Source organism: Dermacentor andersoni, chromosome 1 (genome assembly GCF_023375885.2).
Source record: "Dermacentor andersoni chromosome 1, qqDerAnde1_hic_scaffold, whole genome shotgun sequence".
NCBI lineage: Eukaryota > Metazoa > Arthropoda > Arachnida > Ixodida > Ixodidae > Dermacentor > Dermacentor andersoni.
The window spans coordinates 201,137,155-201,209,243 of record NC_092814.1 but is presented as its reverse complement, the minus strand read 5'-3'; the positions used below and the strand labels follow the sequence as shown (position 1 = coordinate 201,209,243).

At 46.8% G+C, this 72,089-nt stretch overlaps 1 protein-coding gene, 1 long non-coding RNA gene and 1 other non-coding gene across 3 annotated transcripts; all 3 read left to right on the top strand.

Annotated features, from left to right (window-relative positions):
• The first annotated feature begins 22,419 nt into the window (after positions 1 to 22,419).
• LOC126547233 (uncharacterized) lies at positions 22,420 to 23,595 on the top strand. The gene has a single exon (XM_050195174.2). The coding sequence runs from the start codon at positions 22,420 to 22,422 to the stop codon at positions 23,593 to 23,595; it is 1,176 nt and encodes a 391-aa protein (XP_050051131.2).
• Positions 23,596 to 29,350: 5,755 nt separating this feature from the next.
• Positions 29,351 to 29,422, top strand: TRNAP-AGG (transfer RNA proline (anticodon AGG)). The gene has a single exon. It is a non-coding gene; the product is annotated as a tRNA-Pro (tRNA).
• A 10,320-nt stretch (positions 29,423 to 39,742) lies between these two features.
• On the top strand, positions 39,743 to 43,105 carry LOC129380767 (uncharacterized). The gene is made up of 2 exons (XR_008608939.2): positions 39,743 to 39,904; positions 42,939 to 43,105. It is a non-coding gene; the product is annotated as an uncharacterized lncRNA (long non-coding RNA).
• Positions 43,106 to 72,089: the final 28,984 nt, after the last annotated feature.

Genomic DNA, 72,089 nt, shown 5'->3' with positions numbered 1-72,089 from the left:
TAGTTATTATGTGTAAATGCCGACGCCGACGTCTACAACTTTGTCCTATATGTATGGCGCCAAGACAAACACTATACATTTCATACTTTCATCCTGATCGATTGGGGGCTCATAGAGAGACTGGCTATGGTGTTGGGCTACTGAGCACGAGGTCGCGGGATCGAATGCGGCCACGGCGGCCGCATTTCGATGGGGGCGTAATGCGAAAACACCCGTGTATTTAGATTTAGGTGCACGTTAAAGAACTCCAGGTGGTCGAAATTTCCGGAGTCCCCCAGTACGGCGCGCCTCATAATCAGAAAGTGGTTTTGGCACGTAAGACCCCATAAATTAATTAATAGAGAGACTAGTACACAGCAAGCACTTGCACGCCGATCTTCGCGAGCGGCATCTGGCAAGCGCAAAGGTGGACGCGCAATAAGTCAGTTTAATGCGTCAGCATGTTACCTCGGGCGTTATACTTTCTTTATAAATATGATAGAAAGAAATGTCACACAAACACGGCGCCGGCTACTTTTTAGCTCTTGAACAGGTGGTACAATTACATGTATAGCTTTGTGTAAATTTTCCCGTAATGTTTATAGGAGCATTAGGAGAATGGTAGATAACGCACGAAGAAACCAGCGTTATACCGCATCAAAAAAAAAAAAAAAACACTACGATGTTACAAAGAGATCTCAAAGCAATAACGTGAGTCATAACAATATCACATAACACAGCGACATTGGAAAGAAACACTCTTCAGCCCTCCTCATCGTTTAGATCTCTAATAACATGTCAACCACACTACCCAGCAAAAAAAAAAAAAAAAAAACATCCGTAGTACCCGACATCCGTGGTTCACCATTCACTCGTAAATGAACGTACACAAATCACGAAACCTTCTAACCCCTGAGGCCAAATAGCAAATACAGACGTGGTCGTCGTATACAGACACTCTGTCGAACCCGCCTTTCTCATGGCGTGACGGCGCATGCGCCCTGCCCTAGCGGATTAGTCGCGAAACGTTTTGGAAGGATTCCGCGCGTCGCCGCACGCCGGAAAGTCCCCCGAAAAAAAAAAGAAAGCACTCGGACGCGCGCTGCTGCAGACACTCTTGCGATGTACCGCGTTGAAACTCCGCTGGTAGCTCAACGTCGTTGCGGTGCCAAAAACGTGCGCAGTGTAAGACTGCAACTCCACTTTAAAACAGAAAGCGGCCAGGGCTTCGTTCGAGTGGTTCGGACTGCATCTTGAACCACGTATAGTCGCCGCCTTTTATTGATGGCTAGGAAATTTAACGAACAACCCGTGCGGTACACTTGGGCGACACTTGAAAACATCACGTTGTTGACCAAGTCTTCTCGCAGCGTCGAGCCTCCCTTGCTGGTGGTGGCAGCGCGTGCCTGACTTCACGTACTCGTTTAAGGCGCAGTAACACTGGGTCGAGAGGAGACCGACAAGACGCTCAGTCAACAATTGACCGACTATTCAGTCACTGAAACCATTTTATCATACCAGGCCGACAACGAAGCAACGGACGAGAGCAAGTTGTCGCATTGCGACGGGCTTTCTTGTCGACGGCACCGACGAAATCCGCATGCCACCCGCCGTGGTTGCTTAGTGGCTATGGTGTTAGGCTGCTAAGCACGAGGTCGCGGGATCGAATCCCGGCCACGGCGGCTGCATTTCGATGGAAGCGAAATGCGAATACACCCGTGTACTTATATTTAGGTGCACGTTAAAGAACGTCAGGTGGTCCGAATTTCTGGAGTCCCCCGCTACGGCGTGCCTCATAATCAGAAAGTGGTTTTGGCACGTAAAACCCCATAATTCTCTTTAATATCAGGGTGCCGACCATCGTTCAACCGAACCCTACGCGATTGGCCATCGAACTGACAACGCGATTGCGACAGCGTCTTCGCTTGCATATATAATTAATCGCGCTCAAAATGAGTCGAAAATGGCTACCAAGTTGAAATGTACAAGCTTCAACCCTCTCAAGCTGTGTACATGAAGTTTGAGCCAATGTTGATCCTGTTCAGCGAAGGTTAAGCCTGGCGCCGTCGAGTTCGTGCACCCGCTACCGGCGGACCCGAACTGAAAAGTGAGCAGTAAGGACGAAGAAAACTGCTTTATAGTTCCGTTGTGGCCTTAGCGATTTGTAATCAACCACGCTTCACTTCGCACGGCGCGTACACGATAAGCGGCAAGTAGCGACACAGCACTGTGCCAACATCTGTATGTCATCGTGCCCAGCTGCCGGTAGCATTCGCTACGTAGATGGGTGGGTCTGTACGTGTGGTTATGCAGACATATTTCTGAATTCCAGAGATGCACTTTTAACCACTGCGTCAAACAGGAAACAAGAGACGGTGCATTCAGTATACAGCAGTCTAAACAGCCGTCTCGCTCAGTTATACCAACGGTGTCAGTGATGGTACCCGCGTTTTCGTGAAAGGATAAAACGACCTAAAAATGAGCACTTAATTTACGCGAGCACAGTTTTCTTTAATAATGTTTTATGGCAAACGTAAACTGCAAGTATGGTGGACATAAAGAAAAGAGAGAATCCGAAATAAATAAACAGCCTGCAATATCTTATCTGGATCACAGTTACCGTTGTTGAATTGGTTCGGCCGCGCATATTGACTCGTCTGAGGGTGGAACAACGTGGCACTTATGCGCAGATATGTATATTCTGCTACGTTTTGGCATTTTTTCATATCAGCGATGCACATTTTTCACAATATCTAATGCTAACGACGATCTGTGTCTGTAGATGTCGATGTAAACAAGTCCACCGCTTTGGTAAATGCGGCGCGGAACGCTGCGCTCGAATACTTCTTGAAAATTCGAAATGTCCAAATAATGTGTAAAAACATACAAAAAGGAGCTCCAAGTGCAGAAGTCAGCGACAACGAACTCCAAGGCATCCTTGTCGGCAAAGGGCAGCGTTCCTATAAAGGCCGCACTGTTTGCAGAACAGCGCACTCAGGCCTGCTCACCCGGTAGTCATTGAGTGCTGCATGGCTTCCAGGAACGACGTCCTGCCCCGGTTAAGCCATTAATAATGACTAACGTTCCACGAAACGCAAAACTGACGCGCACTCAACGTCAGCGCAGGTATACAAATTAACCGGCGAAAGCCCCGGCACCCTTCCAAAACGTTTCCAGCGTCATGTGGCAGAGGGCGGCACAAGAAAATGAAAAAGGCGGATTGCACTGCGAACCCGCCGTGGTTGCTTAATGGCTTTGGTGCCGTGCTGCTAAGCTCGAAGGCGCGGGATCAAATCCTGACCGCGGCGGCCGCATCTCGATGGAGCCGAAATACAAGAACGCCAGTGTACCATGCATTCAGTGCCCTTTAAAGAAATCCCAGGTGGTAAAAATTAATCCTGAGTCCACCACTACGGCATGCCTGATCGTGATTTTGGCACGTAAAATCCCAGAATTAAAAACAAAAGAATGCATTGCGACAAGGTACCCTTTCTCATGTCATTGTCTATACCTCCACTGGTCCTTCCGTCAGTCCACACCACTTCCTTTATACATGACTTCATTAATAAAAAGCTTCAAGCATGTAATTATCGTGGAATTGGAACAGGGGACTACGAATATGCGTGCATTAGAGTACATTATGAGTCAAGTTGTCCAACTTTTAATGTTTTCTTACACCAACCTACTCAATAATACTTTATTCTTTCATTACGTAACAAAAACTGTATTATTCCTGCTACATGCACAAAAACAAATGCTCACTGAAACCTTTCACATGGTGGGAAGCTCGATTTAGCTCACTGGTAGATAGGGGCCGACAGCCATTCAGCGTCAATACAGTTGTAAAAGCTGAGTGTAAAGTGTTCAGATTTCAAATTAATAATTATAACGACTGCGTGCATGCACAGAGCAGTTGCCTAAGGCTCGTTCCTTTCCCATAAAGTCGGAAGCACTGACGAATTCCTAAATCTTCATTCAAATTAGGCGCGTACTGCAGGCATGGCATGACAAGAACTTTATTTTGGTCCAGAGAAACTAGGGCCAGAGGGAAAAAGCCCCCAGGCTAAGTCGGTGGCTCCGCCCACGTAGGCACCGGTAGGCCAAAGGCTTTCCCGATGTCGTGGGCTCTCTGTACGGCCAGCAGTTGATCTTGGAGGACTTCGCTGGATATGCGCCGACTCCAGTCCTCCTCACTGTTGAGATCCGAAGCCCTTTGGTTGGGGCACAGCCAGAACATATGATAAAATGCACATGGAGTGTGTCCACAACTTTTACATTCCGCGGGAAAATCCTGGTGAATTTTGTTATGCACAAAAGGCGTGGGATAAGATTTAGTTTGAATCATTCTTAATGTGACTGCCTGAGATCGGTTGAGCTTCTGATAAGGGGGAGGAAAAATAACCTCCTGCCGTCCCTATAGTGTGAGGTGATCTCGTGAAAAGTACTAAGTGGGTCTTTGTAGGAGCCGCCGTCATTCTGGAGCAGTTCCTGATCTGATGCGCGGCATGTGAGATCTCGCACAGCAGAGTGAGCTTGCTCGTTAGGATTGCAGCCATTAGGCCTGACCGAGTGGCTCTGATGAGCCGGAAACCATACTAGGTGTGAGTTATCCAGTTGCTCGTAATTATGAGTATTAAGACCTTGAAGAAGACAAGTCCACTTGTCGAAACGTTGGCTCCTGCATTCACCTTGTTCACGTTTTGCTCATCGCCTTGAATTGCCATCTCCCGGATTCCCCGTCTTTTCTCAAGACTCTGTATAAGTAACTTGTGTGCTTCCACTGAGACTAAGCCGGCTGAGTAGTTCCTAATAGCTCTACGGGAATCGGAGAAAATCGTGGAGCTTCTCCTCATTGTAATTGCAAGTGCTATGCTTGCTTCTTCGGCGGCATGAATTGAGCTTGTTCTTAGTGACGCCGCGCTTATTAATTTACCGTTCTCATTGACCACGGCAATAGCGTAGCGGTTGCCCGATCCATAACTAGTTGCATCGACGAAAACAACGGAGCTTTGTTGTTGGTGCAGTTTACCGAGAATGCATTTCGCCCTGGCGTCCATTCTGCCCTTGTTGTGGACAGGATGAACATTTCTAGGTATGGGGTCCACAAGTAATTGTGTCTCCGCCTCCTTGCGTATCTTGAACTTAGAGAGGTCTCCTCCTCGAGGCAGTATTCCGACTTCATCTAGAATTTCGCACCCTGGCTTAGTGTTGGAGAGTCTTGCAATATGTGACATCGAATGCGCCTCAATGAGCCCATCTATAGTGTTATGAAGTCCTAACTTGTTGAGGAGCTCGGTACTCGTTCCGTGCGGGAGTCCCAGAACCCTTTTGAGTCCGGAGCGTATAAATATGTTTAGCTTAGCCTTCTCTCCTTTCTCCCAGTTCAGGTATGACGCAATGTACGTGACATGACCGATGAATGCCTGATGTGTTCTGATGAGATTGTCCTCCTTGAGGCCTGCATTTCGATTTGAGACCCTGCCCAGGAGCCTTAAAGTACTGTTGGCCTGCCCTGTGAGACGGTTTAGGGCCGTAGCATTATAGCTACTTGCGTCAGTCAGAAGACCCAGAATTTTAATTGTGTCTACTCTAGGTATGACCCGTCCTGTGCTGTCTGTGATTTTAATTCGCAGAGTTTCTAAAGGCGAAAGGTTTCTAACACCCTGTCTCCCCTGTCTAAAGAGTGTTAGGATTGGGGGCTCAATCCCATCGCTCGTAACCCGTTGTCAAGATTGGAGTCCGGCATGAATTAGAAGGTAGCTGGCCCATGCTGTAGTCCAACTTATCCACGCTGAGGACGTTGATGAAGGGAAGGACTGCTTCTCATCGAGAACGAGGAATATGGGTTTATTTACAGTATCTACATCAGTCTAGCATGACTGCGAGAGAAAGTACCTCAGTCTAACATGACTGCGTTAGAAAGTACATCAGTCTAACATGACTGCTTGAGAAAGTGCCCTGAGCAGCCGCACAGCACTGATTTATAAACACACGGTCCTCCCCCGATACCCAGGTGACGGAAACGGCCGACCAGTCATCGTAAACGAGTCGCCTCTCTGCGGGACGGTTCACACACACACACACACTCACGCACACACTCCCTCACAGGTTCACGGTCCGGAGCCGACGTCAGACGGACTTCGTAGAACTCGGGGCTTGTGTCAGGAAAGGTGCTTTTATTCCCCGAGCTGACCCCCAGCACCGCGGCCGGGTGCCCATTGTCTTGCGTCTTGGACGGCGCGTGGGAAGGAGCCTCGAACTACGTTCCCGCGAGCACTCCCCCGCTCGCGGCAGACAAGGGCGGCGGTGGCGGGCTCCGTAACAATAGTTGGTCCGCCGAACGCATTCAGTCACAATGGCGACGAGGCTAGAGCGTTACGGTGGCGTTCCAGGAAAGGTTGCCGATGTTGTCGCAACTGGCTGGCAAAACTTGCACCTAAGCTGGGCCGTTCTTAACAAGAGCAGCAATTCAGATTTACTAGGTGACAGCTTGAGTCCGGTGCCCTTAAGGAATGGTTCTGTGGTGTCTACGGCTGCCTGTAGTGTCTGCTCTAGTGCTGCGAGTGACCCCTTGGGGACCCACACTGTGATGTCGTCAGCGTATATGACGTGCCCCAAGCTCGGGATTTTGGACAATTCCTCCGAGAGCCTGTGCACGACAATATTAAAGGTGAGTGGGGACAATACCGAACCTTGTGTTGTGCCGCTGTTGCCTAAATTGTATGGACCGCCTGTGACTATCCCAAGTTCGACCCGAGCTGTCCGATTCGCTAGAAAGGACCTCACATAATAGTAAAAATTGCTTCCCAGGTTCAAGGTTGAGATTTCATGTGGTGTATGTTTATATGCCACTGTATCAAATGCTTTGATAAGATCCAGGCCCAGGAGGCCCTTTACGCGCCTGCCAGGGTCGTCAATAATAGCACGTTTGATCATGAGCATGGCGTCCTGTGTGGATAATGCCTTCCGAAAACCTATGTGATTGTGCCTGAAAAGCTCCTGCTTTCCTATGTGTTCTACTATCCTGTTATGAAGCATGTTCGGCTACCTAGCGAATACAGGATGTAAGTGATATGCGCCTGAGGTTCTCCTTTGTTAGTGGTTTGCCGGGTTTCGGTATAAATGTCCCCTTGGCCTCCCTCCATTCCGGTGGGAGCGTGCCGGATCTCAACTGACTGTTAATTTCGATCGTGATTATGTCTATGGCATCATCGTCCAAGTTTCGCAAAAGCTTATTTGTGATTCCATCCGGACCCGGGGCAGATCTGCCATTTAATTTAAAGTGTACGTGCCTTATCTCAGCTGCAGTGAAGTCACTGTCCAAGTCCCGTTGCGATATTCCGGGGTAAGGTTCGCTTATTTCTTCTTCGTTCTCATATTCATTTTTAAGTGGCAGGTACATGTGTGCAAGGTCGTTTGTGACCTCTCTGTCTGTTTATGGCGAGGTTTGTAGTACCTCTGGAGAGCTTCTCATTAAGGAGGTTCTTCAATTGATTACATTTGCCTCCTCTGCGCAATCTGCCGTCTGCTTCTGAGCAAGCTTCGTCCCATTGTTGACGTGAGAGTTGAGCCGCGTAGGTTTCAATATCACGATTAACTTGGGCGATTTTAGCTCTAAGTCTTCTATTAAGTCTGTGACTCTTCCATCTGGTTAGAAGGGAATTCTTCGCCTCCAGCATATGAGCTAGCTTGGAGTCCATTTTTGGAACTTCGATTTCTGTTGAGGCTGGTTTAGTAGCTTTCTTAATCGTCGCCTTTAGCTAATCTAAAAGCTCCTCATAAGATTCGTCATCCATGCTAGTTTCTTTACGCAACTTACGAAAGAGATCGCAGTCCACGTACTCATATTTCCTTAGTGGTGGTGATTGCGTCTGTAAAATGACCTTAATTATGTGATGATCACTTCCCAAATTCTCCTGCAGATTGTCCCACGAGCCTTCGATTCCCCGAAGGAATGTTAGATCCAGGTTTGTATCTGTGGTAGTGGAGGTACCAGTTCTCGTGGGGAAGTTAGCATCTGTATTAACAGCAAATTTTAACTCATAGGCCGAGGTTGCTAAATTAGTACCATTGATGCTCCGATGACCATAGCCCCATTCTTTGTTGGGAGCGTTGAAGTCCCCAGCCACTAGGAGTGGGGCGGTATCTGCCTTATTAGAAATGCGGCCCAAGAGGGTCTTAACATCCATTTTCCTATCTGTTGGAGAGATATAAACGTCAGCTATAAACACATTAGCTGCTTTTTTGTTCTTCAAAATGAGTTCGATAATTTGTGCTTCTAGACCAACCTTGTACTTGGGAAGCTCGTGAGTTTCATAGGAAGTACCCTTTCTAACCAAAGTCGCTATTCCCTGACCCCCTGGAATGATAAAGGTTTCGGAGCTGCAACCCGGCAGAGAGATATCCTCCTTAGTTAGTGTTTCTTGTAGGCTAATAACGTGCGGCTTATGTTTGGTCGATCTAATGAGCTGCTGCAGGGCAGCCTTGCGCCTTCGGAAACTCGCACAATTCCACTGCCACATTTTAATGTAATTGCTGTCGTTAGCAGCCATTATTATACCATTGGTTGACTACCAGAACCCTTAGAGTCTGCGCTCGGGCTACCGTTGTTGCCTCCGTCGACTGCCGATGCAGCCTTTACCTTAACTTTGGACCTTTCTAGTTAACCCACTCAAGTATCTAGTTTAGTGATGAGCTCCATGATTTTTGCCAGAGTCCTGTCTATTGTTGCTAACCTTGCGGCTATTCTGACTTTTCTGGGTGTGGGGGGTGCCTCACCCTCTCCCACCTCCTCTGCCTCAGTGGTGTCTAAATCTTCCTCCTCCGTTCCACTAACTAATGGGAACAGGGTAGGGGGCTTTACATGTGGGCTTGCGGGGCGTACTGCAGGAGCTCTAGTTTTACTGCTGCTTTAACTACGTGGCATCTTGAAATCAATAATTCCGCTAACATAGCGATCAAGCTTGAGGCCCACTACCAGAATCCGCTGAGAAACATTAGTCGCTAATAGGTGGTTGAGCAATGCGCCGTCGAGCGCTTGAGGCAGCTATCGAGATAGCAAATATCCAACACTGCCGCGTATATTCAGCGTGGCAGTACATGTTCGAAATCTCACAGGCTCGTTGCTTTTGCGGGGCTGTGTATAGAACAGCTACAAACGCTCATTAAATGAGATGCGCCAGCTTCGTTTCTGATCATTTCGAGAAACAAAATCCGACGTCACTAACGCCAAAAAGTGCTTCCTGTACACAGCGTGCGCAGCATGTTGCAGGAAAGATAAGAAAACGAAATGCCGGACCAGCAACCTAGCACGGCAACCTCCCGTTTGGTGCTTCCGTCTTTTCGCATAATGTGCGCTCTGTTCCCAGAGGACCAAGCATCCCTTGGACCACTGCCAACTCTTAACGACAAGCGTTGAAGTGCGTGCGGCTTGAGAAGTGACGCCCTTGGTCTTGGGAACGCACATACACGTATATAACGCGTGATGCGTCATCTGTATTAAACTTCTTGACCTAGAAATACGCGTTGGGCACGAGCGCGGTCGTTGCGTTTCCCTCGCAGCACCCATCAGCTGCTCGAGGTTATAGCCAGGAAGCCAAAAATTTCTCGACATAGGATATTTGTTGTCTAGGCATAGAGACCCGCTGTGTAAAATACACAGCGGAGGCAAAAATAATCGTCCAGTATTTCAAAATTTCAGTTGTCAATATATTGAGCGTTCAAGTAGCAAAACTTAAGTGCGATGCCACGAAATGTTACTTTTGTGTGCTCTTTCGCATATTAATTAACAAGGCCCATCAGGCTTCACTAATTAGCTAGTTACTCCCCGACTTTGCATAGCCTAACTGCTGTCTCTGAAGATACACAAGCCACGCAGTGTCGTGGCACTATATATGTCAGGTTTGGAAACAGCTACCCAACGAAAGAAAGAAAGAAAGAAAGAAAGAAAGAAAGAAAGAAAGAAAGAAAGAAAGAAAGAAAGGAAGGAAGAACCGAACATACAAACAAGCAAACAAACAAACATAGAGACACTTCAAAGGAAAGGCAGGGAGGTAAAGCAAGTTGCATCTGGTTTGCTACCCTAAACTGGGGAAGGGTAAAGCGGGTAGAAACGAAAAGAGGCAGAAGGAAAGGAATACACAACAACAGTGTTTCGCCGGGGGGGGGGGGATCGAAGAGCTCAGTCATCTTCAAAAAGTGAAGCAATACTCCTGTAGCCCCCTGCTCAGATGACGGTCGAGTCCATAGGTCGAGAGAATTTGAGTGGCGAACGCTGTCAAAGATTTCACCCGATAAATAAAAAGATAGCAATAGTTCATCAATTTAAACGAAAAATAAAATAGAATCGAAAGAAGGTTGGCAGCAAAATCAAGTGATTCCCGGCAATAAGTGGTTAATATTTCTCATTGTTGTCCCTTTAAAACTGCACTGCCTACCATCCATCATTTAACCTCCGAGGCAGGAGCCGAGTTGGCCATGGAACGTTCGGTTCAATAAGTTCAAATTTTGCTTCGAGACGTTGATTACATCGTAATAAATACTCTAACAAGACACGTAATTCTGTCAGAACGTTTAGCTTGCAAATCACCTTTTTTTTTTCTGTTGTTATGGATAGACTGACTCAGAATTTTCATTTTTTATAAGTGTACTTCTGTTGACGAATTTAATTTGCAAAACACATATGTGCCTTGATAAGAGACGTGGATAATAGAACAAGGTTGTTTTACATAGCATGGGAAATTAACGCTACACGCGCTCGACATGAATGCGACAACGCGAGTGGTAGCGTTGGTTAGCCCTCGCTCTGCCTTCTTTTCGCTGTTGGTGTGTCTTCTGCGAAAACGTGCTAATCCGAAGGTATACGTTCTGAACTACCAGCAGCCCCCTCCAAGTTTCAACCTTCCTTCTAACACCTTGGCTATGCTCCAGTGATGAATAGCACAATACAGGACATCACACCGCGAAGCCAGGCTTTCTGTATGTGAACGCGAAGCGATGATGAAACACTCAGAGCTGAGAACTCGACGATTATCTCATTGGCAGATTGTGTTGCCCTATCTGACCACCGTTGTTGCCGCTCGCACGGCACTACGCGGTTAGCATACAGTGTGTTCCACAGAAGCTTGGCTGCGAGCTAGACAGATCGCAAATACGCCGAAGCGCCCTTTGTACCCGCCGTGGTTGCTCAGTGGCTATGGTGTTGGGCTGCTGAGCACGAGGTCGCGGGATCGAATCCCGGCCACGGCGGCCGCATTTCGATGGGGGCGAAATGCGAAAACACCCGTGTACTTAGATTTAGGTGCACGTTAAAGAACCCCAGGTGGCCGAAATTTCCGGAGTCCTCCACTACGGCGTGCCTCATAATCAGAAGGTGGTTTTGGCACGTAAAACCCCATATTTAAAAAAAAAAAAGGAGCCCTTTGCCTCTGCTATGAATATCCGCAGTGCGCAACTTATCTCAAGGCATGCCACCTCCACCACGACGCGGTCTTCAGCCAACCCATAAACAGAATAGTGCATGTCAGCGTGCACGTTCACCTGCCGCGCTGGCTTAGTAGCCAAGGCATTGCGCTGCCAAGCACGAGGTCGCCGGTTCGATTCCCGATAGCGGCGGCCATATTTGGCGCGTAATGTAATAACGCTCGTGTACCCAAATTGCGGTGCACGAGAAAGAACCCCTGGCAGTCAAAATTATTTCCGGAGTCGCCCAATACGGCGTGCTCATAGTCAGATCGTGGTTTTCGCACGTAAAACCCCAAAACATAATTCAAATGTTCTAGCGCATCTTGTGCCCAAGAGAACAATAAAGAAAGATGTAGAAAGCGGGCACTCGCCGACGCAAACATTTAATGAATAATAATAAAAGTATATGACTGACGTTTCAGCACCCGTACGACTGCCTGGAAAAATGAAATGCACTGCGGCCGCGATTATACACATGCGCTTGATCCCGTAAAGCTTTTGCATAAACATCGGAGAGCGGGCTCCTTGTTCTATGTATATAGCATACGCATTAGGCCGTATGATTAAGGATTTTTTAAGGAACTGGGATGACAACTTCTTTATATAGTGACGCCTGACGTTTAGTAACCGTTATTGTTGTGATTTTTTTTTTTTATAGTTACGTGGTACTCGTCGAAGTCATTCGAGGAACAGTGTCATTTGGCCATATTATTGTAGTGCTCTTTTATTCTTCTCTTTAAGTTTCTGCTTTTACCAATGTAGCTTACCTGCCAATCGTGACAGGGAATTTTGCAGTCAACACTAGGACAGTTTCCTTTTGACTGTCGTTTTTATTTCCTCTATTTTGAGTGATTGAATACCATGCGAGTCCGAAAACTTTAACGTATGTATGTGCCCATCGAACTGGTAGCTATAGCCACTCTCTCACCGACGAGATAATTTGCGAAGCAACTGTTATGGGTTTACAGTTACTCTGCAATTGCTACTGTGATAAAATTACTGCACGCTCTTAGCACAAGAATAATGCATAAAATTGTCGATGGCTCCGTAGAACGACCATGAATGGAATGAAAGAAGGACAAATATTTAAAACCTAAGATAAAAACATTGTTAGCGAGAATACACCAATTTTTGAAGAAAAAAAAAGGATGACAAATGGAACAGCTGGCACAGTCATTCGGAAACAGCTCGCACTGTATCAGAAAATGGCGGCCAGAGATGCATTTACTCGAGTGCTGTATCTACACTATATGGGCGCATACCTCATAATTTCCGGCCTTTTTTACCACACGTCTCATGTCGCGAGGACAGTTCTGATGGAGGCCTCCTTGCGTGGCCGGCAGTTGCTTTCCTTCCAGGATAGCTCGAGAAGGCGGCTCTCGTGTTTCGGGCGTATCGTGTTTGTCAAGGTGGGCATACGGGGCCAGCGCTCAAGCAGACCGCGTCGAGCGCTCGCCCACGCTGCAACTTCTAATCACGGCGAGCCGCTAGGCTTTGGCCGCTTGCTTTGAGGGTAGGATGACACGCGGATGCGCTCTCGGATTTGTCTACGCGCGCTACCGGTGGATGTTTGTGTATGTTCAGTGAGCAGCTGAATACACAGAGTAGCAAAAGGTCAACACGTATATAGAGTTTCCACGTTAACTCCTTATATGCTGAGCGTAACTGCGCTGTAACTGTTCTAGGTGGTATAGTAGGCAGCGAAGGTATAGAGCCATACCACGGCTCTATGTCACGAAAATGTGGTGGTGCTGTCGTCGGAAGGGACGAGCAGCCGTGCCCACATGTGTATACCCGCTGGGTTTCGCGTGTACGTGTGCGGTTCTATTGTGTGCGGTCCTTATTTTATGGTTTTACAACGAAGGAAGCGAATCATTATGCCAAGCTGCGCTTCGCCTAAAAACACAGGAAACGGAAGTTTTCGTAGGTTTCTTGTTGATTAAAGCCGTCGCAAGGAATGGGCGCCACGCTAAAAGAGCGAAAGTTGGATTTCCATACCAGATCATCGATTATGCGCCGAACGTTTCGTTACATTTAAGCTTCGCTGCTATTTTGCATGGCGTGCATTAGCCTACAATGATACTATAAGGATCGTTAATAGCGTGTCGTTACAATTTCTTACCGCACCGTGGGAAAGTTAGATTAGAATGGGCCTTGGATGTAGGTCGAGAGAGCAGATTCACTTCAAAGTACGTAAGATTCAAATTTACTTTCAACTCAATAAATTGAGCCACCTGCAGAGTAGATAGCCTATAGCACATGTTCACATGCCCAGGAAGCACGGTCGCAGCTGCGTTAATTCCAGTGTGGATGTCATAAACGCGCCTAAACATGTTAATGAATTTCCGCGCGCGAAATCACATGTACAGAGTTGGTACAGAGTTGGAGCGATTGGACGGACGCGGCCAACAGCTCAGATTGTCCGCGCCTACAAGCTGGCGTCGCCGTAGGGCCGATACTTCGCCGGTCCCATCACCGATCCGAGGCGAGTGCTTCTATCGCCGCTCACGGTGACATAGAAATCAGCTGCAGTTTGTTTTTCACATGAAATAGTACTTAATAGAACATAATTAGGTCGAATGTGCGTGTGTTTCGTAAAGCAACGCCCAGTACTAAACCAATGACGTGATCGCGAGCAATGATCCCACGGCATTTCCTCTCGCAGACGGAAAACAAACACCGTTCCTGGCGTTGCAAGTATCGTTGACTATGCGAAGTGACACCAAGAAAACCAATTCATTTAAACGCATGGTAATCGTGTTGTCAAAAATAAGCGCACTATGACGAGCTGCGGGCAGATCGCGAGCGCCGTCGGCCGCCATTTCGGCAGTCGGCGAGTATTTCGATGGGCGCTAAATGCAAGAGCGTGCATTATGTACACGTCAAAGAACCCCAGGTAGCCAAAATTCACCCAGCGTGCCTCCCTACCGCGTGCTTCATAATGAAATTATGATTTCAGCACCCCCCCCCCCTACCCATCTCCCATCCCCTTCCAAAAAAGAAACAGATCAAAAAGCGCAATTCTAGCGTGCAAGTGAGGGCCGCAAATGTGGGCGGAGTCTACGCGAAGTAGCCATAGGGCTTAAAGTATATCGAGGGCGCCTACCGCTGTTTGCAAGCATAGTGTATGTCTAAGACACCACCCTGTATCTTTTATGTTCTTCTCCTTCTCTTCTTAGCCTGTCTTCGTCTTCATGCTATGTTATTTTAGTGGGCTAATAATAGCTCTTGTAGATGTGCGGTAGAAAAAAGAGGCAGAGGTAAAGGTATACGTAGGGGTAGAACAATTTCGTCGACCCAGAGTGGCCAATCCCCCTCCCACGCCGTGGGTACGAGCTATGTTTTGAGGCAACAACAACAATGTCGTAGAAAATGTTGCTAACAAAAGACGGAGAAAGAGAGAGAGAGAGAGAGAGAAAGGGAGAACAGAGGAAATCAAGATAGGCTAACAATTCCTTAATACTGCCTGTAGTGACTTGTAGCCACATGCCCGCCCCCGCATTATTTATTTCCAACAAGACTAGGCTTCGCTGGTTTGATCAAAGATGGGGTCGCCATACAAGACGAGAGCACCTTCCAAGCAATTATAGCGCATGAACGTTATTTTCAGGTGTGTGCGCATATATCTATATATTTATTACTCTATAAAGCCAACAGACAATGAAGCCAAGGAAAGCATCGGAGGGGGGGGGGGGGGGGAATTAACTGTGGTTGAAGTTTAAATATAGGAAACAATAAAGAAAAGGGAAATAAAAGTGCACGAAAGGCTAACTTGCGGCCGGTACGAGCCAAACCTACAACCTCCGCATTACGCAAGCGTTGCACTACCAACTGTGAGACTGCATATCGAATGCCAAATAATAATTTATCCAAAGTATGGCCTAAACTAGGAATGTACATTGTGCAGGTGAAATCAGCCGGAATGGTTACCCGTTCTGAATGACCTCATTTCGTTAAAGCGCCAAGAAAAGTGTGTTCCACGTTTGTAAACATTATTCAGCGTCATTTTTTTCTGTAAAGTGTTTTGTTCTTCTGTTGTTGTTTGTACACGATGTACTATCGTGAGCAATATAAGCGGGAACACGCGAAACCGTGGCAAATAGCCTCGAAACCGAGTTAAAGTGATACGCGGATGGGGCTGTCGAAAACAGAGGGGAAATGGGGATGCTCTTCCGCTAACAGTTAGGACTCCCACCGCGCCTGGGTTTGTCGAAAACGGCAGCTTACGGCACTTCACTGGCCGCCGACAGCCGATAAGACGGTTCCGTGCGGAGTAACTTACAGCGACTTATTTTCTTTCTTTTTTCAGTCATGCTTTTCTTCTTTTTTTTCTCTCTCTCTTTGAGAGCGCAGCTCTTAGGCGTCCGTTCCTGCGCTCAGCGTAAAATCCAAAATCAAGAAGGGGCTTACAGATGGAATAGTGCACTATGGTATAAAGGTAATATACAGGGATAGGGTGCCTCGGAAAGGCTGGCCAACGTTACGATAGGAGGACCTATCCTCGTCAAAGGCGGCCTCGTAATCCTCGGCATACTAGTTTTAAAGGGTTAGTAGACTGACGCCAAGTGCGCTTGTTGTCGGTGGCGGCTGGTGGCAAAGGGAAAGTCTTCAAAGAGAATGAGCGTTGTCCCCTGTAAGCGCGGTTCCTAAGACGAGGGGACAAGAGCGGGAGAGCGGGAAGGCGGGGAGAAATGAGTGCATGGATGGTGGCCAGCGACGCCGGATTATTTCACCAACGTGCATTGGGTGACGACCCCGGGCGAGTACTTCGGCGTCCCGCTCGATGGTTATCGTGATAGCGAGCAGTACTGGAAAGAGCAGGCCAAAGAGACACGGGAGACAGCGAAGAAGTGTGAAGGCACCAACCTACACTCTAAAGAAGGTCACACCCTTTGAGGTATATATATATATATATATATATATATATATATATATATCTGCCACACAACAATAATCGTCATCTGCCTTGCTTGCGTTTCTTTTCTTGAAAACGCCGCGCCCGCTACTTTCCTGTCGGCAATACTATGTCCTGCTGATAGCGCGCATGCCGTTCGTTACTGGGAAGTACCGGGCTCGCAGCGTTAAATAAAGGAAATGCGAACAAGACAAATGACGTTTATTGTTTTGCGGCAAGATACGACTCAAAGAGCGTAAACTTTTCTTAGAGTGTCTATTTTTGCACTCTAAGAAAAGTTTACACCCTTTGGAGTGTATATTTGCCACACAACGATAATCGTCATCGGTCTTGCCCGCATTTCCTTTCTTGAAAACGCTGCGCTCGTTACTTTCCTGTCGGGAATGCTATTTCATGCTGATAACGCACATGCCGTTCATTACTGGGAAGTACCGGGCTCGCCGCGTTAAAGAAAGGAAATGCGGACAAGACAGATGGCAATTATTTTTTTGTGGCAAATATACACCCCAAAGGGTGCAACTGTTTTTAGAGTGTGCCAGAGCCACCGTTTGCAACTTTTTCTTTATCAGAAAGCTTTGGTACCTAATGCAGGTATTGCATTGTTTACGGTCAAATGTTCGGATGCTACACAGGATTTTCGCTGTATTTGTCAGGGCGCCGGAATGGGAGCGCTGTAGCCGGACCAACTTGTTCCGGCGGTTAAAGGCTGGGATTGGGCCACCTCTTTTACGGCAGCTGGTAAACCGGTGTTTGTTCTTTAGGGACGCAACAGACTCCTTATTGTGCAGCCTATGCCAAATGAGGCTGAGTAGATGGCTCCCAGAGTATGTGGTTTCAACCGAAGAGCTTTTGGGAGAGATTCGAGGTTTTTACAAAGAAGCCGTATCGAGTGTCAGATTTCATTCAGTCGCGGTTTGCGAATGATTACCTGTCCGGTGTAAACAAAAAGAAACTGTATTGTGTTCTGTGCGACATTCTTTTCTCAGTTCCATTGTACTACAGGTCCTTGTACGGTGGAGCACCAGGCAATGATGATGTTTTTAAGAGAGTGAAAAAATTCAGGTCCCGCCAGGAGCAAAAACCTTCTTTTTTAAATTACACACAGGAACGTTACCACTTAAGAAGTTTTTTGAGGGAAAGGGAGTATTTTTAGCGTAGGGAACGCGCTGTTTAATTTGCAAGCAGCCAGAGACAATAGATTATGCTTTTTTAAGTGTCGGGAAGGCGTGTTTTTCTGGGATGGATTACAGAGGACACTAAAGAAAGAATTTCCACTAGACCCGTATGGCATTCGTTACTTAAGCATAGATAATGAGCATGGGGTACCTTTTGATTTATTTATGTTCTTGGGCCTCCACTGTATTTGGCACGCAAGAATGGCAGGATGCCATGTTGATAAAGATGCGCGACCTGCACGAATGTTTTCAGGAAATACGTGCACTGGTTTGTCGCTATCAATAAAGCGGCAGCGGAGCCAACGGAGTGGCTCCCGAGAGTAGAGCCGTTGGTAGCTTTGCACGAATTTTGATTAGACTAAGCCAGCACGATGCTGCTTGAATACATATTCACCAAACATATATTCTACTTTAGTTTTCGGTATGGTAATTATTGTCTGTTGTGGAACATTATGTACCGTAGTCAGGCAATAAAGAAAAAAAATGCTAGGTAGTCGTTGTCCTCTTCTTTTTCTCCAGTCCGTCAAGATATGACGAACGTGTAAACGCGCCGCTAACGCGAACTGTTGTCGGCTCGTTGGTACAGGGGGATGATTCTCGCTTAGGGTGCAAGAGCTCCAGGGTTCAAATCCCGGACGAGCCCGCTATTTTTTTTTTCGCTCTCGGGCCGAGTGTTACCAATGCTTGGATATTCGTAGTCACTGTCCTCTTCTTTTTCTCCAGTCCGTCAAGGTATGACGAAGGTGTAAACGCGCCGCTCAAGTGAACTGTTATCGGCTCGTTGGTCTAAAGAGTACCTAAAAAATGTAAAACGGCAGAGCCTGTACTGGAACACTACAGATATGCTACTTCCACCACCACTATATCGTTCTCGAGCTGGAAGCCAGCTGGAGTCTGGCGTTTTCAAGCGTCTACCAAAATATCCTGTAAAAACTGTGATTAAGGATTTCTTTGTTAGGTTACATGTTGAAGTTTTACCTGTAAAAACATGGCCACGTAACAGCGGTTTTTTCGTGCCGTGGTTAACGGACTGCCCACTCTGCCCCTATCCAGAATCCTTGCAGCACGTATTTTTGTTTTTACAAACGCAGTACACTTTTGGCACAACATACGAATTGTGTTTGACGTGCAGGAATACCCAAATTGGTATAACGTAACGTTTCTGACACTGGAAGATGACAAAAATAACAACAGTGTTGAAACCCTGTTATTACTAGGTTTGTATGCAACTTGGAGATCACGAACTGACTACGTCCTAGCTCTAGAAAACGCGAAACCTGCATGGACGCACTTTTGCGTTGCTTTTGCGTATACAAGTTTGCTGCTGGGCGGCGAAGATGAGTTTAGCAAGAGATGGCACGTGTGGCAGAAGCGCCTGCAGCAAAGACGAGTACTTATATAGATGTGTGATTCTCTATGTATGTGTGTGTGTCTCTGTATGTTAGAAAAGCTGTAAAAGAAGAACGCTTCAGTGCATGGTACCTGCTATGTGTAAAAAAAAAAAGAAGAAGAAGAAGCCGTGTGGAATGGCTGTGCTTGAAAATGCTCTCTGCTGGAAACAGCGTATCGGCCCCAGGCCGAGGATCGTCGACCCCGTTTTTGAACGAAGATGCAAGTTACAAAGTTGTCCTCCCGCGTCTACCAACCGGTAACGATGTATTGAATTCTATTTTCCTTCATGCGGACTTGAGTGGCAGACCATACTGTGCTCCTGACTTCCGAGACGCTCTGCTTGAGGTAGTGAATACTTCAGATATTGTAGGTGTCGGACAGTACCAAATGAGCCATGTGTGGATGGTTACTTGCGCTAGTAGGGCGGCAAAACAGACTCTCGTCGCCCGTGGTGAGCTCCGTGTCAAAGGGCTGAAGTGCATGGTGATAGATCCCGAGACTAAAAAACTTCAAACTTAAATTACTATGGCTTCCACCTCACCTTGAACCACGACGCGTTGAAGAGGCGTTCTAGGCCTATGGTCAGGTGAAGTCGTTGGAGAGAGAAGTATGGAGATGCACTGGTATGGAACAGTGGGTGACAACAAACCGGGAGGTTTCCTTGGTGCTCAAGGACACTATCACCGTAAGCTCAATATCACACATTATGTTCATTTATGGCCACCAGTGCCTCGTACTTAACCCCGGTAGGCCTCCGCTGTGCCTTCGTTGCAAGCGTGTGGGACACGTTCGGCGACAATGCAGAACACCGAGATGCTTACAGTGCCACCGATTTGGACACTCAGCGGACGCTTGCGTGTCCACCTACGCCAATAAGCTTCGTTCTGGGCAATATAGCGCAGACGAGCCACAATTGGACCATCTCATGGATTCTACAGAGGTAGTAGATGCCACCGGAGAGACTACAGGTGGCATTAGGGACGAAGACCAGGAGTCCTTGAAGCCAATGCCAAGCAGTCACAACAGCTCAAGTAATACTAGCGAAGCTACAGGCGAGGATGACTCAGCTTGCCCACCTGGCCTAGCAAGCCCTAAAGAAAAGCCCCCTGATGGCAAGGAAGAAGAGGAAGAGGCGATGGACATAAGTCAGGCAAGGAAACGTCCGGCACCATGCAACGACGAAGCAACAGAAAGTGCACTACAGGTGCCCGAGAAAGTGTCTCCTAGTGCACAGCGAACTCCCTCTCCTGGTGATAATGTGCCGCGCCGGTTTTATCAGCGTAGTCAGGAGAGTGCCACAAAGAAGTCCAAAGGGAGCAAGACCACAGATTAACCTGTGGCCAAGGGCGATGAAACACAAAAGCTTTAGGTGCGCAAAATGGCTACCACCTTCACCCTCCCCTTATTTGTAGCGACACTCAACGTACGTGGGCTGAGGAATATAAGGCGTCAGCAGTAGTTACTACACGTGCTTAGTCAGCATGAAGTTGATGTTGGTGCAGTGCAAGAGACAAAGATATCGTCTGCTGGTGATGTCAACCTTGCGCTGCAAACTTTTCAACCTGATTACGAGGTGTGTATTAGCCAATCATGTGGTGCTTCCGCTGCATGCTTTTTGTTAGTCAGAAAGCAGTTAAATCATTCTTCATTGTCGCTACGTGTTGATGGGGAAGGCCGCCTTATATGCTGTGACCTCTCTTTTCATTCCCGTAACTGGCGATTTATTTGCGTTTATGCTCCCTCAAAAGAAAGTGACAGGAAGGCTTTCTTCCTCTCACTTGCTCTGCCCCTAGACACTGACAGAGATTTGGTACTGTTGGGAGACTTCAACTGTGTTTGTCATTCCAGAGATCACTCATACCTAACTAATCGTTATGATGCAAGTGCTACTTTCCTGCATCAGTTAACGGAAGATCACGATCTAATAGACGTGGGCGCCTACACACCTTCTTGGGTGCGGTTCACACACTTTCAAGGCGTCTCCCATGCTCGGCTTGATCGTGTGTATGTTTCGACGAATCTCTGGTCTAACATTCACAACTACACCGTGACGCCTGTATTTTTCACAGACCACTGTTTAGTAGCTGTTTCATGGGGTCCCCGAAAATTTCGCAAGTTTGCTCCAAACTGGGAACTGTGGAAACTTAATACACAACTTTTGCGAGAGGAAAGTTTTGTAAACAAAGTGAAATAATTATGGCTAGAAATAACACAATGTCAACAGCTTCCTTTGTTTGCTCCATGGGAATTTTTCAAAAATAGAGTAAAAAATGAGGCGATTGCCATTTCATGTGAGCTGTCTCAAAGAAAAACAGCTGAAAAGCATTACCTTCATGATTTACTTCACAAGCTGCACGCTTTCGAAAGCCAGGAACCAGGATTGTATAGCAATGAAATAAATACAGTTCGCGCACAAATACAGAAATATGAGACGGAAGTGTACAAAGGAGCAATGGTGCGTTCACGCACAACTCGCTTCACAGAGGAACAGCCCACAAAAAGGGCTCTCGGTGATGAAAAGCGATACGCGCTTTCCAAGCAAATATTGGAAATTGAGTCTGGTGGGTCTATATACACAGAAACGTCCCAAATAATAAGCCTATTTGAAGCTCACTATAAAGATCTTTTCACTGCAGTTAAGCCTCAGAATGGATACGAAGAAAACGCTGATCAGTTTATTTCGCTTATGCCACACTTAGAAGAAGATGATCGACTCAGCGTTGATGGGCCAATAACTCGAGAAGAAATTAATTTTGCCGTCGAAACGCTTCAGAAGAGCAAGATGCCTGGTCCTGATGGTCTTAGTGCTGAATTTTATATAAAATTTCAGGAATTCCTGTGTCCTTTTCTGGAGCAGCTTTTCGAGGAAGCCTATCAATATGGTGAGCTTCCTCCATCTTTCTATCAGGGCCACACAACCTTAATACCAAAGAGCACTGATGATGAAACAATAAAGAGAGTAAACGGATATAGGCCGATATCGTTATGTAACGTGGATTACAAAATATTTGCAAAAGTACTGAAAAATAGATTGCAGACAGTCATTACTATATAGATTAGTAGGTGATCATCAAACATGCGGAGTTCGAGGCCGCTCTATACAGACAAATGTTCATATCGCACGGTCAGTCCTTGAGTGCATAGAGGGTAGTACGGATCAAGTAGCTCTCCTCCAGGTTGACCTCGCCAAAGCCTTTGATAAGGTTCAACACGAATTTTTGTTCCAACTACTGCGACGTATTCAGTTAGGGGATGTATTATACAATGGTATAACACTTTGTTATAAACATTGCACTACAAAGTTAATTGTGAACCGTACCCTCTCAGATATAATACAACTACAGTCATCCGTTCGTCAGGGTTGTCCGCTCTCGCCTTTACTCTTCGCCATATACTTAGAACCGCTTTGCTTAAGCGTGCTTTGCGACTTTGCGTTTCTGTGAGACTGCAGGAGCTACTGTAAATTTTGACAAAAGTAGAGGCTTTTGGCTAGGCATGTGGGCGCTCACTCCCTCTGTATTCGCGAATATTCATTGGAATCAGTCTCGGTTGCGATATCTTGGAGTACCTCTCGATAACTTCCGTAATAGTGGACCTCATTGGACGTACACGATAACCACTATCCGTCGAAAGGCGACAACCTGGCAGGGGCGTGATCTCTCCATTTTTGCGAGAGCTAAGGCATGCAATACATTTCTCGCTTCTAAGCTTCTTTACGTTCTGCAGGTCTTGCACTGCTCACGTGTACACGTCCAGGCATTTCATAGAATATTTGCATGTTTTATTTGGCATTCATCATGGGAAGCCATGAGAAGGGACAACCTTTTTCTCCCGCTTGAAAAGGGAGGACTGTGTCTTGTGCATTTGTTTGTGCGACAATTGGTCATGCGCTTATTTTACCTTAAAAATGTCCGTCATCCATTCTTTCTCGCAGTTAATCGAGCACGTCTTGCGTCACACATCCCTTTTCTTTTTGTCACGACAAACTTTGCTCAAGAACTACCGTTATGGGGCTTCCTAAAGGAACTTGTCGACACTATTTCATTCTTAAAAGCCAGATTCACCCTTGAATATTTGTTTACCGTTAATCGCACGTCGCTAAATGTAGCACTTATAGATAACCTTTTCCCTGAACCTCTGTACCGAAAGCCGTATCTGTCTCTATTTGGTCAAGATGTTCTTTGCCGTGTCCGTAGAATGTGCATTGCGCCAGCAGCAAAAACGTTTTTCTTTAAGCTGCACACCTCCACACTGCCAGTTAAAACGTGGCTTCAGGAAAAAGGACTGTATGTACCCTGGAATACAAATTGTAGAATTTGCAATCGACCCGAGACAATAAAACATTGCTTTATACTTTGTCGTGACGCATTTCTTTTTTGGGACATTTTGCAAAGAACTATCAAAAAAGACTTTCCTCTCACATGTTATGGTATCCGGTTCCTTCCTTTCAAGAAGACAGCCAGTAATACACCACATGATTTGTTTATGTTATTAGGACTTTATTCATTATGGAGAGGTCGAATGATCGACAGACATGCCGAGCCACCTCGCTCGACAAGGTCTATCTTCCGAGAAGAGACTGCTCAAGTCCGTAGTGTGGTGGCTACATATGATCCCGTCCCTGATTGGATTTCGCGTCTGGACGCTTGTGTTCGTTTGCCAGAATTTTGAACTGTCATTGGACTGTATACTATCTGTGAATTTGTTTCTCTTATATGTTCATGTGTAATGTAACTGCATTGGTTTGACAGTACCGATAATTCCATGCAATAAAGAAAAAATAAAGGAAAATGTAGGTCTAGTGGCATGATTCTCGCTTAGGGTTCGAGAGGTCCCGGGTTCAAATCCCGGGCGAGCCCTCTATTTTTTTTTCGCTCTTGGACCGAGTGTTACCAATGCGTCTATATTCGTAGTAGTTGTCCTCTTCTTTTTCTGCAGCCCGTCAAGATATGACGAAGGTGTCAACGCGCCGCGAACGTGAACTGTTGTCGGCTCGTTGGTCTACTCCTTCTTCTTCTTCGAGCGGCCACGTCTACGATGAGCTCCGATGGAAACAGCGCATCGGCCCTCGGCCGAGGATCGCACCAACCGTCAACTACTGATTCCGGTAATTATAAAGGCGTTCTCCCTCGTCTGACTGGCAACACATTTCTCAATTCAGTTTTCCTGCATGCTGACCTGGTACGGCGGCCGTATCGGGCCCAGGACTTTCGCAATGCACTCCTTTCAATGCTAAATGCAACTGATATCCTCGGCGCTAGACAATACCAGATGAGCCATTTGTGGTTAGTGACATGTGTTAACAGCATCTGCGAAAAAGAAACTTGTCCACAATGGCGAGTTGTTGGTGAAGGGCCTCAAGTGCCTTGTCCTAGACCGGGAATGTAAAAATATCAAGATGAAGCTTCTTTGGCTTCCCCCACACCTCGAACAGAGACGGATTGTTGAAGCGCTAGAGCCATATGGCACAGTGCAGTCGATCATGAGAGAAATGTGGCGGTGTGACGGCATGGAGGGTGTTAGATACGGGACCTTTTCCTGAGCCTCCTTCGAGTTCACCAGACCACATCGAATCGCGCCGCAGCTAATTAAGGAGCGCAGAAGCACATCTACCCGGTTCCCGAGGTGTGGCACGTGCAAACGAGTTGGCGTCCCCCACCTCGTGTGCCGCAGGTGGAGCTATTCACTGCTTGACTCTTCTTCCGAAAGTGTAGCGGTAGCCTGGCATGGTTCCAGGCAACGCAGGTCCCGAGCAAAGCTGCTTTGCAGCACTGAAACGTCGCCCCCTTCCGCCTATTGTGACGGCGCTTGCAAGCCAGCAAGGCAATACCGCAGAGAGAAGTAAGCCCTCGGACAATTGGAGCCCAAGGAGCGACCACCCTCTGCGCCGGGTGGGACACAATCGCACGGGCGCCTACCATTGGCCGAAAATGACGATACCTGAACGGGCTCGCCGATTGGCCGAAAATGGCGTCACCTGAGCGGGCTCGCCGATTGGCCGAACGTGACGTGACTTCGAGACACCGAAGGGCTTACAAGCCAGAGACCGGGAGCAGCAAGGGAGCATTCCTTCATTCATCTCTTTCGAGCTTCTTGCCACGGGCCGCAGCGTCCGAGTTGCTGCCGGCCCGTAATTACTTTATGACTGTTAATTTCTTTGTACTCTCACTGTAAATAATATAAATAAACCTCCAGTTTTCATCTCAAAGTCCTCCTCAACCTCGGCCAACTCCCGCACCCAACGGCAAGGTCCCAAATCTGGGGGACAGCAATTGGTATTGTCCTCAAGATCCAACAAGGGCTGGCAAATGACTAGTCAAGACGTGGCGTTTACATAGAAAGATGGAGTTTCTACCAGTAATCTGCCACATCTATTGAGCATATACGGTGCCCAGTGCCTTATCTTGGTTCCTGGCCGACCAGCACTTTGCCTCCGATGCAACAGAGTTCAGGCATATCCGGCCACAATGTAGAACACCACGCTGCAGTACCTGTTACCGCTACGGTCACCCTGCAGATGCATGCATCGGAACCTATGCTGACAAGCTTCATGGAAATAAACCAGCTGAGGATGATACCATCACCGATCATCTAATGGTCGTGAGCGAAGTTGTGGATGCAACTGCTGAAATACTCCCTGAGACTCATCGACAAGAAGAGATTAAGCCGTCATCGGCTGGCAATAGCCTTAGCCAAAAGCCTGTGAGCGAGGATAAGACTAAGGCGCCTGCAGACGAACCAACTGTGTCATAGGCAGAATCGCCACCAGTTCAAGATCGCCCACCGTCAGTGGAATCTGGATCGATGTGCGAGGCCGCTAAGAAGCGTCCAGCGTCATCTGACAATCCATCTCCCTCGGGAAAGGAGGCTCGCGTTCCCAAAGTGTCGAAGTTGACAAACCGCTCCGGGGAACACCTACTCCTGCAGATGTCCCTTGTGTTAACGTGCACCAAAAGGTCCATAGTGCACCACCTCATCAAGAAGAGAGTGGTGTACCTCTGTAGCAGCGTTTAAACGCTGCACCTACATAGGTAGTCATGGCGGGCGCTCTTCCCTTCCATTTTGGTATGTTAATGTCCGTGGCTTACGATGTAAGCGACGGCAAGTACAGCTTCTTCATTTGTTATGCAATAGAAAATTGCATATTGCTGCTATCCAAGAAACAAAGATTGAATCCGACGAAAATACAGAAGTAACTATCTCCATTCCTATTTGACTATAATGTTTATGTCAGACATGCAGTAGGCGTTGACGCAGGTTGTATGTTATTTGTTAGAAAACATTTACCATGTTATTTGCCACATTTGTTTACAGATAGGGAAGGGCGCCTAACATGCTGCGATATTGACATCAGTGGCATGAGCTTTATATTTGTGTGTGTTAATGCACCGAACAAGTTACGTGAATTCGAGTGTTTCTTCTTATCTCTTGAACATCATTTCTGTACCGATCATGCATTGGTCCTCCTTGGAGACTTTCGTTGTGTATGTAACGCGCAAGATCGTACGTCGCTGAAGCTGAGCCATGATTCAAGTAGTGATGCGTTGCAACGCCTGATATGTGATTATCGGCTTGTGGACATTGGGGAAAATGAAAAGGTGGGATGTCGATATACGCACTTCCAGGGTACCTCGCATGCAAGGCTTGATCGAATTTCCGTTTCACTTAGCGCGCTATCTCTTAATTATGGTTACACTTTGCACCCTATATTCTTTAGTGACCATTGCCTAGTCTCAGCATCGTTTGGCAGCCGTCGGTATCAAAGTCGGCGTATGTGCTGGGAGCTGTGGAAGTTTAATAACCAATTACTTTCGCGTGAGTGTTTCTTAAATCGTGTTACTGAGCTTATAGCTCATGTGTCAAGCCGCAAGAACTTGCCACTCTTTGCTGTGTGGAAATTATTCAAACAGGGAGTTAAAATGATAGCTATCGAAGAATCATGAATATTGGCCTTTGAAAAAAAGAATAATTACAAAGCATTGTATAGACTTCTGAGTGAATTGCATGAGCTTGAATGCCTACATCCGGGTCAATATATTGATGATATTTATAAGGTCAAGGCACAGTTACAAACTTTGAACGCAGAACAATACAGGGGTGCACTAGTGCGTGCGCGAGAGCAGCGTTTCCTGGAAGAACAGCCTTGCAGTAGGGCCCTAGGGGATGAGCACCGACACGCGCTGTCTGAACAAATACTAGATATAGAGTATGGTGGAATCATTATTAAAGAGCCTACTCTAATAACCAAAGCTGTTTCGAAGATTATCAAAAACTATTTCGATACCGTAAGCCATTGGATACAGATGCTGCCAAAAAAAAATTGTGTCGTTGCTGCCCCGGTTAAATCAGGATGATTATGATTATACAAATGAAAACATTGATATTATTGAGGTAACTGCATGCATCGATTCGTTAGCTAAGGGCAAGACGCCCGGCGCGGATGGCCTTACTGACGAACTTTATCAGTGTTTTCGTTCCCTCTTATCGCCATTATAACTTCAGGTGTACCAAAAGCGATGATGAGACTAAATTGCAAAAAGTGGACGGATAGCGGCATATCTCCTTATGCAATGTGGATTATAAAATTTTTGCAATGGTATTAGCCAACCGTTTGCAAGTTGTAATAAGACCTGCGGTCGGTGATCATCAAACCTGTGGTATCAGGGGCCGGTGCATTCAGACGAACATTCATGTTGCGAGATCGGTGCCAGGGTGTGTAGCTGAGGGGATTGGTCAGGTGGCAATCGTACAGCTAGATCGGGCTAAGGCGTTCGACAGGGTGAATCACTCGTTCCTGTTTACTGTACTAGAGCATATAAATATCGGATCCCTGGTCCTTAGAGATGTCAGGATATGTTATGCTAATGGCTCAACGAGGCTGATAGTGAATGGCTCTCTCTCTCCCATCCGATAAGGCTTATATCATCAGTACGACAAGGATGCGCTTTGTCACCGCTTCTGTTCTGCTTGTATTTAGAGCCACTTTGTGTGAGCATTCTTAAAGAACGAAATTTCTAAGGGTTTAAATTACCGACTAATGAGGTTCGGGTTCTTACGTATGCAGATGACATGGCCATTTTTTGTACCGATACAAAGAGTGTGAAGACTGCTCTTGCAATTACAGAAGAATTTTCTGCGGCTTCTGGTGCAAGCGTTAACCTTGAAAAAAGTTCAGGTTTTGGTTTGGATTATGCGCCACAATGCCATCGAATTACGCAGGCATTCAATGGAAAAAAGATCTGCGTTATTTAGGTGTGCCTCCCTCGCGGTATACAAATAGCAACGCTCATTGGTCGGGAGAAGTTGGCAAAATTCAACGTAAAGTGAATTCATGGCGAGGGCGGAATTTGTCAATGTTCATTCGTGCTGAAGTGTGCAACGTTTTATTAGCTTCCCATCTTATGTATGTGCTGCAAATACTGCACTGTTCACGACTTCGCCTTCAGGCACTGCAGGGCGTATTTGCAACATTTATTTGTAGTTCGACTTGTGAATCGATGCGGCGCTACAATCTGTTCCTCCCCCTTGAACGTGATGGCCTAGGATTAGTCCACCTCTTCATCAGGCAAATTGTTTCTCGCTTGTTTTTCTTTCGAGACCGTGACCTTCCGTTCTTGCGTGAAATGTTGCAAGTCCATTTAGTTCATTATGTTCCTAATATAGTAGTGTCATCAAATTCCAAAGATGTCCCACAAGCTCCTTTGGGGCTTTATCAAGGAGGTTGTGGACACATTTCTTTTCTTGAAGTTAGGTTCAGCCTGGAGTACGTGTTCCCTGCGAGTCGAAGAGCAATTTCTGCGGCACTAGTGGACTCTATTTTCCCAGATCCTTTGTATCGTACACGTTAGTTAAGCCGACCTTATCAGGATGTACATAAGCGCGTCCGAAAAATGTGTGTACTTCCTGGAGTAAAAACATTTTTTCTTTAAATTACATTCGGAAACACTCCCTGTTAAAACTTGGTTGAATTCGAGGGGTTGCTTTGTGGCGTGGTCAAGAAACTGTCAACTCTGTCCCCGTGCCGAAGCCATAGATCACTGTTTCATAGACTCAAGGGACGCTATATCGTTTTGGGACATTCTCCAACGGACGCTTAGAAAGGACTCTGACATCCCTCCATATTCAATTAGGTTTAAACCGTTTAAGCTTACGGCTGGTCCTCCCTATAACATGTCCATAGTACTTGGTTTATACAGCCTATGGCGATGTAGACTGTGTGATCGCCAGGCCGAAAGCCCCCGATCTAAAAAATCCTTCTTTCGCGAAAGTGCTGCTTATATAAGAAGTGTGTACGCTGCGCAGACACCTCCGCTAGACTGGATGCACTTGTGGGTGCATGTGCGTGTTTGCCTGAGTCTTAAGTGTGTAGTTGTGTCCACTTTGTAATATACCTTCAGTTTTGTTTTCCGTCTAATGAAGAAAAAAAGGCTCGTTGGTCTAGGGGTATGATTCTCGCTTAGGGTGCGAGAGGTCCCGGGTTCCAATCCCGGACGAGCCCGCTATTTTTTTTTTTCGCTCTGGGGCCGAGTATTACCAATGCCTGGATATTCGTAGTCCTCTTCTTTTTCTGCAGCCCGTCAAGATATGACGAAGGTGTACACGCGCCGCGTACGTGAGCTGATGTCGGCTTGTTTGTCTAGGGGTATGATTCTCGGTTAGGGTGCGAGAAGTGCCGGGTTGAAATCCCGGACGAGCCCTCTCATTTTTTGCGCTCTCAGCCCGAGTGTTACCAATGCCTGGATTTTCCTAGTCGTTGTCCTCTTCTTTTTCTGCAGCCAGTCAAGATATGACGGTGTAAACGCGCCGCAAACGTGAACTGTTGTCAGCTAGATTCTGTTTCCGGCCACCGAGCGTGATGGACGTAAGATGACGGGCTCCGTTGGAGCGGCTTCAACGGCCATTTCTGACCACACTAACAGGGCTACGGAACAGGAAAACGACTACCAGGTTGCTCTGCCAAGACTCCCAACCGGGCGTTTAGTATTGACACGTGTACTTATATTTCACGGGCGACCACGTTTCGCCGCCTAACAAATGTTATCGCACAGCGCGGGACGCGTCTGCGTGTATCCGAAGTCTCTGGAAAGTTATCGATGCTTCTATCCGCTGTCTGTTGTCGCCGAACCTTGTGTTATCTTATTTCATCGCGTGACTCGAATGTTGTAGAACCTTGTGGAAGGCATGCGGGTCCCAACGATTAGTCTGGAACCTTCGATGACTGCTGTATAAAAGCCGACGCGCTTCAACCCGCTGATCAGATTTTCGACGATCGCCGAGCGTGTTCGCCGCTATCGTTGTGCTATAAGTGTAGCCTGTTTTGTGGGCACAGGTTCGCCCAATAAAAGTTTGTTTTGTCGTTCACAGTATTGCTACTGTGTTATTCAACGTCACCACCACGTGACATCTGGTGGAGGTGCTGGGTAAGTCCGGTCATGAACGGTAATTCTTGCCGTGCAGATCCCAGTCGGCGTAATCAGGTGTCCTCCAGCGGTGCGAATTTGAGGGCCTTCCCATGCAGTCTTAACTTTCCTCAACTGGGCGGCGATGGGTCCACTCATGACGGAGTAATCGGCTCCTGTGTCTACTAAGGCGGTGACTGCGTGGCCGTCGAGAAGCACGTCGAGGTCGGTGGTTCTTTGTCTTGCGTTACAGTTAGGTCTCGGCGTCGGATCACGGCTGCGTCGTGTTGAACTGAAGCTGGAACGTCGCGTCGTCAAGTCGTCTTTCGTCGGTGTAGTCTTGGCTTCCTGACTTCGTCGGGACGGCGGCGTGTCGTCATTAGGTCGTCGAGATGGTTTCTTCGTCGTCTTCGTCGGCGGCGGAGGATCTTCGTCAGTTCGACGAACAGCAACCGCACCTCCATCGGTTGCTGCTTTTAGTTTTCCGGATACGGGCTCGCTGACCGGCCCCGTGCTGGGCCAGTGTATGGTCGGCGCTGCGGCGACAGGTAGCGGCCTGGTGATGGCGAACGCGACGGTCGTCGAGAGCTCCACTGAGTAGCGGCGAGGTAGTCGGCGATATCGCGAGGGCGTTCACCTTGCTGCGGGCGTGGAGCGTTCACGGCGAAACCTCGCAGTCCCATTTCCCGGTACGGACATCGTCGGTAGACGTGACCCGCTTCCCCGCAGTGGTAGCAGAGCGGGCGGTGGTCAGGAGCGCGCCAAACGTCGGTCTTCCTCGGGTAGCTGCGCTGGGCGACGGGTGGGCGTGCTGGTGGCGGCGGCGGCGGACGACGGAATTGCGTCGTTGCACGGCCCTGGCTTGGTCGCGGAGGGGGACCTTGACGGCGTGCGACGGCGGCGTAGGTCATCGCTTCCGGCTGGGGCTGCGGTAATTGAGGTTGCACCTTAGGAACCCCAAGCGATCGCTGAACCTCATCTTTCACGATGTCAGCGATCGAAGCTACTTGAGGGTGCGACGAAGGCAGGACCTTGCGCAGTTCTTCGCGCACGATGGCCCTGATGGTCTCATGAAGGTCGTCCGAACCCAGTCCTTGGATGGCATACTGCGGCGTGTGCCCCTGGCGGTTATATTGCCGGGTGCGCATCTCAAGAGTTTTCTCGATCGTCGATGCCTCTGCAGAAAACTCAGCCACAGTCTTCGGTGGGTTACGAATAAGTCCGGCGAAAAGGTCTTGCTTGACGCCGCGCATCAGGAAGCGAACTTTTTTCTCCTCCGACATTTCCGGGTCGGCGTGCCGGAAAAGACGGGCCATCTCCTCCGTGAAGATCGCGATCGTCTCGTTTGGCAGCTGCACTCTGGTTTCAAGTAGAGCTTGGGCTCGCTCTTTTCGCACGACGCTTGTAAACGTGTGCAAGAAGCCGCTTCGGAAAAGGTCCCACGTCGTTAAGGTGGCTTCCCGATTCTCGAACCACGTCCTGGCGGCGTCTTCCAATGCGAAATAGACATGCCGCAGCTTGTCGTCGCTGTCCCAGCTGTTAAACTTGGCGACCCTCTCATACGTTTCGAGCCAGGTTTCCGGGTCCTCGAATGTTGATCCGCGGAACTTCGGAGGTTCCCTGGGCTGCTGCAGCACGATGGGGGACGCTGGGGCTGCCATTGGGGTGCCTTAGTCCTCTCGGATTCAGCCGCATCTACCCCGATGAGCATTGTCCCCGAACCAGACTTCGACGTGAATCCAAGTCTTCCTATGAGTAAGCAGCAACAGATCAGAAGTCTTCTCCGACGATACAAAGACTGCTTTTCGACGTCATCGAGGATTCGACAAACACCAGTTGCAAAGCATCGCATAATAACGGAAGAGAGCGCTCGACCACTCCGCCAGAGCCCTTACCGAGTTTCGACGCGAGAACGTGAAGCTATTAGGCAACAAGTCGACGAAATGCTGCGCGACGACATCATCCAGCCGTCGAAAAGCCCGTGGGCCTCTCCTGTAGTCCTGGTAAAGAAAAAGGACGGAACCCTACGCTTCTGCATCGATTATCGTCGACTGAACAAGATCACGAAGAAGGACGTGTACCCCCTTCCACGGATAGACGACGCATTGGATCGGCTCTGCAACGCTAAATACTTCTCGTCGATGGACCTCAAGTCTGGCTACTGGCAAATAGAAGTCGACGAGAGAGATCGCGAAAAGACTGCCTTCATCACGCCAGACGGCCTCTACGAGTTCAAGGTCATGCCATTCGGACTGTGCTCGGCGCCTGCAACGTTTCAGCGCGTCATGGACACGGTGTTAGCCGGACTGAAGTGGCAGACGTGCCTTGTTTACCTGGATGACGTCGTTGTCTTCGCCGGAAATTTCGACGATCACCTTAGGCGGCTTGCGACAGTGTTAGAAGCCATCAAGTCATCAGGGCTCACTCTGAAGCCGGAAAAGTGCCGCTTCGCTTACGATGAGCTTTTGTTCCTAGGCCACGTGATCAGCAAATCAGGAGTACGCCCCGACCCACAGAAGACAGCTGCCATCGCAAAGTTCCCGCAGCCAACCGACAAGAAGGCAGTGCGCAGATTCCTTGGCATGTGTGCCTACTATAGGCGCTTTGTCAAGGACTTCTCACGCATCGCGGAGCCGCTAACACATCTAACCAAATGTGATGTCGCGTTCAAGTGGGAAACGCCGCAGGCCAAGGCATTTCAAGAACTCAAACGACGCATGCAGTCGCCGCCGGTACTTGCACACTTCGACGAGGACGCCGATACCGAAATCCACACTGACGCCAGTAGCCTAGGCCTCGGTGCCATCCTAGTCCAGAGGAAAGAAGGACTTGAACGGGTGATATCGTATGCTAGCCGGTCGCTGTCAAAAGCGGAAAGCAACTATTCTACGACTGAAAAGGAATGCCTCGCCATCATTTGGGCTATAGCTAAATTCCGCCCTTACCTCTATGGCAGGCCATTCAAAGTCGTCAGTGACCATCATGCATTGTGTTGGCTAGCTAACTTAAAGGACCCTTCAGGACGGCTGGCGCGGTGGAGCCTCAGACTACAAGAATATGACGTCACGGTAATATACAAGTCCGGAAGAAAACACTCCGACGCCGACTGCTTATCGCGCGCCCCCATCGATCCCCCGCCGCAAGACGACGAGGACGACGACGCCTTCCTTGGGATAATAAGCGCGGAAGACTTCACTAAACAGCAACGAGCAGACCCGGAGCTAAAAGGCCTCGTCGAGTATTTGGAAGGAAACACCGACGTTGTCCCTAGGGCATTTAAGCGCGGGTTGTCGTCGTTCACGCTACAAAACAACCTGCTCGTGAAGAAGAACTTCTCACCAGTCCGCGCCAGCTACCTTCTTGTTGTACCGTCAGCGCTGCGTCCAGAAATACTGCACGCCCTACACGACGATCCAACCGCTGGGCACCTCGGATTCTCCCGGACGCTGTCGAGAATACAGGAAAGGTATTACTGGCCGCGTCTGACCGCCGACGTCGCCCGTTACGTCAAGACATGCCGAGACTGTCAACGACGCAAGACACCACCGACAAGGCCAGCAGGATTACTACAGCCGATCGAACCTCCTCGCCGACCATTCCAGCAGATTGGGATGGATTTGTTGGGGCCGTTTCCGATATCAACATCCGGGAATAAGTGGATCGTCGTGGCGACGGACTATCTCACCCGCTTTGCTGAAACTAAAGCTCTACCAAAAGGCAGCGCAGCCGAAGTGGCGAAATTTTTCGTCGAGAACATCCTGCTGCGACATGGTGCCCCAGAAGTCCTCATCACCGACAGAGGAACGGCTTTTACAGCAGAGCTCACCCAAGCCATTCTGCAGTACAGCCAGACAAGCCACAGGAGGACAACTGCCTACCATCCGCAGACGAATGGTCTCACGGAGCGCCTGAACAAAACCCTCGCCGACATGCTAGCAATGTACGTCGACGTCGAACACAAGACGTGGGACGCGATCCTGCCGTACGTAACCTTTGCGTACAACACGGCGGTGCAAGAAACAACACAGATAACGCCGTTTAAGCTGGTTTACGGCAGGAACCCGACGACGACGCTTGACGCCATGCTGCCGCACGTAACTGACGAAGAGAATGTTGACGTCGCTAGCTATCTCCAGCGCGCCGAAGAAGCCCGACAGCTCGCCCGCCTGCGAATCAAGAGCCAGCAGAGGACCGACAGCCGACACTACAACCTCCGACGACGCTTCGTCGAGTACCAGCCTGGCGACCGTGTTTGGGTCTGGACCCCGATACGCCGACGAGGTCTCAGTGAGAAACTACTCCGACGCTATTTCGGACCCTACAAGGTCATCCGACGTATTGGCGCTCTGGACTATGAGGTCGTGCCAGACGGCATTTCGCATTCACAGCGGCGCCGCGCACGATCTGAAGTGGTCCACGTGGTGCGCCTTAAACCCTTTTACGGACGCTGAAGAACTTCGTCATTTTTGTTCTTTTCTTTGCTACAAGTGCTTTTGTTTATTAACTTCGTTTGTTTGCAGCATCGGGTCGATGCTTTTTAAGAGGGGGGTATTGACACGTGTACTTATATTTCACGGGCGACCACGTTTCGCCGCCTAACAAATGTTATCGCACAGCGCGGGACGCGTCTGCGTGTATCCGAAGTCTCTGGAAAGTTATCGATGCTTCTATCCGCTGTCTGTTGTCGCCGAACCTTGTGTTATCTTATTTCATCGCGTGACTCGAATGTTGTAGAACCTTGTGGAAGGCATGCGGGTCCCAACGATTAGTCTGGAACCTTCGATGACTGCTGTATAAAAGCCGACGCGCTTCAACCCGCTGATCAGATTTTCGACGATCGCCGAGCGTGTTCGCCGCTATCGTTGTGCTATAAGTGTAGCCTGTTTTGTGGGCACAGGTTCGCCCAATAAAAGTTTGTTTTGTCGTTCACAGTATTGCTACTGTGTTATTCAACGTCACCACCACGTGACAGTATTAAGTACTGTTTTTTTGCACGCGGATATCAGGGCCCGCCCGTACCGGGTAGAAGATTTTCGAGATGCGCTCGCTCAGTTATCGCTCCTGCCGGAAGTGGCTGCTCTCTGGGCCTACCGTATGAGCCAGGTGTGGGCCATGACCTCCAAGGACAGCGACGTGGTGAAAAAGATCGTCAACGTTGGAGAGCTGCAGGTCAAAAAGGGCCGGTGTCTCGTCATCGACCCCGCCAACCAGGATGTACGCCTGAAAGTGCATTGGCTGCTGCCCAGCGTTCCTGATGAGGACGTACGTCTTGCCTTCGCGCCGTTTGGCAAGGCCACGGACGTCTTCCGCGGGCGCTGGCGGGTTCACGGCGTGGCTGATAAGAACTCAACAACAAGGCTGTTTACGCTGAAGTTGAAGCCAGGTGTAAAGCTCGACGATTTTCCGCATCACGTGAGCGTCGCCGGCGAACTGGCTCTCGTGGTTGTGCCGGGCAGGGCTCCTCTCTGCTTACGCTGCCGCAGCACGGGCCACATTGGTCGCGAATGCCGCATTCCAAGGTGCGGTGCGTGCTGACGCTTCGGCCATGAGGACAGTCAGTGCGAGCGCACGTACGTTAGCGTGACCGGACCCGTGGGCAACGAGGACAACTCTGCCCTACTCATGGACGAGACGGACATGGAAAACACGTCGTCCGCGGCGGGCGAAACAGCTGACGTCGTGGCAAAGTTGGTGGTACGGCTTGAACAGGAGAAACAAGTTGCTCAGGCTGTCGCCACAGGACACCAGCAAGCGACTGCAGAGGGCATTGCGGCCATGCCGAATGCTGAAGTGAAAACCCCACCTGAGACGGAGGCGACCTTCTGCCTTGTTGAATCTGAAGGCATGGACACCCTTACCGGCCCAACTAGCCAACCGACGGGGAAACGGCCCCACAACCAGACCGTTAGCCGGACGGCGAAACAGGACGGCAGCGGCGGGGACGAGTTACCGCCCAAAGCGCCAGGTATAAGGAGGTCGACCTTGAAGCTGCGGCCGAACATTACGGTCGACCCACGGCAGGCGGGTAAATCGCCTCCGTAATTCCGTGCTGTCTAGCTCGAGTGGGGTTGGGGGGTTGGTTAGTGCAATGGCCGTCATCCTGAGCGCTAGTTCTTTAGAACCTTGCCAGGAGGTGGGGCATTGGACGTGGTCTTCGGTGCATCTTTATGAGCACTGATCCTTGTGTAACTGTGATGGGCACCATTCTACCGTGTAGTCATGGCGGTTAATAATGAAGGAACGCTACGTGTAGCCACGTTAAAGGGACACTAAAGCGAAACAATAAATCAGTTTAGACTAATGAAGCATTGTATGAGAACCCAGCAGGCAGTCATTTCAAAAAGATAGTTTGATTATTAGATGAGAAAATGAAGGTCCCAGTATCAGTATTTGAATTTCGCGCCGAAACCCCAGCGCCTGTTGTTAGGATCGGCCTGCAGCTATTTCAGCCCGCTGCAGGTGCGTCGACCGATCCGGCGTGGTGGCGCACTTCAAAAAACTGCGGATAACCGGCAGCCACGCGGCGAGGGGTCAGCTCAGGGGAATTCTCGAGGGAGGTAATTGGCGGAACCTCCCCATGCACTTTTCGAGACACCAGACAATGTGCAGCGGCGGAAGCCGCTGTGCGAGGTCCGCTCTGGAATTTAGAGACGCCGACTGGGTTCGGGCGTGACCACCTGACTAGGGGGACGCCAGACAATGGATACCACGACGACTGCGCTGCAAAGGTCGTCGGTCCTCGGAGAGAGCACCGAAACCTGTGCGCCATGTGTGTGTGTAAAACCCCTACCCTCTTCTCACAAAGGCGACCACGAGGACTTTCTACGGTGACGTCGAACGATGACGTCGAACGGAGTGGTTATAAGCGGCTGTTGTCGGCTGCTAGTGGGTGCTCGTCGTCGTGCTCTGTGCTCGTCAATGTACTCGTGAGCTGCGCGCTTGTTTGCTGTATGCTTCGTCTTGCGTGCTCCATTTGGGAGTCACGCTAGACTGTCGATGTATGTCTTGTTTAAACTGTAAATAATGTAAATAAATCCTGCTCGCCTAGTCCTGTCGCCCCAAGTTCCTCCGATCGTCCTACAAGCTACGACTGCAAAATCTTACACTGTATGTCTGCGTGACGTCAGGGATCCCAAAGTATGTTTTCGCATTTGGGCCGCGTTGGCTGAATAAAGGTTCCCGAAACTTGCCATGTTTAATATTTCGTTCCTTTAGAACACAATGTAGTCAATCTGTACCGCTACATCTGTGTAGTAGGCCTTAGAAGATGCCATCAAGATCCAAGACGTAACAGCCCCCAGGTGCGGGAACTTAAGTAGGCGTCGCCACCCGTATTTCGTTCTTGCTCTTTTTCTGGCTGACCAAACGTTTTATCGTTGTAAGAGTGGTGTTTTTGGTGTTGTAGAACGGTAATTTACTGATGCAGAAGAAATCGTTTTTCACTTTAGTGTCCCTTTAAATGTACGAGGGCTCAGTGCAAGAAGACGGCAATGTCAGCTAAGTCGTCTCCTCTTGGATAATGACTTACATATAGTAGGAATACAAGAAACGAAAATTGAGAGCCAGGAGCTAACCGACATAATGGTGTCCAATTTTCGTGCTCACTTTGATGTGGGCGTTTGTCACGCGGTGTGTGGATCAGGCGGCTGCGCTATATTCCTACGAAATAATTGGCATTTGCGTGCAGTCAGTGTTTTCGTGTGAAACTGGGCGCCTCTTAGTGGCTGATTTTTGTTTTAGGGATGTGGATTACCATGCTATTTCTATCTATGCGCAGAATATTGAAATGGACCGGCAATCTTTCTTTGAGCGTCTTGAAGTGCACGTAAACAGTTGCAAGGTGGTAATACTGCTGGGTGATTTTAACTGTGTATGCAATGCTGAAGATCGAGCAAAATGTTCACGCGTTCTCGATAAGAGTGCTGAATATCTGAACGGTGTGGTGCACAATTATGACCTGGAAGATGTGGGTAGTGTTTTTGCCAGTGGTACTCGCCCGCGATTTATCCACTTCCAGCGTGATAGCCACCCTCGATTAAATAGATTATACGTGTCAGCCGAATTAGTGCCTTTATGTTGTGAATATGATGTGCAAGCTGTAGCATACAGCGATCACTGCTTCGTAACTGCCACATTCGGGAAAAGACAAAGCAAACGGACCTTTCACTGGGATCTTTGGAAAATTAATGCGCAGTTCTCGCATGACGATGTTTTTGTCGATGCTGTAGTGAAGTAACTAGAAAACCTGACTTCAGCCAAGCCAGTAAGCTTCGCCATTCAGTGGGAAGAATTTAAACAGAAAGTAATAACATTGGTCATTAAAAGAAGCAGTGTCATTAGACACAACCTGAAACAAGCAGAAGCAAAGCTTCGCCAGCAACTGCAATTTTCTATCAGCATGGAAAGTGTTGAGCCTGGTGTGTATGTTAACGAATTAAAGGAAGGGAAAACTCAAATGGAAAGGATGGATACAGAAAAATACAAAGCAGCACTTGTGAGATCAAGGTCTGAGAAGTTGTGGGCGGGAGAAATTCCAACGAAATGAGCCTTATCAGACGAGAAAAGATACCCATGTCGGAATGAAATCCGCCAGCTAGCTAAAGGCAAGCGCATTACGTCCGACAAAAATGACATAAAGCAAGGTATCACCGATCATTTTAAAGCAATTTTAGGTCATCCGCGGAATCTTAAAGATAGCTACGAGAAAGAATTTTCCAAAGCTTGATGAAGAAGTTAGGACACGGCTGGAACTACCAATAAGCCGGAATGAGACAGAGTGCTTGCTCAATAGATGAGTTGCCCATCGGTAAAGCACCTGGGCCTGATGGCTTGGGAGCCACTTTCTATAAAACCTTCAAGTCTGCATTGGCTCGTGTTCTTCACGAAGTTATCAGCGAAGCGTATGAGCGAAAAAGATTGCCCTTGTCTTTCACAACCTCGTATATCGTGCTAATTCCGAAAAGTGGTGATGAGGAAAAACTTTTGTTGCCAGGGTCATATCGCCCGATAACTCTAGCCAACGTCGACCATAAAATATTCACGAAAGCTTTAGCCAAACGACTGCAAAGTGTAATTAAAACATTGGTAGGGCCGCACCAGACTTGTGGCATTGAAGGCCGCAGTATCACAACAAATGTACACGTGGCACGAAGTGTGCTTGAGTGTTGCGATGCGATTGGCGATCACGTCGCGATGATGCAGATCGATTTGGCAAAAGCCTTCGACCTCGTCTCGTACAAGGCTGTGTTCTGCATACTTCAACATGCGAACGTTGGTAATGGGCGCGTTAAGGCGCTCGAGCGCGCTCTGGCCAGCAGAGTGCGCTCTTTTAAACTTAACGGCTACAAAGCGACTTCCGGTGCGTGATTACGGAGCGCGCTCTACGCGCCCCAGCCTGGAAATGGTGGCCGTGTCTGCTGTGCCCGGGGCACAGCAGACGAAAGGTGCCCGAAATGTCTACGTTCACCCATGACGTCACGTCCGCTATAACCCATGATGTCACATCCGCTCATTTCCATGGCGGTCGCCTTACGGAGCCGGCTGCGCTGCGAAACGGTCCGTATTCCGTGCCCACTTAGAGCGTGAGTAATTCATCTTTCCACGCTATATGCGTGTAATAAAGGATTGGGGCTGTGAGCAGTTTGATGCGTTACCATTAGGTACCTTGTGCGCATATTTTGCCTCCTGGCCGCGTCAAATTGCAGCCGGCATGTGGAATGGGCCGTGGCATCTTATATGGCGCTGCTCATGTGAGTGGTATTGCCTCCGTCAGGATCGTCAGTGCGTGCACAGAACCATTCAATAGTCTGGTTCAGGGGAGGATGCGCGAAAGAACGAGGACGTAAGAAAACACTGGCATGACGAGCTGTTCCGTCAGATCGCGTTACATCGGGGTTTCTTTTAAGACCATCTCGCTCGAGCGAGAGGATCTTAGAACAGCATTACTACTGCTTTTTTACACCTTTGCTGCGGCTCATTTAATCATCACCTGCATTCTTTTAATAATACAAATGACATCGCTGCGCGGAAGAGCGTCTCTTGAAGTTTCCAAACAAGAGCCAATGCTGCCGTGCCTGCTGCATACACGCTTGCCTTTCCTAACGCAGTTAAGACGCGGAACTAGCTCTGCTACTGCGTGATACAGGGTCACTGTGATAAGAAAATTAAAAAGAACAAACGAAATTAAGGCAGAAAATGTCAAACGTTGCCAAGCGTGATAAACGAACCTGCCTCGCTAGATGAGTTGAAGAAGTCGGCGTCCTGAAGTCAGCTTCGCCGCAGTATACTAGTGTTACGCGCTGAAGCATGTCAGAACTGAAGAGTGACCGCTTTCACCGACATAAATAATATGTGTTCCTTAATGATGTACGCGTGCACCTGCCGTCTCCTGTTACATTACGCGCGCTGAGGCGCCTGAGTGTACTGGCCGGCCTTCAGCGCTATTTCGGACGTGGCTGTGATGCTTTGAACCGTTGGTTTGTCGACCTCGTAAGCCAGTTAATGTTTACACGGCCATTTTTTTCTGAGCTGTTGATTTCTTCCATAATAGCTACGTAATTTCGTAGTTTCCTGTTCAACTGCTTTGCGATTCAAGGTTGTTCTCTTTAGCCGAGCGCAGTTTTCGAAAGCGAAACGACGCTTTTGCATCAGCATATAGGGCCGTCGCCCATTTACAACACAGTCAATCAATGTAATTTTGTATGTCACTGGGAAACCGCCGAACGCAGGGAACTCACTCGCATGCTGGGAACTGCATAACTAGCCACGGAATTACCGTGCCTCTTGGGAAGTTGCTTTGCATCAAAGGCCAGGTACCCTTGCTATGATTCACCGCAACATATTTTGTATGTCTAACCGCTTAACATACTTGTATTGCGGTGAAGCTAACCTTACGGAACCGAATTTCGCAACGCATTTTAGACTCCTGCATCTCTACCAGCCACTACCAAACGCTTGTCGGTACGTCTCTTGGCAAAGGTCCAGGTAAATCTCCCCTGTTGGGAGTTGGGGGGACTCACGTATATGAAAACTGCCAAGGAAAGCAGTTGCCCTGATGAAGGCACGCTCCCCTGTCGAAACATTTGCACCAGCCTGTTCGACCACCGTTATCACCGCAACATATTTGTGTGTTGCGGTGAAGCATGCCGATATTGGGAAAGATTTACGTGAATCTGGAATGTATGGTTTCTGTCAGCGACTAACCTAATGTTCTACTCTCATCAAAGCAGATTTTCGTGGCAGGATGCATGATGTCTTGAGAACTTTTGTTGGCTAAAGCCATACGTGCCAGGTTAGCTCTTGTCACAATAATACGCTTTACCGCAATACACAAGAGGCCCCGCTGCCGGACACGCCCGCCGTAGTTAGCCAAAACCTTATGTGATGGTTCACTGCAAAACACCTCCTGTATTGCGGTGAATCGTAATAAAGCACATTTGTCAGTTTAGAATGTAAAGACCCTTGCCCTTCGCTTTTGTAATAATATGACTCACTTTAATGAGAACATGTACTCACTGCTAAAAACATCCACATTGAAATGGAGATATGAACACTGATGGCAGCCTGTGTGATGTTTTATCCCTTTACTTTTTTGTGTACCTGTCACGCTGCCATTATTAAATTTTCCTGTACTTCGTTAGGTGCTGACGTACATAACATTACATCACAAAGAGCCACTGTGTAATTAGTGTTCAAGGACCAGTGTGATGGCTTTACTCAAGAAAGGTTTGGGTTATGTTGTTGTGAAGGTTTTTTTTGACAGGTAGCTTTCTGAGAAGAAATCAGATGTCAGGAAATAGATCTCAATGGCACAGTAATCTTGGCTGCCTTTTGCTCAAACGTGCCCTAGACATAATTGAGTGATTTGCACTTGCAACTGGACAGCAGCCGTAGCTTGGGAGACCAGTGATATGGCATATTTTATCAAACTAGGGGACACATAGCATTACCAGTCCGAATAGAGACCTGTTTAAATGTTTGTCACCTTTAACACCTAGATTTTCCACCATGAATTCAGAAAAATCTGTAGCACATTTAGAACCTAGATTTTAAATACTGTATAAGTTGGCTTCTTGTTCACTGCAGCTGTGCTCGGCTTCTGTCCAAACGGGAGAGCACTTCTGCACAGCTTATTAGGGAATATTCTTATTTACATACCTTCTTTTTATTTATCTTGCCTACAATCACAATCAAATGTTTATGGCACATGAATGTGCTGTGCATGAATCTAACTTACAATGCCATGTTCAACAGCACAGTGTATGTAGCTTGTGTTGGTTCATTCAAGCTAAGCATTGCTACAGCCTTTAACTGTAGGTATCATGGTATGAGAGCAGAGAAATGGATATGCAAAGACAATTGGGCACATTAAGACATCTTTGTTGTGTGTGAAAAGGTGACAGATACACAATATGGGGAGAACGCATGCACTTTCATATTTTCTCACGCACAAAAAAAGCCGGAGGAATAAGGTTTCTTCACTGTGCCATAGAAACTATATGTTTGCTCTCAAAGGTAATTCTGATTCATTGGATATGTTCCTGTGCTGTGTTTATTTTCTTGAGTGTGCTTTAGTTTTTGCACGTTAATGTTTCAAACTTGTTTTTATTTTCACAGACTGAACATCCCACGTCTTGGTTTGACTTCCTGGTACAGGATACTTGCACTTAGCATGGAGTGATGAAGCAGAGCAGTGTACTTTTATTAAATGTGCAGATTTTAGCAGTATAACAGCAGTTCATTAAAAAAACATGTGTGCTGAAAATAAAGTGTTCTTACCCACATTCCTCGTCTATTTATTTATTTATTAATACTGTCAACTCTCATAGAGGGTCATAACAGAGAGGACAATACAATTACATAAATCAAATATGGACAATGTCAATGTACGTAAAGTTGCTTAACACTTGTCAATTCACAGTTAATAAGATGTTCACTTGAATGCTGTTCAGCACACTTCTGACATTTATCAAAATACGTACAATGAATATCAAGTCGCACATATCACTTGGCACTTCAAAACTAAATCGAAAACTCCCATAAATATGCCTCAGCAGCATTTTCAAAGTCGGTGACATCTTTTAGGCTAACAATAGCGTTTGGCAATTGGTTCCACATTTCTATCGCATCCAGGAAAAATGAGTACCGATATGTATCACTGTTGGTATGGTCCGGCTTTATGACGTAGTCGTGGTTAGTTCGCGGGTATCTTTTGCCTGGAGCATGTAGATATTTGAGCTTATCAATCTTAAGTTGATCCTGCATTATTTGATAAAGCACCTTCAGCCTATATTTTTTCCTACGTACCTTAAGAAGATCGAAGTTGCAACGCTGTAACATAAGCGTGACCGATTCCTTCCTTCGGTATGTCGAACAAATAAAACGCGCCGCCAGACTCTTTCCAACTTCCTCTTAAGCGTCACTTGATGGGGACTCCAAACAACGCTGAATATTCTAGTATCATCTTAATGAAGGCGGTGTATGCAATAAGTTTTACATTACGCGATGCACGTTCCAGTTTTTTTTTTTTCTAAGAAAATATAACTTTTGATAGGCAGTTATGCAGACGTTATCTATATGTTGGTTCCATGTCAATTTTGCTCATATTCCTGTATTCTCTTCAGCAAAACCACTTATATGGGGAACTGATCATGATAAGTGCTCATGAGCATTTTAAAGAACAGCCTTGAACCCTACTCATGCACTGGTAAAATGTATAGATGCAGTGAAATTGAAACAGAAGGCAAAATAGCAAACATGATGCAGTATTTGCCAGACAATTATGTCAGCAATTTTTGCATAAAACGATTTACTTAGAGCATACTAGCACTACAAAGCACCCATCTTTCTTGTTAGGCACACATTACTACAAGGTCTTTAAAGGTGGCCACAAGAGAGACGCTGGCTTTAATGAGGAACTATAGAGGTTAAAGGCAGCCATGGAAATGTATTAAGAAATTATGCAATGCATAGCATTTACTCAGTTCATAGAGCTTCCAAAGTTGCCATAAGGCCTTGATAGCTGTGGATGAGGGAACAGTTGTAGCCCTATTTGGAGCATGAGAAATGAACATTAAGATCGAAACATAAGTAACAACTCGTAATGCAATTAAAAAATCTTGCTATACTTTTAAAAAGACAGTGAAATGAAATTAGTAACACAATTTCCGTGTCTTTTTACTTCATTTAGGTTCAATATACTTATTTTAGTAACACAAAAAAGCAGAGTGGTGAAGCACATAAAAAAATGCTAGTCTGTTTTTATATTCTGTTTTCTCTAAATTCAAAGTTCAGTAAAGTTAATTTAGAAAGCTACGGTGAAGCCATTGCTTCAGCCTGTATGGTGCATAACAGCAGCAATCGCCAGCCTAACTGCTTGGGTTTACAGTGCCTTATTTGTATTGTATACCTTTTAAGTGCTGAGCTACTGGAAGATTGATTAAGGTGACCAACATGCTGAACCAGTAGTTTACTGAGTAAAATACATGGAGAAGGGTGGAAAGATAGGACAGAGAACAGGGGATGTATTCTGTGTCCACCTAGTGGAAATGTCCATTTCATCCGCTCCTGAAGTTCTGATTGGCTGGGCTGGTATATGCATGAGAAGGAGACATGCTCCCCCAGCTACTTTGCACTTCAGCAGAAGAGGATATGGACATGTCCACTAGATGAATACTTACAAAGCTATTTAATAAAGTACTTCTGTAACCAACATGCCTGCTATGCCATCCTTGCTTTCAATGTCTGTCTTAGTAAAAGTGTGAAAGAGCCAGGTTTGTGCATGAAAAGTTTTCCTGAGGGTGTGTGCCTTGAAGCCCGTAGTGGTAATCACAGGAAACGGGGGTGGATCCAGAGTAGCACCAAAGGGCAAGCCTTCATCGAAACAAATATGGAGGGAAGTGACTGCATGCTCAAACTTGTCAGCTCACAAGTTTGCCAAGACCAAGTGATATCAGAAGCTGATGAAGCCTACATAGTTAATGTATAACCGCTTAGGCCAAAATTATTTAGATACTTTTTATGAGGACTACATATTTACTGGAAATCTCAAAATAATTATGTTAGTGCAGAATACCTTCCACTAGTTGTGACGTCCTTGAAAGAATGAAAATGTTTGAGTTGTACTTGTGTGGTGCATAAAGTTACTTTAAAAAACAACAACTTGGCAATGGAAACAAAATGCAAAGAGTAGTATTCGAAATAAATTGCCACCTCTTTAGGGCTAGATGAATTCAAATAATAATAATAAGCAAATGAAGATTGGGCATACAAGATAGATGTTTCGGCTCCCACTTGAAAGCCTTGTCCACAAAGATTGTGAACAAAGCTCCAGTTGAACCAGTTCTTATTTTTCATTTTTATGGTTGGCATCTAATTTTAAACTACTTACCGTGCCTCTTTTGACCAAACCAGACAGGCTGCCATCAAACTCTTCACTACTTCAATGCAAATAATTGGAGGTTGGCAAATACATTTTTCTAATAGGAATAGTAGGTAACGAATAGTCAAACACTGATGCATACAGTTACAGCAGGCATATTTATCTTGGAATTAAGCACCATGCTTATGTTGTCTAGTAAAAAAAGGACAGCTATCAAGGAAGATAAGGATTATTTTTAAGCAAAAGTAATTATACCTCATATACTTGAAGCAGATGTAGTGCTTCTGAAGAATCACGTCCAAACTGCACACACTAAAACGTTAAGCTGGGATATTCAAAAAGACAAGTACATGTTTTGCTCGCCAAGTGACTTTTAGTGTGCTCAATTATGTAAAGTGTGCTATTATATGATTAATGTAATTTGCTAATGTAAAGAAAGAACAAGCCAGGATCTCTTGCTTCATATATATGCGCTGAATCAAGAAGGTAATTAAGGAAGAAGAACACCAGAAATAAACACGAATGTTTGTGTGCTTTCTGGCATAAAATAATTATCATGTAAGCCACATAACATGCTTTCCAAAGCATCCCCTACCTTAACTTACAGCTGCATCACGCGAAGGCACTTTCTAAGAACACACATGCTTCATGATCATTCATTGTGTTAGTGACTCCCACTGAAGTAGACTGAGAACATATCTGGGCATTGCATTCAATAGCTGATGTAAAGTGAAAAGATTGCTGCTTGTAGGTATGAATGAACCAAGTGAATAAGAAACATAGGTTCTCAAACTTCTAGTAGTAGGTGTGGCAGCACTTAAGAAAAACATATTGCAACTAAAAATTGCAACACATGATGAAATAACTGAAATAGCTAGGGAGAGTTTAATAGACTAATAAACAGGAAACTGCAAATTCCCAACATTTCTGAATACTTTTCTTCACATGTACTCACCTCATAAGTATGACTTCCCTTAATGCTCGAACCTCTGCCTTAATTTCATAATTCCCCATTCTCACTGCTTCGCTCATGCTGATTGACATCTAGCACAAAGGTTGGCGAAAGTAGCTGAGCATGTGCATGTGTTGTGAGGCAAGCTGCCCACATCTGGTAGCCGCATGCCAATTTCTCAGAGTAGATGAAAGGGAAGCCTTGAGGGTAAACCATAGAGAAGATGGATACCTTGGTTCAATGATAACTGAAAACACCAACATGGAAAATTTGGACAGCCCACAGAATCAGCAGAATTGGCATAGTTTGGAAAAACTGAAAAGATGCATTATGATATTTATGTTACACAGGTTCCAGTCAAGTTGAAGATTTTCACTGTCTAATAAACTTATAAGACAATACATGACCAGCAATACTGTATGGAACCTAAACAATTTTAATAAAGTCACCTAGAAGTCAGGATGGAGAAGTGACTGAATTGAGGATGCTAAAATGGATGAGGTGGAGGCAGATTGTGAAGACAGGTCTTAAAAAATTAACATTCAACACACACTTAAGTTGGCAAAGATTGGACTCAATGTTCAAAAAGAAATTGACTAAGATAATTTATTGGTATACGTACATGAGAGAGCAGCAACAATACAGCAGAGATAACTGTCATGCAAGAGGAAAGGACGTCAGTCTAAAAATTAACATTTGATCAGAAGAATGGTTATGCATGGGCTCAGGCTCAAGTACAATTCTGTATGGTACGCATGATGTCAGAGCTGCATAGCATAAGGAACTGTGGCCTTAGATGCCTCGATTATGAAATGATGTGGGCCAAGAGTGGAACAAGGATAGCATCAAAAGGGGGCCTCCTCCAAAAGGAGAACCGTAGGGAAACGGGGTGAGAGAGGTTTCCTACGCAACAGATACAGTCATATGAGTCATAGTCATAGAAACCATGACCCAAGGAGCTGCACAACAAGGTATATAAATTCAAATCTCTATACAGTTAAACCTCAGTATAACGAAATTCTCGATATAACGAAGAATTTAACTTTTCATAACCTCTTTTCCATAGAACACCATGCATTTAGAGCCTCAATATAAAGAAGTGTGTTTGTGTGCAATTTCAATATAACGAAATTTCGCTTCTGCCGCAGAGGAGTGCCAATTGAGACAATCAATGGTAACTTCCGCGGACGCAGATAGTCAAATGACTGAATTACAAGCGGCTCCTTGCAAACGCACCTCTCAAACTGCGTGCAGCACGACAAGAACAACAGCTTGGAGCCGCATCATGTTCCGTATAAATTAAGTCCAAGTGCGATCAGATCCTATCGCGCCCCGCGCACTTGTGCTTTAGGTGCGAGTGAAAGTGTGCGAGGGTGAGACAAGAAAGATGGTGGCTTCATAAGTGCGGCCTTCCCACGCGAGCAATGGCAAAGTGGGGAAGGAAAGCGAGCTCGCGGTAACGCAATCAAGCGCGCGCGAGGGGGCGGAGTGGGGGGGGGGGGTAAGTTGGCGCGCGTCTCAGCCATGACTGCGAGTGGCTGTAAGCGCGGCTGAGTGCATACGCAGCCGCGCACCCTGCTCTAGAGGTAATCTGCTGCGTGTGGAAAGAGCGGGCATGTCAAGACGGCGTGGCACCATGTAAGCTGTTTTCCCGCACGTTTAATATTGAAGGTTGCGCAATCTCGAGTTTTGATGACCCGTTGGAACGAGAAGCAGACGAAGCATTCGCTCCCAGCTGCCGGCGCTTTTCATGATAGCGTCGTCGCAGTGCGACCGGGCGAGGCTTTGGGGGCGGAGTGCACGCGAAAGCATGGCGTCACTCAATTCGTACCGCTGATGTAAAGATATCAACGTGGCATGAAACCGTATCATTCATCGCTGACTCCTATATTCGTCAAAATAAAATGTTTTCTCATTCAAACTTGCTTTCTTTTATTGCCCAATAATTCGGAAAATTGCATGGCCCCTTTCCGTGCAACAAAAACGATCGGCGACTGTACTGACATTTGCATAACAGATCGAATTTCAATACAAGGAAATTTCTATATAACGAAGCGAATTGCCGATTTTACCTACTTTGTTATATCAAGGTTTAAGTGTATAAAGAAATTTCCTGTTCTCTACACGGGGGTGGCAATGTGGGCTTGTTCGTTGATCATCATGGAACGGCATGTAGTGTAGCGCAACAAAAACAAGAACACAAGAAGAAATGAAACACAGACACAAGCGCCTAATTATGTCTGTGTTTTCCTTTTTCTTCTGTCCTTGTTTTCGTTGCATTACACTACATGACATTCAATACTTTCACTGTCACATTCATGAGCTCTGAAAACCTAGAATCAACTAATATCTTGCCTGATTTGTCATAATTAAAAAGAAAAATGTGGGTATAGTAGGTCTAATTGAGTTCTGGGGATTTTAGTATCACTGACATATAGCTTTTAAGAATGTTTAATCGTTGCTTCCGTTAAGGCAGAGTACATGCTCAACTGCTACAATAAGTGTGAACGTAGGCAAAAACGACATTTTTGGCCCTTGCATCAATTTTATGGCATGTTGCGTGATCTAATCAAGTGGTTTCAATTTGAAAAAGTTCTCGATTTAACATAATAAAACCTCACATCCCAATAACATTTATTAACTAGACTTACTGTACTTTATAACCAAAGTACTGTATAACCATAAGCAGCTACAGCCGCCATGAGTGGCGAGCAGAATTGAAATGAAATTGCTTTAGTCGAAACACGCCGAGCGCTGCTGCTAAAGTATGTGCCACATGCATTGGGCAACTGCGGGAACAGCGGTACCACACGCAGTTATTCAAAGCAGCACATAAAAGTGCCGTGGACTCAAATTGGTTAGTAAATGCATTCGTAACCAGTCTTTCGATTACTCAATTAATATATCAGCCACACCTTGCATAGCACGACCACGTGGCAAACGCGGCCATGCGGACGCTTCACTATGCGCGGATCGGCTGGTTGCAATATTGGGGCACTCTATGGGTGCATGTTTAAAGCACAGCGTTTTTTGCCTATCGCATCATCGTTGCGGGTGCTCCATGGCTGAGTGTATTGCATGGTACAGAATTGGCCCCAGTACCAAAAGTACACAGGTAGGGCGGTCCGTGCAGATGAAGCGTGAACGCGAGCTCAACATAACCACGTCGTCATTATTCTGTAGCGATTATTTATGCGAAAGCATCAAATGGGCCATTGAGCAAGAAAGCCGGCGTCTGTCGTCTCAGCGAAACAGCGCCTCAAATCCCATTGGCTGCGACCACGTCACGAGCGCGCCTCGACGAAACAGAGCGGGTGAAAGGGTACACCTGCTGTCGCTATAGTGCACCAGGTGTTGCGTGAAGGGAGAGGGCATCGCCGCGATGCCACGTCATCCTTGCTCTCGCAAGCCGCCGCCCGGTCCGTATCTTCCCCCTCCACTGGGCTTAGCTGCTGCGCGTGCCTGTCGGCCTTGGTGGCCACTGCTGTTTCCTGGTCTCTGGTCATGCAGCACGTCGGTGGCATGCGGTGTTGGCACCGCAGGCTGCTGCTGCTTGCTATCTCGGGCCCAATGTAGCTCTAGGGTGCATCACTTGCAGCGTAAAACTCGAAGGACTGCTCAGTGGCGTTCAATTGGGCATTAATGCTTTCGCAATCACAACTCAGATAAGACATGCTTAGCTGTCCTCATATGTTTTTCTTTAGTTGCCAAGTGGACGCATCATTGTTCACCATTCACAGTCTTCAATCTGTCGTCATCATTGCATTGTCATTTCAAATTAGTTGTAATATCACGCCGTTGGATGCTGCCGCCTTCACGCTGTGTAGTCATTGCCATGCATGCACTCATCGTCCCAAAGTCGTTATGCCTCAATCATGATGACTCTAGAATTGTCATCCCATCGTCGATCATGCCATCGTTGTCACCGCATCAGCATCATACTGTTGTCGGCATTCGACAGATGCATTACACAGATTAGCATTACCTTTTCTGCTTCTAGAACAGAATGCACGTGGTGATCTGCCGCAGTAATATTATGAGAGACACTTGGGCGGAACAATTGCTGGCCTCAATCGCCAAGCCTCCCTGTAACATCATTTATTTCAATCTCCATAATAATCCTAAATTGTGTCACAAAACTTCTACAACAAATGTCAACATGGTTGCCATAAGACCTTGTCTCGCATGAAAAACACAACTATATCATCATGTTCACTAACTTGATCTCCTCCATTGAACTTAGTTCTTGCGTTGAATGGATGCTTCTAGCGTTTTAAATTCTGCTGCTTTGTGCCACTGCCTCCTTCTCCTGAATAAGCTAACTTAATATTGATCCACATGCAATTACTAAAATTCACTGAATGCTTTCTTCATGACTAAACACAATTTGTATGTTAACAACTCCAATTCACAAATCTGTCTTTTGTCACTTCTGGCATGCCACAATGCTGAGTGTTTAGGCCCTTGATTTTTCTCATTTTAGATCTCGCAAGGAACTTAACGTAGAAAACTAAACTTTCTGTTGATGACTGTGTGTTTTGTCGTGAAACAACCAAACTCTGGCAGGTCCGTTTCTGTTCAAACAGACTAAACAAATGGCCCACTGAGTAAAAAAGCCAGCGTCTGTCGTCTCAGCGAAATGGAACCTCAAATCCCATTGGTTGTGACCACATTGCGAGCGTGCCTCTACAGAGCAGAGCGGGTGAAAGGGTACATCTGCCATCACTCTAGTGCGCCAGGTGTTGCGTGAGGGGAGAGGGCGCCGCCGCAATGCCACGTCATCCTTGCTCTCGCAAGCCGGCGCCCAGTCCATATCCCCCCCCCCCCCACTGGGATTAGCTGCTGCACGTGCCCAGTGGGGCATGTCTCCACTAATGTCTCTTCGGAGTGCCATCACTAGTTTAAAACCTAATATCAGTACCCTAGCAAAAAAAACAGATAGAAATTTCTACAAGTCTCTTAGGACTATGTATAGGTTGTATGGGTCCTTCTAAGAGTGATATATATTCCTACCTGACCCATAGAACTCTTTACCAGACTGGCAGGCAGCAGATAGATCTCACTGTGCTGCCTACAAGACCAAATAGCATGATGTATCAGTCTTTTAAACCCAGGTAGAGATCATCATATGACATACAGGAATCTGATTGAGGCACTGATAAAGCATGTTAGAAATAGCACACATGTCGGTGCCCACACGCCTGAAGAGACGTTTTTAAAATGAACTGAATATACAACCCTGAATGCATTGCCTGCCACGTGAACATATTAACAAACACAGTTGGGATATTAGAGTATCAAATAAAAATGAAGCGTGTAAACTGTGCAATTATCAAAACTTTTTACAGCTTGTATGCACATATATTAAACTAAACATGTTTCAACATAAATTAAAGCACACATTTTCAAAGCACAGCAGCGTTACTTAGCCTGTGAAACTACATTGGGGAAGTTGCATGAGAAAAGTATCAGTCCATCTTTGTAGCAGGTGTGCTCCAGTTCTTTTATACAAAATTACATTTACAAATTTTGCGAGACCGATGTGCAACATTTAATGCATATCCAAAACAGGATTACTGTCATCATCATCATGTTTATGTCCACTGCAGGACGAAAGCCTCTCCCTTCGATCTCTAATTACCTCTGTCCTGCGCTAACCGATTCCAACTAGCACCCGCAAATTTCCTAATTTTGGCGCACCATCTAGACTTCTGCCATCCTCTACTGCACTTCCCTTCTCTTGGTACCCATTCTGTCACCCTAATGGTCCAACTGTTATCTAATCTGCGCATTACATGACCTGCCCAGCGCCATTTTTTTCTCTTAATGTCTATTAGAATATCATCTATACCCGTTTGCTCTCTTGTCCAAACTGCTCTCTTCCTGTCTCTTAAAGTTATACTTAGCATTCTTCGTTCCATCACTCTTTGCATGGTCCTTAACTTGTTCTCAAGCTTCTTTGTCAGTCTCCAAATCTCTGCGCCATATGTCAGCACCCGTAAAATGCACTGATTGTATACTTTCCTTTTCAATGATAATGGTAAGCTCCCAGTCAGGAGCTCACAATGTCTGCCGTATGCGATCCAGCCCATTTTTATTCTTCTGTGAATTTCCTTCTCATGGTTAGGGTTTCCTGTGATTAGTTGGCCTGGGTAGACGTACACCTTCGCAGACTCTAGAGGCTGACTAGCGATCTGGAACTCTTGTTCCTTTGCCCGGTTATTTATCCTTATCTTTGTCTTCTGCATATTAATCTTCAGCCCCACTCTTACACTCTCCCTGTTAAGGTCCTCAATCATTTGTTGTAATTCGTCCGCAGTGTTGCTGAATAGAACAATGTCATCGGCAAACCGAATGTTGCTGAGGTGTTCGCCGTCGATCCCTACTCCTAAACCTTCCCAGTTTAATAGCTTGAATACTTCTTCCAAGCACGCAGTGAATAGCATTGCAGAGATTGTGTCGACTTGTCTGACTCCTTTCTTCATAGGTATCTTCCTACTGTTGTAATAAAGTTTATTTACAAAAGCAAAACAAAGCACTTTCAAGACTGTGAATACTAACTGTAGCTCTAACATGTCAGGCTGAGTTTGTGAATGCCATAAATTAGACACTACCAACGTGATTTCATTAAAGCTACTTTCTGGGCTAGTTGGTGCATACTTGATTTGAAAATATGACAATGCTAATGCATCCATCCACAAAGGAACAAGGACAAGACACAAGCAACATGACTACAAACATGACTAGGGTTTATTTTACACTCCATTATCTAAAGAATAAGCAAGCAACTTTAGCCACATTTAAACAAGCACATAAGAGGAAGAACACAGACTGAAGTACCAACTTCACCATGCCCATTTGTGCTCACAGATGCTGGATAGAACACCAGGTCTAATTGGCACATGCTTTTATCATATTACAGCTTCATATGAAGCTATTTTCTTTAGACTATGCACTTTTGCATTCATCCCAAAAGTGTTGTGATATGTGACAGAACACAAGTGAGCTTGTGCAAAAAGAACAAACTGGCATGGCACACTGACAGGAAGCAAGGAAACAGGACAAGCATCGCTATTGGTACAAGATCTACAGCAATATATTAGAACATGACAATACAGCAATATTATTTAAGCAAAAGTGAGTACAGATCTGAGAATTTATTCAAGTAAGAACATGGATTTACCATTTTTAAAACCACATATTCATGAACAAAAACAGCTAAACATCAGTGCACATATTGCAAAAACAGAAGACACAATTCTTCACTGGGTGCTAGTTCAACCACCGCACGTCGAAATGTGTAAAAGTAGTTTAACCTGTGTAGCTTTCAGCACGCGACAGCAAAGAAGACTATCAGAACAGGCTTCATATATAGTGTTTAGAGTCTTTGATTCAAACCGTAATACACTGTTAAAATAAAATTTCAGAGTTTGCTTGTTTCTTCAGAAAAAAGATAGTGTCTTAGTCCTGCCGCCACAGTTAACGGATAAACTTGCACCAGCTACATTGAGTCAAAGGAGAAAATAAATTGAGGAAGACAGATGCATGGTGTGAAAATGTTGCTGTTGTATCAAGTAGCATAACTGCTCACTTAACATTCAGCTGCTTTCTATGCCTCTGCATACAGACTGAGAAGCTTTACCTCTTCACCATCTGCTAGTGAATCACTGTTTGTTCACTGTGATCACCCACTCAAGGCAGTCACGTGGTTAAGTAGGGCCCTTCGCTACATGTAAGGACACCGACCCGAAACTGTGCATAAGTCCTGTAAAATATTGTCATGTTTTGGCTACTGCAACTGTTCATCAGCAGCTGCATCACTACTGCCAACATGCAGACCATGCAATTCCTCAAGCACTTAATCAACAAGAGTACAATAATGAAGAGTGGCAAATTGGGCTAGCTGGTTCATTAGGAAAACAAGAAGCTATCGCAAGAAAAAATAAACACTCTAGAATTTTGATGGCTCTGGCTTGTGCAATATATTCAAACATCAAAAAGCTGATTATTACAGAACGCCATAAAACGTGGTGCACTGTTACCAACTGTTGTTTTTTAAAGCTATAACCTGTTATTACCAGACATTCATGTACCATGGCTGAAGACATACTGTTCATCGTTGCCATGTCTTGAGCACGGGAATTAGTCTCTTTCATAATGGTTTCATATTTTTCATTCAAAAATATTGTTGTCTATTTCTATAAACACATAAAGGCGCATAACTTCGCTGGGTGTTACGTAAACTAGTGACTCCTCTCTTCTGACGCAGACTGAAAGGTGCTTTGCATGGAGAATTTCAACAGGAAATAGTTTCTTGCATTTCAGAATTATACAAGAATTCGCTCCAGTAAGAATTCTACAAATGACAGAAAACGCACCTGAGAAGCTGACAAATGCACTGTTTTTAGTCTTTATAGTTCAAGTGTACTGGAGAGAGTGGAATGTTTGTTGGTTGATGACCATTCGGTAATATTCAGTGACACTTGTTGAGTCACCGCCACGGTTGTGGACTACAGCCTGTTTTTCACTTTCATCCATGTTCAAGAATAGCTTTCCAGTGCCTAACAAAACTGTCTGCTGACCAGCTCTCCTCTCCTGTACACCAAAAAAACTCACTGCTTCTGGTGAAAGATTTAAACTAGCTTTAGCTGCCTGTAACTTTCGAGCAAGTACATAACATTCCAATATTTGTAAAGGAACATCATTAGCTCCGCGTACCAATTTCACAAGAAGTTCATTTCCGCCTTCAAATACAAATGAAGAATGCGACCAATGAGGTCCTAGTTTAGCCGCACTTTAAAGAAGATGCAGGATTTGGTGTACATTGTATGTCATTGCACCCAATCCATACAAAGACTGTGCTCTCACAACAAACTCCGAGAGAAGATCAGATGATCTCATTATGGTCATCTGAAGTGACAGTGTCTAGTAGAAGTATATAGACACCCTCCACAAGCAAACTGGAATGTCTGACATACTTATCCGGCAAAAAGCCATGAAGGCATGGTAATGAGTAATGAAGAACCCACCACTTCCATTCACTTGCTTTCCAGATTGTGAAGTCTGATAATCTTCATGGTGTACGTGTGAATCAATTCGGTGGCTTGACTGCCAATAACCTCCTGTTTAAAGAGGCTAAACTTTGTTGTGAACCAATGTAAACATCTTCTCTTTTAAATGTGATCACATTTTTATTCTTTTTAAGCTGTTGTATGGTGTATAGTTGTTCCAACAATCTTTCCTTTCTGAATCCTGGGCTTCATATTTGATTTGTATGTATTGTCTTTTGTGATAATATAAATGCATTATTTCTGACTCATTTTTTAGGCAAATGAGGAAGCTTGCTTCTCCTTGAAGCACATTACACCTATACAACACATATGGATACTGATAGACTATAGATCTGGCAAACTAATATGAATACATTATTACACTAATAAAAAGAATACACTAGTAGACTGGTACAAGCAGAATAGCACAAATACGTCCAGAATAGAACTAAAAGTAATTTTATCAGTGTATCAGTTGTATCGTTTCATAATGCAATAGAAAAAAACTGATATAATTTTTATTAGGTTGCCCTATCAGATTTTTTGCTAGTGATCTTTCAGTGTAAATGCATATCAACTTTTTGACTAATGCTAAGAACTGAACACATGGCTTTTTGTGCTGCAAGTTTTCTTGGACTCCTGCTTCCCTTAAACTTATACTGTATAATATGCTTGCAAGATCAAAACTGGAGTATGCTTCATCAATCAGGGATACACCGACAAAAAACACAACTCTCATATTTAGTTGAAGCCATACAAAACCAACCTGTAAATTTTATTGTAGCTGCTTATTTCCATACCGCAAGCATATCAACAATTAAACCTTGCCTTGATTGGCCAGGCTTGTCAACAAAAAAACTTACCCATTTATTTCACAAATTCTCAATTGAAACATATGTTATTACCTCCTTGTATCTCGATTGAGAATGAACTACAACCTCAAGGTACAGGTGCCAACTTGCCAAACCAATCTTTACTATTCCTGTAAAAGGCAGCCTCAGAACACACACACGCACACACACGCACACACGTATATATCAATGAGCTACAAGGAGGTAATAAAAACATGTTTCAATTTAGAATTTGTGAAATAAACAGGTAAGTTTTCTTGTTGCCTAGCCAATCAAGGCAACTTTTAATTGTTGATATGCTTGCGGTATGGGAATAAGCAGCTACAATAAAATGTACAGGTTGGTTTTGTATGGCTTCAACTAAATATGAGAGTTGTATTTTTTGTAGGTATATCCCGGATTGATGAAGCATACTCCAGTTTTGATCTTACAAGCATATTATACAGTACAAGTTTAAGGGAAGCAGGAGTCCAAGAAAACTTGCAGCACAAAAAGCCATGTGTTCAGTTATTAGCATTACTCAAAAAGTTGATATGCATTTGCATTGAAAGATTATTAGTAATATGAATACCTATGTACAAGGTGCTTAATAAGAGCAGGGTGTTTAATTTTGTAGGTAAATGTGTTAAAAGGACTAGTCATGATGTGAAAATCTCTTCATTTTACTTTTACCACCCCACCTTACCACCATTTTACCTTTACACACACACACACACACACACACACACACACACACACACACACATACACACACCATGGCATCCATTCCGTAACTCTAATGCTCCATACGATAGAAAATACGATAGAAAATTGGGCAAGTTGTTGAAGCTTCATGGCAGCTACTGCATGACAGATGCCGACAAAAGTAATAGAACGGGACAGGATACAGCACTATCAAATGAAGTTTATTGAAAGAAAACAACCAATATATAACACACATCACGTGACCAACACCCGGCCCCCTAGCATATGCAGAAACATACCAAAACAACCTTCACATCACCGAATGCACATGTTTTGACGGCAACACACATGTCACGGCTGATTAATCAACGTAAAAAAACAATTACTAAGGCACAATGCAACTCAGTGGCTTTACTTAAGATCTAACACGGCAACCTCGCTATCTTGCAGTGAGATGGATGGCTGGCTAACACATAGTGAGCCTTTCTTTCTAATGTGATAAGCCTCCATTATATCATGTGAGAGCTTTTCACAGTGTGTGAACAGCAGAATAGTACTTTCAAAAACTGTATGATGCCCAATGCTGCAACAATGCACAGAAAGGTGTGGATGCGCAAAAACCCTTAAAAAAACTATGGTACTTCCTTAGTTGAATGTTTAAGCACCTTCCAGTCTGACTGATATATATTTTGTAGGCTTCAAGAAAAAGGAATCGAATAAACAACATTTCGTGTGCAAGAGACAAACTGTATGCTATATTTCACTTTGCACTCCTCCCTGCTCAGACACCAGTTGTGAAGAATGTGCTTGTTTATTGCTTCACATATTCCCTTCAGCTTATCTTTAAATGAAAACCCAATCCTCTCCTGGAACTTGGAAGCCACCTTTTTCTGCCTGTGCGACAATTAATAGAGGGGATAATGGCAACTTTGATCCTCTCTTGCTCCTTAAGCTTCTTCTACCCTGGTTGCACCTTAAGTTCCTTAATTAACGTGTTTCAAGATAAAAAAACCACTGAAACAGAATAACCTGCCTCATTAAGCCTTGTCACCAGATTCCTTACACTTTCAAGGATAAGGTGAGGATAGCTCTTGGTTGGGGCATCTCTAATTGTGTGAGTGGCAATACTGTACTTAATAAGTTTTGAATGGCTAGACCTATAATCAAGAAGGGGCTTAGAAGTTCTCGACTGATATCCCCAGCATACGTGATCCCACATAAAAGTAAGCCTGATATAAGAAGTTGCAGCACATTTTTTTTCTGGAACTTCTAAAGTGAAGTTGAAACTTCGCTATTCTTCTCTAAATAGCTTCAGTACTTCGATGTCAGCTCTGTGAAAGTTATCATTTGCTCATGAAAAACAAATAATCATCCACGTATTGGAAAATTTTAAGAGTAAGCCCACTCAGGTTTTGATTATTTTCTGGTCAACATAACTTAAAATATTACTGAGCACTGGTGCAACACCGGAACCTATGCAGATGCCAGCATTCTGGACCCATATTTTACCTTCCCACCAGACCAAAATTGACCTTAAATAGAAATCAAGAAGCTCCAGAAAGTTTGCAACAAGAACTTTACACCTTTCAGCAAATTCCAGCTAACCTGTTTGATTGTGTATGCAGTCCTTAACAAACTGCAAGAGACGCACCTGCGGCAAAGAATTGTATAGATCTTCTGCATCTATACTAAAGCCTGTCCATTTTCCCAGATTATGCTCCTGCAGGATGTGTACAACAGTCTGAGAGCTGGCAGCAAGAAATTGGTCGTTGATTCCCAGCCTGTCAAGGTGTGTCTGCAGAAATTCTGAAACATAAAGCCATGACTTATATTCCGACAAAATGGTTCTGAAGCGGATTCCCTAAGCTTGTGTGTTTTGCACTGAAGAAGGCGCATAAAAGAAGACCTTTTTCTACCTTAACATCATTTGAGACTGTTGTCAAACTGATTCAACTTTGTGACAGCTCAACATTTTGTCAGCTATATTGGTATAAATTTCATTAAAATTTATGTCAGTGGCTGACACACCCTCCTCCGGAAAAGTGCTTTCCAACATGACAACACAATGCCCTTTTTTGTCTCCAAGAAACCTCCAAGTTTCTGCCCCATATGTTAGCACAGGTAGAAGGCAATGATTCTATGCTTGATTGTACACAATTATATATATATATATATATATATATATACTTTGTATTCACCATCCAGGGCCAGGGAACAAGAGAAGCCAGACACCACTGACCAATTTCTGACTAAAAGAATTAATTTTTGACCTTATACATCTTGTTTTTACTGTACATGTCCCTCACCTCCATCCAGGTTCCCAACATTTATATCTAAAAAGCTTGTCTATCACCACATACAGGGTCTGTCCTGAAAGTAATGTCAGTGAATTTATTGTGATGTGACTGTATGTCAGAGCGGTCTAACTGGTTGAAACTAGTAGTGACAGAATCCATCTAAGCACCATGTCGCGCACCACACATCACACAGCGGTCCGTCACTCACTGTGCTCCGAACATCGGAGAGTGTTGGACGGGCCTGTCCGTGAGAGCTGTTTTTTATTCTTGTGGAAGTGAAAATGCAGCGCTCATTAGAACAAAGATTTGCGATCAAGTTTTGTGTGAAACTTGGCAATACCGCTGCGGAAACTGTTACTATGCTCAAGACTGCTTATAAAGAACATGCCCTGTCAGATCGGCAAGTGTTTCGGTGGCACAAGGCCTTTTGGAAGGCCGGGAAGAGGGCGACGACAAGGACTGCGCTGGATGGCCATCCACGACCACCACGACTGACAATGTGACACGAGCGAGGGAATTGTTGAACTCAGACCAACGATTAAGTGTTCGTTTAATGGCCGACATGTCAAACGTTCCGAAAACTCAAGTTCATGAAATTGTTACAAACGATATTGGCATGCAGAAGGCGTGCACAAAAATGGTTCCAAAAGTGCTAACTGAAAACGAAAAGTCACGCCATGTTGAAACGTGCCAAGAAAATCTCAACATGTGCAAACGTGAGCGAAAATTTTTGGACGTCATTACAGAAGACGAGACTTGGGTATTTGAATATGACCTGGAGACCAAAAGGCAATCATCTGAGTGGCACACACACTCGTCCCCTCCCCAGAAGAAAGCCAGGATGAGCAAATCAAAGATCAAGATCATGCTCATCGTTTTTTTTTTTACATCCACGGACTGGTTCATCATGAGTTTGAAGAACCTGGAACCACTGTGAACTCCAAATTTTATGTGGATGTCCTCGAAAGACTGAAACGCAGGGTTCAACACATCCGGCCGGACATTGCACACAACTGGAAGTTGCACCACGATAATGTGCTGGCCCACAGTGCCTTCATCGTCACCGACTACCTGGTTAAAGCAGGGGTGCCAACGATCCCCCAGCCCCCGTACAGCCCGGGCTTGGCTCCCCCCCAACTTTTTTCTGTTTCCATGCCTCAAAACACCCCTGAAAGACAATCATTTTGGGACAGCGGACGTGATCAAAGCAGCTAGCACCACAGCATTAAAGGCCATTCTGGAGGAGGACTACCGCAACGCATTCGGGAGCTGCAAGTCTCGCTGGAGCCGATGTATTGACGCAAAAGGAGAGTATCTTGAAGATTTTTAAACTTTTTCTTACAACAAATTCAATAAATGATTTTTAATCGCCTTACTGACACTACTCTCAGGACAGACCCTGTACATGCACCTTGAAGGTATGTATGTGGAAAGCATTTCAACCTATGCTTGCTTTTCTGGCATGGAATAAAACGGCCTTTTGTCTCTAAACCACTTACTTTTAAACTATTCCATTTGGTTCATTTTTCTAACTTCTGCAGAGTTGCATTCACAACTTTCATAGTTAACCGGCTCCGTTTTCATTCTTGCTTCCTAAAATATGCCCTCCTGTCATGCATAATTTGGAAGGCCTTCTGTTAGCAATGGGTATTGTATTTCAAGACTATCAGTGCAATGTTGCATGAAGAAACCTATTCTTGGAGTGAATTATTGTTCAGCTTGATATCATGATACTGCTGCATGGTTGTTATTTAACTCTGCAAGAGAATGGTCCTGCCATCCTACCAAGAGTGCATTTCATGGGTATTACTCTCTTTCTTTTGACATTAGTTTATGAGGCTCACAGATATGTATCTGTGTCAACAATAACACCTGACATCTAATTTTGTGCAACATGCACTACATTTAATCAGATAAAAGTTGCATGTTTTGTCTCTTGGACCAGTCTGCTCAGTGGTAGGAGGTCGAGACCACAAATGAGAATGGCTGGCCAAGATCTGTGGTGTATGTCCCGTGTTATGCATCTGACAAGATTTCATGGTGGCAAGAAGACATGTCAGACATGATGTGATCTTTCTAGCTATTGTGCGCAGAGTTATCAGCATGATAATATCCTTAATGCTATAAAGAGTACCTCTAGCAAGCAGTCTATATGCTTATGCCTTTTTGTTGCTTATGGCAACAAAATCCAACATCCTTTGAAACATGCTCACTTGCTGTCTGATGCACAAAATGAAGAACGCTGCCTTCTCTAAATTTATTAGCAACAAGAAAGCCACTCTGGAAGCAATTATATACATACACAGCAACACACACTAAAACCTACAAATGGGAGAAAAAACACAAACTAGGCTAACAATAAAAGAAACCTGACACCCAACAAGTGTTACATGTTACTCAAGTATGCACATTCAACCTGAGTTAGAGAGATAGATGGTCGACTCCCGCACTCCTGTGCATGCATGTGGATATGTTAAGCCTCAGCTACTCTTTCTATATAACTATCCCCTTGTTTGTGAAATCTGGTGTACAACCGCAAGAACAATGATGGCTTGACAGGTGGTTCACCTTTCAATGAGTTCTATAAGGAGGATGCATCAACTCTTCCAGCCAGTGTACACATTACCACATGAAAGCAGCAGCTTATAAACAGCACAACACCATACAACACAAATTATATATTTGCCACGTGTTATTAAACTTACATCATTAAAGTACATTAGAATTGGTGCTAAGGCTGGTGCACAATATATGCATATACTTTAAACAATCATAAATAATGTAGGAGCTTGGAATATGATTGACTATTCTCGGAACTGCTTTGATAATACAAAAGTCAAGGCTTTGTTTTTGGCATCACCCACTCCAATTCGTTTTCTTTTTTTTTTTTTCCAATTGAAGCATTGGCAAGGTTTGTGCCATGCGCTTCGACCGTGATTCTTTCTTGTTCGCGCACGGCCATGATCATAATACAAGAAAATCGCCCCAGTAACGCAGTGGTCCCTGCCTACTTTTTCATATACTTTACCGCAATACATTACGTATGCTTCACCGCATAACATGACTGTATTGCGGCAAAGCTGATTCTATGGAACTGACATGTAACGGACCTTTTGTCCTTCTGCTGCTCGCATGAGCATAAGCTCGAAAAACCACAAAATACAGACTTGGTTGCTGCTGGTTGATTTCTAGCTAACATTTCGAGACGTCCACGTTGTTTACAAAAAATTCGGTGAAGTTTCTCGCGCTCGGACGCGCTTCAAAAGGCAGCGTGACCACCTATAATTAAGGCAGTCATAAGCGGCAACGAAATCCACACAAGGTACATCAACTTCCACAAAGCTACTGGGCAACGCCATCAATAACTGGCACAGGGGCCACCCAGGAGCTGGCAAACGCTGCGATGACATCCACACAAACCACGTCGCTTTCCACAAAGCTATTGGGCAACACGATCAGTCACAGGCACAGGTGAAGTCCGCAAAACACTACATGGGCCGAACTACTACGGCCATGCTCAATGACTTCGCCACAAGCTCTCACATTTAACGACATTAAACAGCTAAAATCACTTCTCCACAGCCACGGACACAAGCGAAGACCGCACCATACCGCACGGGCAGATCGGAAGCACCGATTCAGGGCTCTCGTCGCGTTCATCGCTTTAGCGCCACCTATTTAAAGATAATATACGGAGCCAAGCCAAACCATTATTTAGCGTCTATTTGGGTGAACCTAACGCTTTCGGGCCCTAAGCGTTCGAACGACCAGGGCACTATAACGCTTACCCCCCCTTTCCACTCCGTCGACCGGGTCGCAGGAACGGCGGCCGGAAATGGTACGCGAGAGCGCGCGCCTGCTACGGCTTCCGGAAAAATGACGTGTTTCCTACTCTTTCCACTGATGCAAGTCCGTTCTCCTTGCCCACTCGTTCCTCCCGCTGCCGCGTAGCCGGGCGTCTGAAGCAGCTCTCAGGCGAGATCAGGAACGTGTGGGCGCGCTTTGGGCTTGGCGCGAACGTTGAGCTTGCATCGCATACGTAAGCGGCTGCTGCTGCCTCCGTCGCCGCGCGTCAAGTTCTTCGACCTCTTCATCGTCTAACAACAACTGCAGGAGTACGGTAGGCGGGGACATTTTTGAAAGGCGCGCGAAGTGCCATAGCGGATGCGGAAGCAACATAACATTCGCCGTTCGTGCACCCCATGGTGCACCCGAAAACAGTAGGCGAAAATGGCCGTTAAGTTAAGCTCCGAAGGCGTCGCACTCGAGCGCACTCGAGCGTGCTCTTTGGAGTTCGGAGCGCGCTAACTTAATGCGCCCGGTGTGATAACGGACGGCGTCATGATGGCGTACAGAGAATGCTTAACGCGCATCATTGTTAATGGGGTACTAACCGGTAGCTTTCGTGTACACTCGTCGGTGCGGCAAGGATGCCCGATGTCGCCCCTTCTATTTGCTGCTTATCTCGAACCACTCTGTTTGGCGATTAAACATGACGAGCATATAGCAGGCTGCAGGCAGCGCACGTTAAAATTTTGGCATATGCAGACATTTACACATTTGAAGTTTGCCAGTTTTGTATTAACCACATCAGCGACGTGGGAACGGGCATTGTGGAAAAATTAAAAACTAAATTATGGGGTTTTACGTGCCAAAACCACTTTCTGATTATGAGGCACGCCGTAGTTGGGGACTCCGGAAATTTCGACCACCTGGGGTTCTTTAACGTGCACCTAAATATAAGTACACGGGTGTTTTCGCATTTCGCCCACATCGAAATACGGCCGCCGTGGCCGGGATTCGATCCCACGACCTCGTGCTCAGCAGCCCAACACCATAGCCACTGAGCAATCACGGCGGGTTGCACAAACAAAGCGAGCATTAAAGAGGCAACGACTGTTGTTGAAAAGTATTGCGATTCAACTGGCGCCCAGAAACTGGGATAAGAGTTACGGCTTCTGGCATGGTAGTTGGAAAGACACGCCGGAGACCTTTCATCGACTGAAGTGGTCGACGTTACCAACGCAATACTTGGGTGTGCCTCTCGGAAGTTACCGTGAACCTAAATCGTACTGGCTCAATCAAGTTTCGAAAGCAAAGGAAAAGGCTGACGGGTGGAGAGGAAAGCAGTTGTCAATGTTTTCTAGAGCCACTGTCTGCAACCACTTCTTAGTTCCTAATATATGGTATGTTATGAATGTGTTGTGTGCTGCGAGGGTAAGCGTACAAAAAGTTCACCGTGTTTTCGCTATTTTCATTTTGGCCTCTACCTGGGAGAGCATGACTCGAACGAACATGTTCCTCCCGGTCAAGAAAGGTGGGCTTGGTCTAGCTCATTCGTTTCTGCGACAACTCGTGTCACCCTTTGTGTTTTTACGGGATCAAAACGATCCTTTTCTCCGAACGGTGATACAGGTACGGCTGTGTAAACAACTCCCAGGATTCATTGTTTCGACTGTTCACAATATGCCAGGAGCCGTGACTGGTTACCTGCGTGAAGTGGTATGGTTATATAGAATGTTGAAAGTACGCTTTTCACAGCAATGCCTGTCCACCCTTACAAAGAAAAAGCTATACAGAGATCTCGTGGACACGATGTTCCCGGTACCTTTGTGCCGTTTTCCACACAGTGGAGGCCCAGGACAAGACGTTCAAAAGAGTGTTAAAGAAATGCCAATACGGCCGTCAGCTAAATCTTTCTTCAAATTGCACACAAACACACTTCCCCTTAAGACCTGCCTTCATGAAAAGGGTATTTTCCTCCCCTGGAGCACCGACTGCTTATTATGTAAAACACCGGAAACAATACAACATGCATTCCTAGATTGCTGGGACGCCATTTTTCACTGGGATGTTCTGCAAAGAACATTGAAAAAGCAGTTACCCCTGGACCCATATGGAATACGCTTCTTACCGATTGATAACGCGGAGGATGTCCCGTATGAACTTATTATGATCCTGAGCCTCCACGCTATGTGGAAAACTAGACGGCAATTTCAAAATGGAGATATTGTTGCTCGACCGGTTCGGGAAAACTTCATTGCGAGTGTTTTGTGTGTGAGAGATGCTTTCAAAGCGCTGCCTGATCCACCACAATGGATCTCTGTATTTGATGAATTAGCGTTGTTGAAAAGATTTTAGTACCGTGTTGGTCAAAGTGTGGTTCACACGTTTTAACGTTTGTAAACCTTGATTTAGCACGTCGAAGTCGGCAACAAAGAAAAAAAAAGGCTAGTTGGTCTAGGGGTATGATTTTCGCTTAGGGGGCGAGGTGTCCCGGGTTCAAATCCCGGACGAGCCCGCTATTTCTCTTGGCTCTCAGCCCGAGCGTTACCAATGCCTGGATAGTCGTTGTCCTCTTCTTTTTCTGCGGCCCGTCAAGGCATGACGAAGGTGTACACGCGCCGCGAACGTGAACTATTGTCGGCTCGTTGGTCTACATTCTGCTTCCGGCTCGCGAGCTGAACGGATCGCGGGATCATGAGCTCCAATGGAGCGGCTTATGCGGCTGTTAGGCGCGGCAACAGGCTTTCGACAGACGAAGATAAGGATTTCCAGATTATTTTGCCTCGGCTACCTACAGGACCCATCGTTTTAAACACAGTTTTTTTGCACGGCGACGCTCGTATTCGCCCGTTCCGTGTGGAAGATTTCCGGAACGCGCTTCAAGCTGTTGGTATGCTCTCTGGCGTCGTCGCCCTTGGAGCGTACCAGATCAACCATGTATGGGCGGTAACGATGAAGACACCCGAGGCTGCTCAAAAGCTGGCGGTACTAAAGGAGCTTCAGGTGAAGGGGCATCGCTGCCTGGTCATCGACCCCAAGGAACAACAGGTGAAGCTTCGTATCCACTGGCTTCTGCATGGGGTGGAGGACGAAGATGTAAAGACCGCGCTGGCCCCTTTTGGCAAAGTAACCGAAGTGACCCGTGTTTGAATCGCACCGCTGGCACGAGTTGTTGGGGTCTCGGTGCTGACGCCCGTTAGTGCCAATGGGTCGCAAGCCCCAAGGGTAGCGTTGGCCTGGCGGCCTGGGGCACTGGAAGCATCCGAAGGTCCCGGCAAAGCAAGAGAAGACTGGTAACAGAACAACTTGTTTATTCTAACATAGCAAAAGAGCGGCCGGTCAGGTCGACCGAAGTGGAGAGACGGGAGAGCACGTAACTCAACAGTACAAATCGGAGCCTCTCTCCTGGCGTCCGGGGGCAGCTGCTCTTATACTCTCGGCGTCGCGGTCCAAAAGGGAAGGTCACGGGATGAAGGTCACGGGATGAAGGTCACGGGACGGCGGAGCATGAGCCCACGACGGCGCGCACGGTCGAGCCGAGAGACCTGCTGAACCGAGTGCAGTGACGCATCGCCAACCCGCCCACACGACGGCGCGAACGGTTGAGCCGAGAGACCTCCAGGCTCCTCATTCGGGGAACTCCGCTCCCCGGCTGCCGCGCTTTGACAAGCGAGGGCACACACACACACACGCACACACGAAGTCACGTGGCACTGAAACACGCCTGGACACGCTTGGCGGGGAAGCGTTGCGGCGGCGTCGCACGGGCCAAAATGTCCGCCGCTTTGAACGAAGCCCCGGCGTCCGTTGCATCCGCGCCGGCATTACCGCGCGTTGTAGGCGAAACGTAACAGACCGCCCCGCCGGGGGAAGGAGATCCCGATGGTCAGGGGACTGCATCCGCTGTCCGGAGGGATGTCGCTCGATGATGCTCATAACCGTAGTCGGGCGTCCTTTGGCGTTTCTTGAGCGCAGCGCACAGAGAAGGCCTCGTTCTCACGTTCAGGTGCACACAGGACACTGCAAAGTGACTTCGGGAGAGTTGACATTTTTGTTCTCGTTTCCGGCAAGCGTTAGAACTACGCCGAAAGTCAACCGCTCAGTCAGCAAGCCCGGCACAACCCTCACTAAGCCCTGCCAGGCTCTTTCCCCTTTTATACTGCTGCCTAGTTCCTTACAGTAGTTTAGCAGCACTCAGAACGCGTCCACAAATCGGAAAATTGCACTAGAAAGCACATCATCACTTTGAAACACTACACAAAAGCAATAAGTTAAAAAAAATCCTGCCTCAGGAAGAAAAACATCAGTAACAAGCAATTTTGAGGCTGATTCCCACGTTAGGGGCTTCGACTTAAGCCATCGGCGTTACCGTTGAGACTCCCCTTTTTGTAACGCACCTCAAAGGAATATTGTTGCAAAGCGAGGCTCCAGCGCAGGAGGCGGCCATTTTTGGGAGAGATGGTCTGCAGCCATTGGAGAGGGCAGTGATCCGTTTCAATGATAAACCTCGAGCCGGCTAGGTAACATGACAATTTCTGAACGGCCCACACGATACACGCACACTCTTTCTCGGTGGCGCTATACGCCTGCTCACGACTGGTCAGCTTACGACTAGCATACAGGACGGGGTGTTCTACTTCTCCATTTTCCCGTTGGCACAGTACAACGCCCATGCCTCGCTCACTAGCATCACACTGAACAACGAACCCTTTTGTGTAGTCGGGCGATCGTAGCACAGGCTGGCTTGTTAGGGCGCTCTTTAGGGCGCTAAAAGCTCTTTCCTTCGTCTCATCCCAGACGACTGTTTGCGGCTCTGTCTTTCTTAGAGCATCCGTCAAGGGAGCCGCGATATCAGAGTACCTGGGGATGTACCTCTGATAATAGCCGGCGACACCTAAGAACGACCGAATATCGGTCTTCGTGCGCGGTTGCGGGAAGTCTCGCACAGCGGCCACCTTTATTTCAGAGGGGCGGCGACGACCCCGACCAATCACGTCTCCGAGGTAGACAACCTCGGCCTGTGCTAACTGGCACTTGGGAGCCTTGACTGTCAAGCCCGCATCGCGCAGGCGGGTTAGCACTGCCCGCAAGTGCGCCATATGTTCCGGCCAGGATGCGGAGAATATCGCTACGTCGTCTAGATACGGTAAAGCGAATTCTTGCTGTCCCCGCAACACTTTATCCATGAGGCTTGAAAAGCAGTATGGCGCGTTCTTCAAACCAAAACTCAAAACTTTAGGACGGAATGTCCCCATTGGTGAAATGAACGCCGCATACCTACTAGCCTCTTCTGTAAGTGGAACCTGCCAATAACCCCTGACGAGATCTAGGGTGGAAATAAACTGAGCGCTACTCACTCTCTCAAGGCGCTCCTCGATGTTAGGGATCGGATAAATTTGATCCTTAGTGATGGAATTAAGCCTGCGGTAGTCGACACAAGGACGAGGTTCCTTGCCCGGTACCTCAACTAAAATCAAAGGGGAGGTATAATCACTCTCACCCGCTTCAATAACACCGAGCTGTAGCATTTTCTTTACCTCAGCCTCCATAATATCGCTCTGGCGGGGTGACACCCGGTACGCCTTGGATCGTACTGGCTCTGGGGAGGTAAGTTCTATGTCATGAGTAAGGACAGAAGTCCTACCAGGCCTCTCAGAGAACAGACCTTGAAACTCTTGTAAGAGCTGGTGTAGTTCGGTTTTTTGCTCAGGCGACAGCGATGCTTTACTTATTAAGTCACTAATGACTTGATCGGTGTCTTTCCTGTTTGTCACTGAGCCTAGTCCCGGAAGCTCGACCGGAAGCTCTTCTAACTTTCCCGCATCGGGAATTTCCTCTCCAGTATCTGGTGCCTTTAACGCTACAGGCTCAATTTTATCCCGTTCGGGCGTGCTCTGAATACCAGCTTGCTGCGCCTCTGACCCTTTTTCATCGTTCAACAACGTTGGCCCCGCAACTACCGCCTTTGCAGCGAGCTCCCGAACCTTCGATCTGGTTAAGGCCTGAACGCTAGCCTCACCAAACAAAAGCCCCTTCTCGCGCAGGAGGTGATCGGACCTGTTCGAAAATAGGTACGGGTACTGGGGGGGCAGCATAGATGACACTGCGGCCTCCGTCTCAAGTGCTCCGAAAGGTCCTTCAATAAGCACTTTTGCTACCGGCAGACACACGCTATGAGCTTCCACTGCTTGCTTGATCCATGCGCACTCGCCCGTGAACATATCGGGTTCTACGTAAGAGGGGTGAACTACATCCATTGTAGCTGCGGAATCGCGAAGCACTCGGCACTCTTTCCCGTTCACGAGGAGGTCTCGCATGTAAGGCTCGAGAAGCTTCATGTTCTCGTCAGTGCTGCCTAATGAAAAAAACACGACTTTTGGTTTTGTTTCTGGGCACTGCGCCGAAAAGTGACCCGGCTTCTGGCACGTATAACAAACGCGCGCTTGCCTCGTCTCGAACCGCTTTCTGCGTTCGGCTTCGGTTGCCGCCGTCTCCTCACGTTCGGTCGGACACTGCGCCGAAAAGTGACCCGGCTTCTGGCACGTATAACACACGCGCGCTCACCTCGTCTCGAACCGCTTTCTCATGGGCGTGAACTTTGGCCTCTCAAACTTGGAGCCAAATTCACCCTTTTGACCGTCCTTAGCTCCACGAGCCCGACGCGTCACAAACTCCTCGGCTAGCTCAGCGGCTCGAGCCACCGTACTAACGTCTGGCCTATCCAAGACCCAGTACCGCACGTTCTCAGGTAACCGACTATAAAACTGTTCTAGCCCGAAACACTGCAGAACTTTCTCGTGGTCACCAAACGCTTTCTCTTCTTTGAGCCACTCCTGCATGTTTGACATAAGCCTGTACGCAAACTCTGTATATGACTCACTTCTGCCTTTCTCATTTTCCCGAAACTTCCGACGGAACGCCTCCGCTGACAACCGGTACTTTTTTAGCAGACTCGATTTCACTTTGTCGAAATCCTCTGCCTCCTCTCTCTCCAAGCGAGCGACTACGTCGGCCGCCTCGCCGGGTAGCAAAGTGAGCAAGCGCTGTGGCCACGTTTCCCGAGAGAACCCCTGCTTCTCGCATGTTCGCTCAAAGTTAACCAGGAACAAACCAATGTCCTCTCCAAGCTTAAACGGCCGCATCAGGTCAGTCATTTTGAACAATACTCGTTCTCCTGCACCGTGTGCCTGACTTCCATTACGAGCGCGTTCCATCTCTAACTCGAGGCGCTTCATTTCCAAAGCGTGTTCACGCTCTTCTTTTTCTTTCTGTTCTATTCGTTCACGCTCATCTTTCTCTTTCTGTTCTTTTCGTTCACGCTCATCTTTCTCTTTCTGTTCTTTTCGTTCACGCTCATCTTTCTCTTTCTGTTCTGTAAGTTCACGCTCCTGTCTTTTTGCCGTCTCCCTCTCCTCAATGGTCTCAAGGCATTCCGACAGCTCGTCATCCTCAGCTTCTAACTCAAGAATAGCCCTTAGCAGTTCTGGTTTTCTGAGTTTGTCTGAGACATCCAGACCCAACTCTCTCGCAAGCTCCAGCAATTTCGGTTTGCGCAACGACTTCAAATCCATGGCTGCTCTGAATGCTGCTTTCTCTACTGCCTACTATTGTCTTGCCGCAAACTAACCCGGTAGCAACGACAACCACAATTACCAGCTCTGTTTCTAACACTAACAAAAGCCTGGCAAAACTCAGAAGAAGAAAGTCCCGCACTCACCAAACCTTGCAGCCAAGACTTCAGCGCAGTCGTTCCGCTGCAGGCAACCAGTCATCACACAGGGCTCGTTGCACTGCTCCCGGATGGTCGTTGAGCTGCTCAGCATACAGTCAACCGCATCTCTTCGCTGCTGGCCTCCGTTGTCGCGATCTCACCGCTGGCAACCAGATGTTGGAATCGCACCGCTGGCACGAGTTGTTGGGGTCTCGGTGCTGACGCCCGTTAGTGCCAATGGGTCGCAAGCCCCAAGGGTAGCGTTGGCCTGGCGGCCTGGGGCACTGGAAGCATCCGAAGGTCCCGGCAAAGCAAGAGAAGACTGGTAACAGAACAACTTGTTTATTCTAACATAGCAAAAGAGCGGCCGGTCAGGTCGACCGAAGTGGAGAGACGGGAGAGCACGTAACTCAACAGTACAAATCGGAGCCTCTCTCCTGGCGTCCGGGGGCAGCTGCTCTTATACTCTCGGCGTCGCGGTCCAAAAGGGAAGGTCACGGGATGAAGGTCACGGGATGAAGGTCACGGGACGGCGGAGCATGAGCCCACGACGGCGCGCACGGTCGAGCCGAGAGACCTGCTGAACCGAGTGCAGTGACGCATCGCCAACCCGCCCACACGACGGCGCGAACGGTTGAGCCGAGAGACCTCCAGGCTCCTCATTCGGGGAACTCCGCTCCCCGGCTGCCGCGCTTTGACAAGCGAGGGCACACACACACACACGCACACACGAAGTCACGTGGCACTGAAACACGCCTGGACACGCTTGGCGGGGAAGCGTTGCGGCGGCGTCGCACGGGCCAAAATGTCCGCCGCTTTGAACGAAGCCCCGGCGTCCGTTGCATCCGCGCCGGCATTACCGCGCGTTGTAGGCGAAACGTAACACCCGCGAGCGCTGGCGAGTGGATGTCGTTTCCGACAAGGGCTCGACGACCCGAGCAGTGCTGCTGCTGCTGAAGGCTGGAATGAAAATCAACGACCTGCCCCACCAGATCCGCGTCGCCGGTGAGCTTGCGCTGGTGGTAGCCCCAGGACGTCCCATGCAGTGCCTGCGCT

Coding starts and splice junctions, on each gene's coding strand:
- LOC126547233 (XM_050195174.2), top strand. CDS start 22,420: ATGTGGGCGCTCACTCCCTCTGTATTCGCGAATATTCATTGGAATCAG.